The sequence below is a fragment of the Stenella coeruleoalba genome, assembly GCF_951394435.1.
Source record: "Stenella coeruleoalba genome assembly, chromosome: 15".
NCBI lineage: Eukaryota > Metazoa > Chordata > Mammalia > Artiodactyla > Delphinidae > Stenella > Stenella coeruleoalba.
Window position 1 is genome coordinate 4239954 of NC_137161.1, and position 69618 is coordinate 4309571.

Genomic DNA, 69618 nt, shown 5'->3' on the forward strand with positions numbered 1-69618 from the left:
CTGACAGACACTCCAAACCCCTCCTTTCTCTACATGCCCTGCTTCCCGAATGTTCAGGCTCACTGTTCCACCCTCAACCTCGGCAGCTGCCGAGTCCTGCCTTGTACTCCGTTCGCTCTCCGCGGGCTGGTTGCTAATCGCCTCTGCTTGTGTCTTGGGCGTCTCATCTCCTTCGTGGTGTATGAAGTCCTCTTACCATTAAACGGGCCTCCTTTCTGACCTTTGTTGCTTTCTCATGTTTTTTATGAAAACAGATTTTTGGTTCAAAATATTAACACATTTTTACCTTCAAATAAAATATTGATACACTTGTTAAGAAATCCTTCTTCCTCTGATTACTAATTCTGAATGTTTTACTTAGCTTATTGGTGCAGCAAGAACCAAAACATATGTGCAAGAACATTCTGTAGTGGATCCCGTAGAGAAAACAATGGAACTTAAATCTACTAATGTAAGTCTGGACTCCCTTTTGTTTTAATTTTAAACTGTTTGGCTTCGTTTTTTCCTCTCTTTTGTAGTTGGTACACAAATGAATGTATGCTCTTCAGCCTGGCTTAGGAAATCAGTACTGAGATGCTGCATCGTCTCTGCCTGTTTGTGCTTAGCCTCAGCGCTCTAATGAGCCTGCCTGTTATTTCTAGGAGACGGCACTCAGTAAAGTGCACTTGGCATCGTGTGCATGTTATTACTATTATGATGCTTTTGTCAAATTTATTATTTTTTTAATAAAAAGGAAGCAATGAATAGTGAAAACTTCTTTTTACACTAATATCAAAGTGGTTTACTTGCTGCTGTTTTGTATATTTAGCTAGCAAGGTTTTGGTTTGTGAATTAATTTTGGAAATATTTTTGGTTTCCAAGATGATTTGACTTTTTTTTTAATTCTATAGATTTCATTTACAAATATGGTTTCAGTAGATGAGAGACTTATATACAAACCACATCCTCAAGACCCAGAAAAGTAAGTGAAAAATATTTTAACAAACCTATTTTACAGTGTGTTTTAATTTTTTAATCAAATATTTCTTTGAAAAATGACAATTAGGTCATCCTGAAGCTGTGTAAATGTGTTTTGTTCCAGAACTGTTTTGACTCAAGAAGCCATAATTGCCGTGAAAGGGGTCAGTCTCGGCAGTTACCTCGAAGGCCTGATGGCCAGCACGATATCGTCAAATGCCAATAAAGTAAGGAAGGCTGCTCCCCGCTTGCTCTTTGTTTTGTCTTCTGTTTTTTCTTTGGGGGGTGCAGCGCAGGCTTGCAGGATCTCAGTTCCCCACACCCCCTGCGGTGGAAGCGTGGAGTCTTAACCACTGGACCACCAGGGAAGCCCCTCCCTGCTTGCTCTCACTCCTGGGTCTTGTTTCTTGGAAGCGCTGTCCTTGTGAGCTGACTCTGAGCCACTGCAGTGCGAGGTGATGTGGGCAGTTGCTGGCACGGGCTCTGGGGTCCAGCCCACCTGCCTTCACGTGCCAGCTGTAACTCTGACCAGCCTTTCACCTTGGGCAATTAATTAAGTGAACCTCTCTCTGCTTCAGTTTCCTGTCTGCGAAGTGGAGATTACTCACCCACCCTACAGGGTTGGGTGCGAAGAGTGAATGAGATAATATGGGAAGACTGTAGCCCTGGGCCCAGCATGGGGGAAGGGGGGGAGCCATGTAGCAGTGCGTCACTGTTGAAAGCATAGATTCCCAACCTTTTTTTCATTAGCTCCCTTCACGCCCAGGTCCACTGTAGATATTTTTCCCCTAATTACCCCCACCCCATGAAATTGTTTAATACTACAGATTATAGATATAGATAAATGGATATATGTCTGTGCTTTATACGTGAAAAAAGTGAGATTTTTCTCCACTGCCCCCCAACTAATTTTTGCCTGATTAAGAATGATTTAAAATAAAGTAAGTTCAGAGAAAGAGATGCCTAATGTACTGTTTTATAACACATGTTTAATATAATCGTTCAGCAGTCAAAAGATATTCATAGATGCCTTCTCTGTGTCAGGCAGAGTGCTAGGCTAGACTGGGGATACAGCGGGGAGCAAAACAAACGTGGCCCCTGCCCTCGTGGAACTAAGAGGAAGGCGACATTAATCATACAAAACGTCATTAGGAAAGGAAAAGTACAGAAAGGTATGACAGTGTTTAATGAGTGTTCAGTAAGTGATGTTTCTGCTGAGTTCTGAATGAGGGGTGGGTAGGCCGTGAGGGGCCTGCTAGGAAGCATTCCAGGCAGAGGAGCTGCGTGTGCAAAGGAGGCCCTGAGACCGGAAGCAGGAAATGCTCCTGTTCTGTCCCTCAAGGAACTGCATAGGGTCCAAGAGAGTGGTTGAAGTGGAAGTCAGGGACCAGAGCCTTCAGAGCCTCATACAGGATTTTGGTTTAAAATATGGACATAAAAAGAAAAAAAAGGAGTTTGACCTCACCCCGAAAGGGGAACCATTCTAATCATAAATAAGTAAAACACCACTGTCATTTAATTGTAGATTCGAGAACATCTTTTGCAAAAATATAAATTAAAATCAGTATATAGATCAAGCCAGTTTCTCAAGGCATTTGATATTTGGTAAATAACGTTAGAGAGAAAAAAGCAAAGGTAAAAACAACCTGTCCTGGTGAGGTTTAGTTATGCTTGTACCGCTTCTTGTTACTTCCTGATGTGCCGTTTATTTGACAGGTGCCTTTGCTCTCACTTGGTAAGAATAAACATGTTGGATTTTTTTTTAAGGGCCGAGAAGCAATGGAGTGGGTAATACATAAATTAAATGCTGAAATTGAGGAATTGACGGCTTCGGCAAGAGGGAGCATAAGGACACCAATGGCAGCAGCAGCATTTGTGGAGAAATGATAATGAAAGTTGATAACACCCAGTTCCCCAGGTCTCTACGAGCTGGCAGTATATTTATTTGTTATTTAAAAAATACAACTATATTTTCGGTAGAATTGTTTTTTTAATAAGCTGAAGAAGGACTGTGTGACTTGATCAAAACAAAGAGGTGCAGTGTTTCTAAATCAAAGGGATTGGCTGAAATTAGTGTTGTCTGAAATGACTGTCTGATTTTGAGGATTCCAGTATTTATGTAAAAATGTAACAATTTTTGAAAAGTACTTGAAAATTGGTATTGGCTGATCAAACCTCCTTAAGGTAGAGTTTTAAAGCTTTTCATGCATTGGAACTCTACCTGTCTTTGGACCAACCCCAGAACCAAGCAGAGCCACCTCTTACATACCCACCACTGCCCTGCAATAAACTTGGAGAACTTGCATGAGGGAACTCACTTTTAAAGGAGAAACTGTATAGTTTTAAAAAGACATTAATTGTATAAAATAACTTGCTCTGCTATAAACCACCATTAAAAATCACAGTGTTTTAATTTGGTACTCAACATTTTTGGAGTAAAAATTATCATGAAAGTAATAACTGACTCCAACAAAAATATATTTTATTGTGTTAAAGAGTACTGTATTGATTTGCCAAAGTTTTGTAACTTAGTAAATGTATTACCTTCCTTGGATCTGTACTTTATGACTTAGTATGCTGTGTTGTGGGCTGGTTATGTTAACTGAAAAAATAAAGTCATTACCAGAATTTTGCACTACTCTAAACTTAAACAGAAGAACAGCTGTTCACATCTTTTAGCATTTCACATTTGCCTAACTTATCAATTGCCATGTGTCAAAATTGTGGTTCTGTAATTGCTAAAGCATGATATGTCAGGTTATTTGAATATAATTCCTTTTTGAAGTAACTGTGACCACAAAACATCTTCTTTACGTGAAGAGCTGTACATCATTTGAAATTACTCGAATGATGTCTTGATCTGAAGCATAAATCCCAGGGACTTAATGTTTTTAAATAATACTGTGTCACTGCAGGGGATGGGGGCGGTGGAGAAGAAAAAAGAATAATAGCGTGAAAAAAAAGCATTGACCTAAACTAACCAGTATGTGAATTGCTTTGCAGCTTTTATTTATGGGAAATCCTTGCTTTGGATGCCAGTGGGCAGCTGCAATCTGGAAAACAATCCAGTAAATGTTGTGTTGTTTTGTATTTTGTAGCAGGCAAGCAATTATCAACCGTTAAATAAGAATACCTTTGATACTGGGAATTGTTGCATACAGAATATTTTTGTTAAAAGGTGATGAGCTCTTGCCTTTATTTCACAGTACTTAAAGTGATAAACTTCTAGTCAGGTTTCCTATAAAAGAAACCAATTAATATATGTACCTAAACCACAAAAATAGTATACCAGGCTATTTGAAAATTATTGTTTTTCTATTTAAAATATTGTTTAGCTTGCGACTTCTTAGGACATTTGTAAAAGCAAGTTAAAGCCAATAAGGTTTTTGATTATTTTTTGTAACCGGAGATGGTTTTTACAATTAAAATAACATTTCAACTAAACAAACCATTGCTAAATAATGATATTTAATAATAAGTTGCCTTGTATAACTTCTGAAAATTATACTTGTTCTGAAAAGTATAAGAATACCCTAATGATAAAAAGATTTCTAAACAAAATTTTATCCTGTTTTTTTTTTACTCTGATCTAATGACAAAATTCTATAGATTTTCATCTTCCAGTGTAGTTACTTTTCGTTAAGTAGCTCGTAGGTAATGGCTTTTACCTGTTAAAATATAAATAACAGCAGGCATTCGAGAGGACTAAACTGGAGTAGAGTGTTCATGGGTTAGAATTAGACTCTCGGATTATGGAGCATATTATCCTGTTTAATGTTAAAGATGAATCTTATATGAATTAAGAAAAACCTTCCTGTTAATAAAAAGTTCCTTTTAACTATGATGTTTTTCCTGATTATAATTTCTTTTTAGTAACTAAGGAGCAAAAGAAATGCTTTTCCTTGTAAGAATTCACCTAATTGCCGCGCGCTCGAGCCGGCTCTGCGCCGCGAGGTTGAGTCTCTTAAGCTGGACGCGCTGGGCCTCCTCCCCTCCTCCCTCCGATGTCCAGTTCATTCTCCCCGGCCAGGTTCTGGTGCCCCGGGCCGGCCTGAAACCCTAGGGATTGTCGGAGGGCGGCTCGTTTTAACTGTTAACTCGGGGCGGACATGCTTGAGTGTTGTCAACATGAAGGTCTGGACGCGGCCGTCGGGTCCGGGGTCGGGGGGGGGTGCGCCCCGACACCGACCTCTACGCGGCCCCGAGTCTCGCGCTCCCGAAGCTACGCGGCCCCGCGTTCCCTCCAACTCCCCTCTTGCCCCGCCGCCCCGGCCGCCGCCCCCTGAGCCACTACGAAAGCCCGCGGAGCCAATAGGAACGCGCGGCCGACCGGCCCGCCCGCCCGGGGATTGGCACCCGCGGCCCGGGCCGCGCGCCCCCATTGGCTCGCGGAGCCTGGAGGATTCTGCGACGAGACGGCAGAGGCCGTTAGGGAAGGCGGGGCGGGGCAAGGGGCGGTGGGATTGGCAGGCCCGGAGCTCCGCCCCTTCCGCTTCTGAGGCCTGACCTTCCGGCAGCCGGCCTGCACGCTGAGCCGCCCTTGACGGGTCCTCGGGATTCGGCCCGACGCGCCCCCTCTCGCGACATCATGGTGGCGTACTGGCGACAAGCTGGACTCAGGTAGGGCCGGACATCGGGAGGGCCGGACAGCTGGGGCGCGGGGAGGTCCGGGGCGAACCGGGGTCGGAGGTCACGCCGGGCGCGATGGGGGTGGGGGTGGTCCCGGCGAGTGCGGCCCCAAGATGGCGGCCTGCGGGCGGGGAGGCCGGGTTCACGGCCGTGGGATGCGGGCGTGCCGGGGCCGAGCACCTGTCCGCACCTGCCGGGGGCGCCGCCGAGCACCTGTGCGCCGCCTTGAACGCGCTCGACAAGTGCCGGGTCTTCCCGTGGACGGCGCTTCTCACCCGCGGGGCCTTTGTCCTTTAAATTACACTCGGTTGACGTTCTAGAAGTAACAGAGTCACATACAACTTGAGAACTTGAAGGAGAGGAGAGAGGTCTCTGGAGGTAACCACGGTCACCATACCTGGCCGTTCCAGCATTAAGGTGGGGCCTTTTAAAATGGCATATCCATCTTTTATTAAATTAGCTCCTGTTGCTCTCAGGTTTCCTTATTGGTAAAACGGCTGAGCCCTCGGTAAGGTGTACAAAGCTCTGCCACAAGGTGAGTGGTGGCTCTCGGGAAGCCAAACTATGGAACCCACTGGAGGACGTGGCTTCTGGTGAAATGGAGATACCATGGGTCTAGGTGTCACACCTGGTTTCTTTGCCTGTGCACCCAGTTGAGCCGCTCACCTGGCTCAGGTTAACACACCTTGCTGCTTGACTAGATTAAGTAGCACCTCTAGTAGTGACCGTCTGTGGGTATGTGACTGTGGGCAACCCAAGTGTGTCCTGACTTCCAAGGTCAAGCAAAGTTTTGTACAGTTGGAAGGATGATGGCCCCAGTCAGAGGGACCATGTATTAAGCACCTCCTACGAGACAGGTGGGGCAATCCTGCTCTCCACACTTTGTCTTTCCTCCTCCCTGCCACCAGTGAGGCAAATACTGTTATCCTTCTGCTTTGTTCCATTGTTTTTACAGAATAAATTAGCCCAAAAGATGGAACAGCGTAAAATTCACCAGTTAGTAGGAGTGGGAGCAAGAATTGGAACTCCTATCTCTGGCCCAAAAAAACAAACCTGAAACATGAGAGAATAGTCAGCAGCTCCCTCCCCTCTGTCCTTCCTGTTTTCAAACAGTGTAAAAAGTGAGCTGACATCTTTTGGAAAATAAGATGTTGATGGGAGTCCATCTACAAAACAGGAAGCTGGCTGTTAGATATTTTGCTGGAATTGATGATGTTCTCTAAGGACTTCTCCGTTTAATTTAGAAACCTTGCTTGGGAAGTATTTTCAATGGCAGGCCTGACAAGCAGAATCCAATATTCGCAGGAAAACCTTTAAATAATCAGAAGTAGAGCTGTTTTAATTCAAAATAGTTTTTTTTCCTTCTTTTAATTATGTATACTTTACCTTGTAAGAATAATAAAAGAAAAAATTTTAACTAGAGAAATGGAAAAAAACCACTCATACCCTCTGTTAACATTTAGGACTGTTCACTGTGCTGTGGGGTTTTTTTCTCTAATATATGCATCTTTTATTTCAAATTAATATGTATTAAAGAGAAAACACTGCAAAGAAGAAAAACCAAAAATCACCTAACCCCAATTAAGACTTTGATACATTTCTTTCTGCTCTTCTTTTTCTTTGTATAGATTCCTTTTGCATTAGTCATTTTTTTTTAAATTAATTAACTTTTTTTTTTTTTTGGCTATGTTGGGTCTTTGTTTCTGCGCACAGGCTTTTCATTGTGGTGGCTTCTCGTTGTGGGGCACGGGCTCTAGGGCGCACGGGCTCAGTAGTTGTGGCTCGTGGGCTCTAGAGCGCAGGCTCAGTAGTTGGAGCACATGGGCTTAATTGCTCCGCGGCATGTGGGATCTTCCCGGACCAGGGTTCGAACCCAAGTCCCCTGCATTGGCAGGCGGATTCTTAACCACTGCACCACCAGGGAAGCCCCGCATTAGTCATTTTTAAGTTCAGTTCTACAATGATGTACAATCCAACCAAAATGAAAAGTACAGGAAGAAAAACAAAAGCACAGTCACACAGCAAGTCTGGCTGGATCATTGATAATTAGCTTTATATTGTCTCTCGTGTTCCTCCAGCTACATCCGATACTCCCAGATCTGTGCAAAAGCAGTGAGGGATGCACTGAAGACGGAATTCAAAGCAAACACCGAGAAGACTTCTGGCAGCAGCATAAAAATTGTGAAAGTGAAAAAGGAATAATCTGTAAGTTGTTGGTGGATTTAGAGAAAGAGTTGCATCTTAAGTATTTAGAGAGCTTTTAAAAATCAAAATAATTTTAGTTCTGCCTTCTGTCCACGTTTGGTCCATCAGCACATCTAGAAGTAAGTTAGTGGGATGGTAATGTCACGCATACAGGTTGTGGAAGCCCCATGGCATCATCAAAGAATGTCATTTCGAGGCCCTGACAAGCAGAAGTAACCTGCCACGTTGATTTTCAGTTCATTGAGCAATGCTAGGTAGAAAGCCATCTTATTTTAATTAAACCTGTTTCATGTGTCTGCACAAAATCAAATAATTCGGAGGATAAACTCCCCACTTTTATAATTGTTACTGGAGTTATGTAACAGTTCAGGAGCATGAAAAATTACAGTTCTTTGAGTTTTTATTTCCCCCACATCTGCTCATGTTCTCACAAATCACTACTTCCCGAATGTAGGGCTACAGGTACAGGCAAGGGTCCTTCTATTTTATCAAGCAATAAAATCGGCAAGACCCTGCAGTGAATACTGTTTTGCTAAATTTATGTTTTCAGAGTTTGGTTCATTTTACTTCTGATGTTGGCAATGCAAAGTAAGGCAGTTTCGTACAGTTGATAAGTTCAGACTTTTGTGTTCCAAACTATTAAAGTGATTTGATCTCTAAACTGCTTTCTTGACATTATTATTTCGAAGATCAAGCGAGGCAAATTACCGGAAAGCTGTTTTTCAGATTTAATTTTCTTGTTTAGCTTTAAAAAAGCTTCAGACCCGCAGTTGCAGGGAAATGTGATAAATAGTAATCTTCTGGCAGCTTGTGGTTATGAGCGATTGTACTTATTGGAACTGTCTCCCCTAAGCACTTTTCATTTTCATTTTGAATTAGTAAATATTTTATTACAAGTCTGGAGATGCGGTGTTGAGCCCTTTTTCTGGGGCTCTCTGTCTGATCTCATAATTCTGAGGAATGAGACCTGGTTTTAGGTTGGGTTGTTTTGTTTTAACAACGAGCAAACTGAGAAAAATCACCCAGCCTGTGCCTGCAGCATGGCCGAGCCAGACTCCGCATCGAACTCCCTCCACCTTGTAATGTCCTTTGGGCCAGGAAGTAGTAGTGTCCAGCTCCGGTAAGCAGAACAGTGACCATTCTCTATCCATCGTGCTGGGGACGCAGCCCCACCGCCTCAGCATAGGGGATTTAGCGTCTTTTAAAGGCAGAGTGTTTCTTTATTGCAGGGAGAGTGTTTGGTTTTCCTTAGCAGGGAAGTGCCTCTTCGGCTAAGGCAGTGCACATGAGCCTGCGCTTTTTACAGCTGAGAGCCAGGGTTTATCACCAACCGAGTGAAGGAGATCTGCAGTCATATTATACTGCTCATTATAAGGAAGTTACTTTCCCTGTTCGTGTTGGATTTTTAAGAAAACATGAAGGACTGGCAACTTGCTGTTTCTCTTTTCCTCCTAGACCCTGACTACAGCTTGAAATGCTGCATGTTCATGGTGAAGATGTGTGGGCACGTGTTATGGCAGATTGAAAACGATCCCCCTTCGTGGGGGAAAAAAAAAAACCTGTCTTGTTCATAGATTGACAATGCCAATAAATTAAAGTACAGCTCACTCTTGCTGTTGGTTTTTGGTTTCTCTCGGACTTTTTCTGTTTGGGAACTACCACACCACTGCAGGATTATGATCATATGAACCAGGGCTTTTTAAAGGAGAACAGTGAATTCCCTGGTGGTCCAGTGGTTAGGACTCCGAGCTTCCACTGCACGGGGCACGGGTTCAATCCCTGGTCGGCGAACTAAGGTCCTGTAAGACGTACAGCTGAAAAAAAGAAAAAAAAAGTTAAAGGGAGAACAGATATCATATCTAGTGACCAGAGGGATCCAGGAGACATTTTGAAAATGTCTCAAAAGAAAAGGTTCTCTTTTTCGTGACGTAATTGACAGAATTGGGCTCCGTCATTGAGGCTGTCTTGCCCCTTATCTTTGAATTGCAGACGTCATGTCAGAGCAGTGGGTTGGGGTCAGGGGTGGGCCGGGTTGTCTGCTGGCCTCGTCCTTCTGCACCGGCAGCCGTATCCAGGTGGTGCGATTCAGCAGGCTGAGTGCGAATAATTATGGAAAGCGTAGATGAGAAGAAATGCTAAATTGTAGTATTCATTTTCTATCGTGCACTTCAAAGCTATAGAGAAGTACTATTGTCGAAATTCGCTAAGCACGAGATACCTTTCACATTGTCTTATAAGTGAATCTTTATATTCTGGGAGCACTTCTCATAGGAAACGAGGCAAAGCCGCTCAGCAACATGCTTACCGAGCTGATGGCCGAGCTGACGTGAAAATCTAAGCTTCTGGACTGCAGGTCTAGGGCATGGTCATGACAGCAGGTCCATGGTGTTTTCACGGCGATTCGTTTACCTATTAAATATTTAGGGTTGAAGAATTGTTGCCAGCAGGGTGTTTTTCTCTTTCTTTGAAACTTGAAGGCACTCAGCCAAGTAAAACCCCAAAGCTTACAAAGTTGCAAAGTTAACTGCTTGATTTTTACCCACTTCTGGACATGGAGAGAGACACTTGGACAGGAAATGTTGAAACACCGGTTTAGCTTCTGCCCCAGGACAGGTTCTCAGCTTGGTACTTAAGCTAACAATAATTTATCACGGCCACTCCGCCATGCCAAGGATGAGGGCAAGAAAACGCCTTTGCTGTTGGCTTCTGGAGAGGACTTCCTGCCCTGGACACTTGACCTACAGGCTTTATCTCATTCTTGGCATGGGGCACGCGAGGAGCTGCAGGGCTGGACAGAAGCAGCCTACGAGCCCCTTGTGCCCTGTGCCTCAGGCTGTTGTCCTGCTCTTTTGAAGTCAAGGCCCCTCAGTTGTCATGCTTCCGGTCCCCACAGTTAAGGTACCAGGAGGCATCTTTCATTACAGGGACAGGAATAAATGGATCACAAGGCCGTGGGGCCTTCTTGGTACCAGGCAAATAAAAGTAACTGATAGGCAAAGGGCTAAATTCTTCCCAACCAATTCAATTAGAGATAAGTCATTCATTCGGGAGGCAAATGGGATAATTAGAAAAGAGACTTAGGGACAGGGCTTGTGGTATGGAAAGGATTAAAAGTCAACTGAGTAAAGGACAGATTCACTGCTCAGTAAAGATTCTTTGAGGCTCTTTCTCTGTGATTAAAAAATCCTGAACCGATACTGTGATGCCCTGCTGGGAGGTGGCAGGACCACTGTGTCCAGACTACCAGGGGGCCCTGATCAGATCTTGTTGTGGGTATTTCACTAACCACCTGAGTGATTTGTGAGGGATTCAGTCTCTTCACTCACGCAGTGTTCTCGTGTGTGAAGTGAAGGAGTCAGACAAGCTCTGAAATTCTGATTCCACCGTCTTGGTCTCCGAGAGACCAATGTCGCTGTAGCAACCATACAGCTAAAGGAATAGGCTCTTCAAAATCACAGGGGACAGATTTCTTTCGGTTTCTAGTGGGGTTTTTGGTTTTTTTTTTTTTTAATCTATTTCTACCATACGAAAGAGTAGGATGGTGAGATGCATTCTGAAAATATTTTTAACTACTCACATTAATCAGTCTGGACGGTTAGAATTCCAAGAAAAGGAATTTATTTAGTCTGAAATAAAGCAATTTAGCCATTTAAAATTGTATTTCTTTTATTTTAATGATTACTGTTGAGCAAACAAAAATCTTTACAGTAATATAAATCAGCAGGGTTTTTTTAAATTTAGATCTTTATCCTTTCTTGCATCTATTTAATTGCCTTTTCAGGTTTGAGAAAGTGAAAAAAAGTGCTAGAGGAATCATGTGTAAATTCTTATGTAATCGCAGGTTATAAGTCTTTTTAGCATCTAAGGAAGTTATGAACTTCAAACTAGGAGTCGTTTAGGTGCAGTTCCTTAAATCTACTTTTAAATCTACTTTTGTTTTTAGTGCTTTTTGAACCACAAGTAGAAAGTATTTAAATTTTTTTTTTTTTTTTTGTAATTCTGGAAATAGAAGACTTGTCATGATACCAACAGCGAGAGAATTTTCTCTTGGTACATGTTTTAGTTCTTTCCTCATAAGACTACATGAAAAGAGTGAAGTTTCTCAAAATGAGCTGCTGTCACCCATTCACCGGCTACCTCATTACTGCAGATTACAGAGCAAATCCGGTTGCCTGCAAGTAAATATTTCCTCCTGTCGCCAGCTACCCATGGATCAAATAGGACAGCTCCGTGGTAATTCTAGAAGGCCATTAAAACCCTTGCGGCGCTGGAAGGGATGGCAGTGCTGTATGTCAGGAATAGGTAAACTGTAATTAAGAAGTTATGGATGATCTGATTACGCTTTTGTGTATCTGGTCCTGTTGTAATGTGAGCAGATTAAAATCATGTAATGGTTAAAGCTGCATGATCATGCAAACATTATGGCAACTTCTGCAAATTAATTTGAACTGTAAAAGTTCCCTAATGAGACGATGTCCTCCGTAACTGCGAAGGACACTGCAGCCACCGCTGCTCAATTCCTCCGTTTGAATGGTTGCTGAGCGCGCCTGTGCCCTTTTAAAGAACAGAGCGGCTACAGGGAGCTTTCAGGAGGTGATCGCCGCGTGAAAGTGAAAAGGGCATTTCGAGATAGCCTTTACAAGGAAAACCAAAGATGATGATTAATGAATTCTCAGAATCAAACATTAATAAGAAACTTAAAAGTATGTAAATACACCTATGTTAAAAGCTAGCTCTTCAGACATAAAGGTCAGAGGATTGAAGTTCTCGAGTTTTGCTTGTCGTTTTTTGTTTTTTTGTTTTTTATTTTTTTTTGCCCGGCTATTTGTGGGAAGGAATGCCACTCTCCTTTCCTCCCTTTTGCCCTTTGCAGTTGGTACGTTGAAACGTACACACAGTCTCCACAATTTACTAGTGGACGCTGAAGCCCATTTACCTCTGCGAACCTCCTGCACACCAAGCAGTCACCTGGCATTTCTGGAGGACGGCAGGTGTGAACAGGTGGGCTGCGGGCAGCGAGTTAAGAGAGAACCTGCAGGAAGAGCCTTAGCAGCCCGGGATGCCGAGTACAGATTCCGGGACGCTTACCAGCGTAGCTAAAGCATCTACAATTTAACCTCAACTGCCGTGGCTCCCCGCGCGTTCACGTGTGGAGCCCTGATGCCTGGCGCAGTGCTAGGCATACAGCAAATAGCCAATCCAGATCTTTAAACAGAGGGAGCGCTTTACCATAAGTTCACCTGGCTATTAAAAGAAGCGACTAGAGTGGGCAGGGGATATGAAGCTCTTCAAGGCTAGTCGGTGCCAGCAGAAGACCCTACTGCCCATCAGTACTTCCCCACCCGCGCAGTCCTGTGTTGAAGCTAATACTGGGTGGCTGCGTGTGGGTCGCGGTGCTACGGTGCAGAACTGGCCGGGGACGGCCGTGGGGACTCACTCATCCTAGGTGAGAACACTGGACGTGACTCCACGCCGCAGCCAGCCTCGCGCAGCTTCTCTCATGGTTAATGTCCCTTATCTCCTGGTTCCCTTTCTGCCTCGCCCCCGACCTCCTCCTTCTCCTCCGGAACTGCTTCGGCATCTTGAAGCTGTTGGTACTCGGACACCAAATCCTGGATATTACTCTCGGCTTCGGCAAACTCATTGATGTCCATCCCCTCGCCCGTGTACCAGTGCACGAAGGCCTTCCTCTTGAACATGGCCGAGAAGTGCTCAGAAATCCTGCTGAAGAGCTCCTGGATGGCCGTGCTGTTGCCGATGAAGGTGGCCGCCATGCTCAGCCCCCGGGGCGGGATGTCGCACACGGCCACCTTGACGTTGTTGGGGATCCACTCCACGAAGCAGCCGCTGCTCCTGGTCTGCACGGCGAGCAGCTGCGCGTCCACCTCCTTGGTGGACATCCTCCCCCGGAAGATGCAGGCCACGGTCAGGTAGCGGCCGCGGCGGGGGTCGCAGGCGGCCATGGTGTTGCGGGCGTCGAACATCTGCTGGGTGAGCTCGGCCACTGAGAGCGCGCGGTACTGCTGGCTGCCCTGGGCCATGAGCGGCGCGAAGCCGGGCATGAAGAAGTGCAGGCGCGGGAAGGGCACCATGTTCACGGCCAGCTTGCGCAGGTCGGCGTTGAGCTGGCCTGGGAAGCGCAGCGACGTGGTGACGCCGCTCATGGTCAGGGACACCAGGTGGTTGAGGTCGCCGTAGGTGGGCGTGGCCAGCCGGAGGGTGCGGAAGCAGATGTCATAGAGGGCCTCGTTGTCGATGCAGAAGCAGGCGTCCGAGTTCTGCAGGAGCTGGTGCACGGACAGCACGGCGTTGTAGGGCTCCACCACCGTGTCCGACACCTTGGGCGAGGGCATCACGCTGAAGGAGTTGAGGATGCGGTCGGGGTACTCCTCGCGGATCTTGCCCAGGAGCAGTGTGCCCATCCCCGAGCCCGTGCCCCCGCCCAGCGAGTGTACGAGCTGGAAGCCCTGCAGGCAGTCGCAGCCCTCGGCCTCGGCGCGCACCGCGTCCAGCACGCTCTCCACCAGCTCGGCCCCCTCCGTGTAGTGGCCCTTGGCCCAGTTGTTGCCGGCCCCAGAGTTACCTGCGGCACAAGGGACTCGGTTAGCCCGCTGGGGTCGGGGGAAGGGTGTCGGCAGCAACACACCAGGAAGCGCTCCTCTCTTCCCGCTGGAACCTTCCAGGAAAACCTACCGTGGACAAAGCTGTCTGGTTGGAAGAGGGCCCCCAGTCGGCTGGATCGGATGCTGTCCATGGTCCCAGGTTCCAGGTCCACCAGGACTGCTCGGGGCACGTATTTCTTACCTGCGTGGAAAAATAGGAAGAAGTCAGCCAACTGCTGTTTTTCTAAAGGTTAATGTTTCATCAGAGTAGAACCCTGTGACACGGGTCCAGAAGAAAAGAGCCCTCCCTGAAGGTGTCTGTGATAGAAAGACTGGAAATCGTATCTGGGACTGCAGCAGCGATCACACAGATCTGTAGAACGCTGCAGAAATAACTTTCTCCATCGTTGTCCATTTTGTTCGTTGTCTTGCCAGCGACAGGGATTTTGTTCCTATTGGAAATGATTCTACTTTTTATTTAAAATCCAGAAAGGGAGAATTCCCCAGTGATCCAGTGGTTAGGACTGCCGCGCTCCCACTGCCGAGGGCACGCGTTCAGTCCCCGGTTGGGGAACTAAGATCCCACAAGCTGTGCAGCACAGCTGAAATAAAAGTTTTAAAAAATTAAAAAATAAATCAATTCATTAAATAAAATAAAACCCAGAAAGGAAGGTCGGGGCCTAAACTGCTTGTGTTGAGTGTGCCCCCCTCCAGTGACCAGAGACCAGTGACCCTCTAGTGGCCAGTCCTGCCCTCGGTCACTCGGGACATCCCCCATCTGGCGTTCCCGTCTCACGGGACCTCCTCTCTCTGCCGCGTCCCTGGGGCTGGTGACGGGGGCGGACAGCGAGGTCCTACCATGGGCCTCGTTGTAGTACACGCTGACCCTCTCCAGCTGCAGGGCGCTGTCCCCGCGGTAGCTTCCGGCCCAGTCGATCCCATGCTCCTCGCCAATCACCTCCCAGAACTGAAAGCAGAAGGAGGGGAGGTCAGTGTCCAGAGGGACCCCGACAAGCACCAGGTCGGCAACAGCACATTGAGCAGAAAGACAGGAAGTGAGGGCTCCTGGGCCCGCTTCCGTCCCCAGCATGGTCTTGGGGGCCCTTTTCCTAACTGCCCACCCCATGGCGTAACGTACTCTTCACCTCTGCTCACCATGAAGTGAAGGTTTTTTATGTCAGCCTGAACTGCTTCAATAAAATGTCAGCACATAAAATATTAAATTGGATTTTGCTCCTGTTAAATTCAGGCCCTTGTGTACATTAATGCTGTTCTTTTAGAGTTTCTCATCAGAAGTGTATCTCTAGTTTGGCCTTACAGTGCTTCCAGCTAGTAAAGTATAGATCCCATTACGTGAAAATAAACTGAATTCTTATCTGATTTCACAATAATATCCCCTTTCACTTTGCGGATTTATTTTCATGCAGTTTTCCCAAAAGCCCCCCACTAAGACGCCTATGCGCGCTTTTAAACTGTGTGCAGTTGGATGATCAGGTATTCGCTCAATTCAGAATTATGCGTAGCTGTTCTCTTGTAACTACCTGAGACATACTATACTTCCAATCGCATTACAGTATCTATGAATATAGATAGGTGCCAAGCTCTTTATATGGAATGGAAACAGTTACTGAGATAATAACCCCTTTTCGTTACCTGAAGGAGCACATAGTAAAGCGCAATGAAAATACATTCATTTATGTTAAAATCCCCTGGGGTGTTTTCCCAACCACATCTTGTAAATGATGGCTCTGATGTGGCCTTGGTCTTATGAACAAGATTACTTTATAGTAAATTATCAGCACTCTTCAGGGTGTGGGAAAAGAAAGAAATTTAAGTTCTCTCACAGCACAAATTAAATGTATGTCTTAAAGCTCTTATGGCCCCAAATAATAAGTAGTTGCTGGGCCTCTAACCACTAGACAACACAGTTCTGGATTCAGAGCTGAGACCCTGTCTAGACCCTCCTCTCCCTCCTGGGGTCCTTTCTCCATCCTGTCTTCCAACTTCAGCGCAGTTGGGGCCCATGCCTCCCACATCTCTGTGTGTTTCAGTTTTGAACGTCTTATCACTCGGCAAGGAAGGGTGACACCTCCTTTGCAAGCGGTCCTTTTCTTTGCCCCGGGTTTTAAACACCTGTATTAAAAGACTTTCATTTTTTCATAGCTGCACTAGTTCCAATAGCCAAAAGTTGGAAACAATCCAAGTGTCCATTGACAGATGACTGGATAAACAGAATGCAGTCTCTCTATAGGATGGACTATTATTCAGCCTTAAAAAGGAAGGAAATTCTGACACAGGCTACAACAGGGATAGACACTGAGGACACTATGCTGAGTGAAATAAGCCACTCACAAAAGGACGAATACTGTTAATATGAGACACCAAGAGCTGTCAAATTCATAGAGACAGAAAGGCGAATAGCGGTTGCCAGGGGCAGGGGGAGGGGAAATGGGGAGCTAGTGTTTCATGGTACCGAGTTTCAGTTTTGCAAGAAGAAAAGCATTTAGGAGATTGGAGGCACGACAGTGTGAATATACTTAACATTACTGAGCTGTACACTTAAACATGGTTACGATGGTACATTTTATACCATTTTATCACATTTAAACTTTTTAAAGTTTTAATGCAATTAAATTTTTAATGCAATTCGTACTAGTAAAAGTAATTTCGAAATAGCAAAGAGACAGTTGTTATATAGTAGAACTGATCATCTTAAAATTAGGGTTGGAGACCTTGGGCTGTGGCATCTGTTTTTTAGCATTGGCCAACAGTACCAGGTATTTTTTAGAAAAATTTAAGGGGGAAGGAGAAAAACTTCTATATTCCAGAGGATATATTTTAATTATTTCTGCTGCTGGACCCAAAAAACTTTTAGGTTTACCGCTTTCATTTTCTGTTGCATTTGAAATAAAATAGTAGTTGATCTTTTTTAACTTTATAACATAAACATGGGAGGGAGGGAAAGATATCTTAGTAATACGGTGTAAAAATTTTCCCAAGAAACTTTGGAAAACTGTTTTGAGACAAATTCCTGGTTTTAGATATGAAAAGTTCATTGCTAAAGTGATCAGAGTAAAAATGGTTGACAGGTATATTATACACATGTAACTGTCAACAGAATTAACATGAATTAAATTAACCCTTTAAGCCTTTACTATTTCCTGGGTCTCCTGAGCTACAGGTGTCGTTTAATAAGTCAGATACCCACCAAGCGTCTCCATCTGCTGGGCTCCCCGTCCGTCCTGCTAACTTAGGGGATCTTCTGAGTTGGCTGCACTGTGGACCATGGAAAGGCCAGCACTAGTCATCGAACTTTCCTTACCTTGGCTCCGATCTGGTTGCCACACTGGCCGATCTGAATGTGTACGATCTCACGCATCCTTGCTTTGTGCCCAAGGGCAAGATCTTCACAGGGTCCCCAGTCTCTGGGAGAGCCGCCCGTCACCGCTGTGAGCCCCACACAGCTCTGGTCATCGCAGCGATGGGACCAGCTGACCAGGCTACCTCCCAGGGTGACCCGAGGGTGTGTCCAGCCCAGAGGCCCAGCCCCAGCCCTCCCCCTATCATCCTTGTGGAGGGGGAGTTTTTTCCTCTCCCAACACGGAATATTGCCTGGTCATTTCCTAGAGTTCAAGACCAAAGGCTGCCATCGTTCAAGGTGCGTGGAAGTCTGGCACCAGGCCTAGGCCTTCCATGGTGGACTCTGGGCACCAGCGCTGGCTCCGGGCCCCAAGTTGGTGAGACTCCTAGCTCACTGGGGTGACCAGGACCACCTCCAGAGAACTTTCCCATCCAAGCCAGTTGTATTATTAGAAATCCTGTTGTCTAAACACATCGCTTGACAGATGAGGCCACGAATCCCAGAGCATGAAGTGGCTTCACCACAGTCATACATACGACCACTAAGACGTCTCCCCACCCTCCCTCAAGAACCTGCCATGACTCCCTCGCCTGCAGCCGTGCTTCGTCTGAAAGCCACTGGTGGCGCTGAGGTGACCGTCAGGGGAACACGGGTGGACAGTTTTTATGTTGTATACTTGGATGTTAGTAGAAAAAAATAACTAGTATGTGTAGTGGTAAAATGATAATAAGAGAAAGTTTGCTTTTTGAACTTGGCCAAATTTGTCTGGGTGACATGGGATTCTTGGGAGTTTGGGAAACCACAGTCAAGACGTAGAATCTGAACTCCCTGGCTTGGGACTTCCCTGGCGGCCCGGTGGTTAAGACTCCACGCTTCCAATGCAGGGGATGTGGGTCTGATCACTGGTGGGGGAACCAAGATCCCACATGCCGCGAGGTGTGGCCATAAAAGTAAAAAAAAAAAAAAAAAAAATTAAAACTTAAAAAGATACTTCTAAAAAATAAGTAAAGAAAATATACTCCCCTGCTTGCCATCAAAGCCTTTGCTAACCTGGCCCCAAGCTTCCTTCCCAGCACCGCCTCCAAACTCTGGTCCTGAGAAAGCCTGTATGGTGAGGACTCTGGAAGCCAGCTCCCTCGACGCTGGGCCCTCAGGTTCTCAGCCCACGACTGCTCTCGCCCAGCCCAGTGTTCACACTGGTGTTCACTAGCCCCTCCCTGACATGCCAAGGCCACTCTTCATGCAGAGGCTGCAGCTGCTCTGTCGGGCCTTCTGCCCAGACCAGGGCCTGGCTGCCCCCTCGACCCCCAGCTCTGTGCTTTATTGCCCCTTCGCTCTTGTCACGGGGGGCTCACTGTTTGCTGTTGGGTCCTTTACCAGACGATGAAGTCCCGTAGACCCAAACGGACTCCCAGCCACATCTCCCTGATGCCCAGCAAGGGCCAGCCACACAGGAGGTGCTCAGCCCAGCGTTCCCAGCAAACCACGCCCACCAGCAACCCCCGGCCCATCACCTCTCACCCTGCACGCCCCAGCCTGACTGTCAACTCCTAAACCCCGTGCCTTTCTAGAGGCCTCTGGGGGCCCATGACATGAGGTCAGTGACATGGGCAGGGAAGTTACTGCCAAAGGACTTTCTGGGGAAGATAGCCTCTAGTACTCCCAGGAGTTCAACCACAGAGCAAAGACCTGAGCTGAACACTGGGAAGGAAACCCACAGGTGGGGAAGAAGGACTTTGTCCCGCGGAGTCAGCAGCAGGACCTCTCCTGTCCGTTGTCTGGTGACCTCACCGGCCATGTGCTGACTAAGAGCCCCGTGTGACTCTGGGTCAGGTCCTGGACCAGAGGAGGAGTTGCTGTAAGGGACACAACTGGGACAATTATGGACATTTGAATACAGACTGTGTAGATTGGATAATAACAGTGTAGCCATGTTATAATCTCTGAACTCCATCTTAGCCCAGGGGCTATGCAAATGCAAATCCTTGTTTTCAGGAGATATTGCCAGGTATTCAGGGTCACCATGCAACTTTCTCCGAAACAGCCGGGCAACAATAACAACGTGATACGTGGAGAGAGGTTAAGCAAACGCGGGGAGATGTTAACAACGGGTGAACCTTTCCAAGCTTAGAACAAGGTGAGGACTCTGGCAACATTTCTTAGTTCAGAAATTTCTTCCTACTCAAAGCTGAATGACCACATGACCCACACCTGCTTCTGGTCCAAACTTGGCCTCTCCCCAAGGTAAAGAGACGAGGAGACTGTGTACATCCAAGAGGAAGAAATCTGCATGTGCTTAGCAGTATTTTTCACAAATTAAAAAATATGCAGAGGGGAGGGATAAATTCGGAGGTTAGGGTTAACAGATACACACTACTATATATAAAATAGACAACCAACAAGGACCTCCTGTAGAGCACAGGGAACCATACTCAATATTTCGTAATAACCTATGAGGGAAAAGAGTCTGAAAAAGAAAAGTATATATATATATAGTATATAGATCTAGTGCTGTACACCTGAAACTAACACAATATTGTAAATCAACTATACTTTAATTAAAGCAAATACATACATACACAGAATGAACCTTTCGGTTTCCAAGGAAGTCACCCCACTCTCCCTACCCCAGTGCCTTCGCCCCTTCCTCTTCCCTCTGTGTCCCCACCTGCCCAGCCCGCCCTCCCCTGCCCAGCAGACTCCGAGGCTGGAGCACGAGATCAGACCCCGGGGGGTCAGGGACACCCCCCCCTTTTGGTGGCCCCAGAGCTTTAGTGGCAGTTTCCACATACGGTTGTGTTTGCTCATTCCTTCTACTCCTGCCTTATCTCCTCACCAGCATGGGAGCTGCTGTGTCGTTTCACCTTTTGAGTCCCCAAAGTGCCTGATACATAACAGGGCCTCAGCCAATGTTTGTTGAGGGCAGACCAACAGCTGGGCGAGCTTGAGCAGCCCTGCTCAGAAGGGCGTTTTCTTAGAGCCGAGAACGTATTTATCCTCGAGTGTGCCCTCATGGGTGGGGCTCGGTGCCGAGGGCGCTTTCCTCCGTCCCCTAAGAGGTGGTCCAGGCTGAAAGCGTAAACTGTTCCAAAGAACAAGGATGTCAGGATCGAACGTGGAGTCAGCACACGAGCTATTTTGGGACGCTGCAGGACACGGTGGGGGGCAGAGCTGCTGGGAGGGCCCAGGGGCTGGCCTGAGGGACACCCTTGATCTCCATGTGTTCACTGCAGGCCAGAGGAGCAGGGCGCAGCGGGCTGGGCACGCCAGCCTCCACCCTGGAGCACGCCTCTCTTGGTCACCTCAGTTTGCCAGGTTTCCAGATGAGCGCTTAAAAGGTTTTTCTGTTAATGGGGCAGCTGGCAAAACGGCGGAAGAAGAGGAACCCTGTTTGCTTTGATTCCAGCGCGGCCAGCAGTGTTTACTCAGCCTGGGCGGCATGTGCTGAGCTTGGGGTGCTGCCAGGGGCGGGGGTTGGGGGCAGGGGGCGGATGCCAGGCAGAGAGGCTGCGGCTCAGCAGGGCCCACCTCTCCCCAGACCTGAGCCGTCTCAGCTGGAAAGCGGGATGACGGTCCCGAGGCCCAGGTCTGCGCTGAGGACTGAGCAGCCCTCAACACCCCTGGGCAGGCAGTGTTTTCCAAGGCAGCTTCGCAGGATGGAAGGCGGCGATGCAGCTGACTGCGTAGACGCAGCAGCACCCTGGGTCCTGAGCACCTACCGTGTATCTGGCCTAAGCTAGCTGTGGCACGCAGAGCCCTCCATCTGGACTTGACACGTCCGGGTAGCACAGGGTGGCTGGACACGCAGCAGGTCTGACGCCAGCCTGTCTCTGCTCCCCTGTCCTTATTCATGAAAGGACCTGCCCCCTGGGGAACGTGCGCCCCTCTGGCTGCCAGGTTAGCGAGAGCCAGTGAGGAGCTGAAGACACAGTGCCTTTTTCAGTCCCCGAGAAGTGGCCCCTTCCCACCACACAGGTGAGTGTGTGACAGTTCACGCGGGGGGAGACCCAAGGTCTGCTCTCCTGTCAGGCTGAAGGTGACCCCTTGCCCTGAAGCACAGCAAGTGATTAAAAGCGGCCATGTGTGATGAATGACAAAATCATCTGGATCTCCCCTGAGAAGGGCTGTGACAAAGGCAGGTGATGGTGACGGACCCTGAGCGGAGCTTCAGCGGGGCAGAGGGCAGGAGCGAAACTGCCCTGTGCACCAGGGGTGACCCCGCTCGCCCAAGGACACTGAAATCATTAAGTACCAGTGGCCAGCCCTTCGTCGCGAGGAGCCGTCCTCAAGAAGATGGGGTGACAGCAAGCCCCTTCCTGGATGACACTCGGGTCTATTATGGGAACAGGACCAAGACGATAAGGAAAACCAAGCGTCATCCAGAAACGCCACATCGGCTGCTGCCACACTTCCCCTGGAGATGACCCCAGTGGCCGGGTGGGGCTCCCCCAGCCCTGCATTTGGCAAATGAATGATTAGGAGAAAAACAAAGTTCTCAGAGAATTCATTGATTTCATCCGCCCCTGATCTTCCACTTCCTAGGGCATCATACTTCCTTGCATAACTTAGAGAAGATGGGTGAATTATAGTGTTTGCTTGTGATTCAGAGGTAGAAATTTTTCCAAATGTCTTAGCGAGAAAATGACATCTGAGGAGCCATTAGGAGTGACTCAGCCGGGTGTGGGCAGATCATCAGATGAACTGAGTTCCACTTGCCTGTACTCTGCTTCGTCGTGCGTTCTCTTACTGTAAAAGAAAGTTCGGGGAGGATGAATAAGTAACTGCAAGAAGAAAGGGACTAACTAAAAAACTAGTCACTGTTTTTCACTAAGCCAGGCTGCCCAGGTCCACGGAGGAGTTTGAGACCTTCTGCCCATCAGGTGGTCCACTGGACCCGAGATGGTCCAGTGCCGTCTCTCTGGGTCCATTGAGAATCAGCGTCCTGGGCTGTGGCATCTCTGACTTGCAGGAGGAAACACACACACACAAACACATACACACACACACACACACACACACACATACACACACACACACACACACTCACTTCCCGTGAGTTGACGTGATTCTGAGGGTGTATGGAGACGTTAACCTTCTCGGTTGTATCTCTCCCGTCTCCCAAGGTGTGCAGCTCCCGATTCATAATGTTCAGTGGCAGAAAGAGAGATAAACATAACATGTGAAATCAAGCACAAATATATACTTCTTCCAGCTCCGTGTTTGTCCAAGAAATCTCCATTTTGTCTGTCTCAGAAATCCACTCGTTTATCCAACAAATATTGGCTGATTACTATTTGGGGGGCTCGAGGGACCTCGGCGAAGTAGGAAATCCCCTCCAGGAATGAGAGACACACCTGCCGAGTTCCCTCTCTCTGGCCGTTACCAAGTTCTCTGCCACCCATCTCTCTTGATACCTCTTTTAGCCCACCTCTGGGCAAGGGGATGGTTCCTCTCCATCTGGTAGAAGAGACTAAGGCTTGGAGACGGACCCGACAGCTCAAGTCCCAGGATGATGCGGCAGAACCAGAGGTGGGTCGCAGGTCTGCGGACCTCTACATCTAGGGATGACTCCAGGTGTCAAGAGGCGGACCGGCCAGACAGCCTCCAGCTGGGCCTTTCTCCTCACCTCTGGTCCATAACTGGGTCCTGTCAGCCCTGCCACCCAGACAGACGTGCCCATGCTCACGATCTCTCAGCAGGATCCCTCACCTATCACCACCAGCTCACCTGTCCACGACCACAATGGCCTCTACCTGACCTTCCATCCATCCTCCCAGAGCGAGCTCATAGAACACAAAAGGTCGCGCCCACTGCTCTCCAGGGAAACGAGCGGCCACCAGGGTAAAACCGTTGCTCTTACCGCAGCTGATATGTTGTTCAGATTGATGGGAAAAGCCCACGGTCGGAAGCAGGGAGGGAGCCGAAGGAGGCCGAGCGGGAGGGAGGGACGGGGAGGGCTGGGTGGGAACCGGTGCATGACGAGGAGCCCTGCACCTCGAGGGCAGCGGCCTTCGGGCAGCGGGCAGCATGGTCTTAGATCCCAGAGCGCCAGCAGCTGAGAGGCGCGTTTACAGCCCCGGGACCTCGCCCTGCCGCCTTCTTCTCCAACCACCTCTGCTGCCACTTGGTCGCCCCTACCACGGGTGCTGGCCTTCCAAGGCCTTTGCACACACTCTCCCTTCTGCTTGAAAGGTCCAGCACTTTCCATGGCTACGTCCTCATCAGTCAATCCCAACTCACTGGATGGCTAAGAGAACGTCCCAGAGCAGATACGCGAGGCCCTGTCTCTACCAGGCCCCATTTGCTCTGTAGCCAGCACATTCTTCATCGAGCCTCTGTTTCCACGTGGCCCCTTGCTAGAATATTCGCCCTGGGCAGGCGGGGACTGACACTCCTGTGCCCCCAGGGCTGGGTCAGTGGCGTGGCGCATCCTAGGTGGTCAGCAATGTTTGCCGACTGTCCTTTAGAGCGCCAGCAGACTGGACCAGGTGAAAGGCCCGGGCCGCTCTGCAAGGGCTCCTGGGCCAGCACCTGGGTGGGCTGGACGTGACCTGGCCGGTGGGCGGTGGCCAGCGTGTTCTGAGGTGTTACTGACAGGTGTGACATACTCAGGAATGGGACCCCCAGGAGCCGAGCTCCCCCCCAAGTGAGGCTGTGCGGCCAGCAGAGGGTGTGGTGGCGATGGCATTTGGGGACCACGAACTTGACCCACATTCGCTGCAGAGGGTCAGCGTGAGCATCTGACCCAGTGGCCACGTGGATGGAGGCGAGCCTGCAGCTGGCGAGGGGACCACGGTGCCCTGCGAGCCAGACTTGCCTTCTGTCACCGCCAGCATCTTTAATGACAGATGCGGTATCCAGGATGTGGCTCAGCTCAGGAATGTGGAGCCATAGGAAATGTCTGCAGCCTACCGGGTGCGGGCAAGCAACATGGCACGAAGGAAGGAGAGGAGAGGACTTCGAGGCGATTCCACGGTAAACAAAAACTCACCTTTGTTCTTCTGCTGCCCGATGGGAGACTGGGCCGGCCCTGGCCTACCTGTAAAGCGTGTGATTTCTTTACTGGGACGAGGGGACAAGTCAACCTTATTTTTAGAAGCAAATAGGCTTTTGCGTCGTGGCCTTGGATCACATGTTCGCCAGGAGACTTTACGGGGCATTAAAAAAGAAAAAAGGGACTAGACTCAAACCCGCCACCCGTGAGCCTTGGGCAGAGTACCGGTCTCTCAACCTCTCTGGAGCCTCAGTCTTCCCACCTATAAAATAGGTGACAGCATCGGATTCCCACCTCACAGCGTTGTGCGGAGGATCAAATGAGAAAAGAGTTTCCCAGACGGGAGAGCCTTCTAGACTGTCATTTGTATCTGCCTGTGGACACAGCCCAGGGGGCGGGAGTGCAGGGGTGCCGGCGGGTTCCCAGGGAGAGGCCTTTGTCCTGGTTTCAGGGAAGGGTCTGAGTCCCAAGTATGCGTTAGCTGTGCTCTGCTCGGGGACACACAGGTGATGATGGCCTGAGGGCAGCCGACCTTGGGGCCCTGCCGAGTCTCCTCTGTTCCAGGCGGATGAGACAGTCATGATCTGCACATTGCCCTCACAGGCATGCAGAGCGGTGCCAGGAAGGGACCGCACAACCTGCCGCTCAGGTGCACCTGCTTCGGGGAGAGCTGGGCGGCCAGTCCAGCAGGTACTCCTCTCCCTCCGTTCCCGCGGCCTTTGAATTTCACCTGTGCGCCTTCAGAGACCTCCTAGGGCCAAATGCCTTCGGCTAACAGAGGCGGTCAGGGCTGTGGCCCCCTCCCTCAACAGAACACAGCTCTAAGGGACCCAGTGCGGTTTCAGTGACCCCTAAAGTGACGCGGCTAGCTCACCCCTCAGAGCCGTGGGCCAGGTGGACGTGCATCGGCGGACCACAGCCAGGTTCAGAGGGGAAGAAAGGGTCCAGGGGCTTGGCTCCGCGTTGGACCCGTCACAGGTTCTGAAGAAGCAGAGTGGGTCACAGGAGAACTCATTTACTTCTTCTTGCCTTGAAAGTTGTGGTTTCAAATGTCTGGCCTCCCTCCCCCTCCTCCTGCCCGATTTTCCTGTCACTCTCTGAGTTTGAGCTGCTTCTAGGGCAGGAAAACCCTGCTGTATCACCACCTGTCAGCGCTGGATGTCCTATTCGTTTCCAGCCTGAAAATGTCACCGTCCCTCCCTTTAACCTGCATTCTCCAGGGCTGAATGCTCCCTGACCCTCAAGCCCCGCTCTGACCCTTGCTGCAGGCCCTGGCCTACGGAGGCTGAGTCATCTGGCAGGCCCAGCTCTGCAACCTAAGGCTCAAAACGAAAACAGGGCACCTTGGGCAACCCGGCATCACACCAAGTGCTCTGGGCCCTGTTGACGGCAGAGGTCACAAGCCCATGACGCCGGCCCTGCCTGTCATAACACTGACGCACGTGGACCTCCTTGGAGAATCCCAGGGCGCCTTCAGAACATCCAGGTCTCCCAACACGGCAGGTACCGAAGAGCTTGTAACCCGGCACATGATTTTCACCCAACGTTAGGGATGCAGCCCCAGACCTCACAGCAGTCATCAGAGGCTGGGCCTAGGGACCGTCTGTGTCCCATGTTATAAAACTTGTGGTTGGACTTTGCACCTCTTGGGCCCTGACCGCTTATGGGGACTTGGGGGTCCCCAAAATATTTGTCACCCTGCAATATTGGGACCATTCTGATCGTTCTTCAGCAACTAGGAGGTTTTAGCTTGTTCTTTGGAGGAGACCAAACACCCACCTCTTAGGAAGACCCCACCTGGATGACAGATGTCACGGGGGTCACGGGGACAACCATGCCGGCTTGTTTCCTCACGTGGATGGAGGACAGATTGGCTGACTCACCTTGGCCGTGGAGGAAAGAGGGGTAGGAAGGGGAAGTCCTGGCTGGCAACTCCCTTCCCACACCTGCTACACCCGAGGGAAGGGAAAGGCTTTGGCGCCAGGGCCAGGACACCTGTTCGGGCAAATCAGCCTCTGCAGACGTGGTTTCTGTGCCCCCATCCCCACTGCTCAAACCTGGACGTTTTCTCACGGGATCGGGGTGGAGGGTGGGCAGCTCCATCCCACCTCCTAACCAGGAACTGACTCACAGTAAGGGTTCGGAGGAGCCCACTTTCCAGGAAGATAAAAGACACCTCGGGCTTCCCTGGTGGCGCAGTGGTTGAGAGTCCGCCTGCCGATGCGGGGGGCGCGGGTTCGTGCCCCGGTCCGGGAGGATCCCACGTGACGCGGAGCGGCTGGGCCCATGAGCCGTGGCCGCTGGGCCTGCGCGTCCGGAGCCTGTGCTCCGCAGCGGGAGGGGCCGCAGCGGTGAGGGGCCCGCGTACCGCAAAAAAAAAAAAAAAGAGAGAGACCTCAACACATAGACCTCAATAGGTAGAGGCCGTGTCTATACATTGCCTCAGCAATAGCGTGTCAGGAGCAGGGACTAAGCCCTGCTGGGATTCCGTGGGTGCCCCAGGGCTTCCAAGGGTCGTCACAGAAATGGCTGGAAGTCCACGGGGCAGCCACCGTGGTTTCTGATTGCAGGTTTGGTGTCGGCAGAGGGAAAGAGGGGGTGGGTGTGTGGGGATGCCCATGTCGTCCAGGGAAGAGCAGGGTCCCTGCATCTGAGGACCCTATAGCCAAGGCTGTGGGCCCTAAAGCAAAAAGCCTGGACCCTCTTCTCCCAGGACCAGGGAGGCCATTCTGTGCTCAGCTCAGGTGACCGCCACTCAGGAGGAGTGGGGGGGAGGGGAAATTCTTGAGTTACGAAACCAAGGCCCCCAGGGTCCCACTTCTGCTTTTGTTTCTCTGTTTGAAGATGAAGCACTTTGTCAGCAGAAACCTCACCCAGCAGCTTTGGAAGTTGGAAAGTAGAATTAATGATTCAGGCCCACATGAAACTCTCCTCGAGGGGCAGTTTCTGGAAGGATCCTGTCTTTCTTCACTATGTAGGGAAAGTGTCTCTCCAGAAAGGGCCTGGGCCTTCGGGAAGTGGCCTTCAGAAAGCGAGACCAGGGCACAGTCCTGCGGGGAGACCCCCTGCCCATCCCCGGAGGCCTGGGCCCACGTGGGATGCGGGGAGAGGGGCACCTCTCCAGGGCCAAGGGTCCCAAGAATCCAAGGTGGGGATGCCCGAGAGTGAATGAGGTCTGACGGATGGGAGGCTCGTGGCTGGTGGCCGGGTCGGGTCTGGGGTCAGCCGAGGCCTGGCGCGTGACCCGAGTCCGGGCGGCGGGCCGGGCGGCCGGGCGGGGCGGGGCCGGGTCACCGGGGGCAGCCGCGCGCCCCGCCCCGGGGGAGTGTCCCGCCCGCGCGCAGCCACCTTAAGGGCCGGGCGGGGCGGCCGGGGCGAAGGCTGGCGGAGGAGCTACCGGCGCGGGATCCGAGTTAGGATCCGAGTTGGGATTCGAGTCGGGGTCAGATCGCGCCGGCGAGGGAGCCATGGCGTCGTCCGGGCCGGCGCAGCTGGTGCTACTGCTGCTCGTGCTGCCGGCGGGCGCGGCGCGGGCCGGCCTCCACTTCCGCCCGGGCCGCGGCTGCTACCGGCCCCTGCGGGGGGACCAGCTCACCCAGCTGGGGCGCAGGTCGGGGCGGCTGGGGGGTGGTCAGGGGCTGCCCATCTCCCGGGGCTTCGCGCCCTCTCCCGCCTGGGGGACCCTGCCGCCTCCTTGGGGTGCCAGGAACCAGGATGCCCAGCCTCCCTTGACCTCTGAGGGTCAAGGCCAGCCCCGTTGCTTTGGGGGCGCGCCCTTTCACATTTGCGGGGTTGGACGAGGCGCACCGGTGCAGGAGGCAGGCTAGCCTCGCCGCCCTGGCATTTGGAGCCTCGCTGGCGGAGCGGTCTGGTTCCTGCACTGCGGGGGCGCGTGTGTGCCCTGCCCACTTGAGATTCCGAGCGGGCAGGGGCGTCTCCTGGCTGAGATGGCCCTCTCCCGCTCGCTCTCAGTTTGGGGAAGGGAGAGGGCGCTGGGGAAGGTGCCTGCGCGCCCGACCCCCAGGGGCCCCAGTGCTGATTCCGGTGGTGGTGGTCTGTTCCCAGGACATATCCCCGGCCTCACGAGTACCTGTCCCTATCGGATCTGCCCAAGAGCTGGGACTGGCGCAACGTGAATGGGGTCAACTACGCCAGTGTCACCAGGAACCAGCACATCCCCCAGTACTGTGGCTCCTGCTGGGCCCACGGCAGCACCAGTGCCATGGCGGGTAGGTCGGGGACTTCGGCCCCTCTTGACTGTGGGCCAGGAGGGCCCGTCCAGCTGCCTTCTTTGTCAGTACCGGCAGCTGCAGCCCAGGGTCCTGGGGGCCTGCAGTTCTGTGCCAGGACTCAGCCTGGCATGGGGCGGTGTCTGCGTCAGGCCTAAGGGAGCGGATGCCCGGCAGTCACAGGACTGAAGACCTGTGACAAACGGCTCCCAGGAGGCTTATCTGTCCCGAAGCTTGTGAGCTAGGCTCTTGGGGCTCAAACCACAAACTCACCGAACACCCTGCTGGTGTTTGGGTATGCGGAAGAGAAGCTGCTTTTCAGCGTAGTTAATATTTGAAATGAATGCCAACCCTGGGCTTGGAACATTGAGCAAGGCTGGCTGTTTCCTCATCTGGGCCTTATCCGCCTGGCTGCAGCGAGGGCGGGAAACCTCGAGGCCGGGAAACCTCGAGGCCGGGATTGGGGGGCGGGGAGGGATCCGAAATCGGCGCCGCTCCAGAAGGCTGCTGGGCCTGCCTTGGTAGGGGAGGGAGGGGGACTTCACACCAGCCTGGGCCTTCATTCAGCTCGGGGTTCCGGGAGCCTGCAGTCACGCCGGAATCTTTCGAACTCCTGCCCTGTGGCACTGTGTTAAGCCAGTGTGTGGCTACCGCCCCTGGCCTATGCTGGACGGCTCATCCCATGTAAGCCTCCTGGCTGCCCTGTGATTGCTCCCACTTTGCAGATGAGGAAACTGAGGCTCCGGCAGGGAGGTCAGGAGACTAGGCCTTTATGGGAGTGACAGCTGGGAGCAGGGCACGGAAGCTGGGCTGTCTGTAGGATGAGGGGTGGGGCTGGCGTCTGGACCCCAGGGCCAGCCAGCTGCACTGGGGGCATCAGGCAGGGCCTCGTGGGGGCCCCGCCCCATCTCTCCTGGGGGCTGGGTTGCACTTCTGGCCCTTCAGGGAGGAGGAGGGTGGGGGCGGCTAGGCTGAGCCCCATTTTATTTTATTTTATTTTAAAAAGTGTGTTTTGGCTGCACCGCGCGGCTTGCAGGGTCTTAGTTCCCCAACCAGGGGTTGAACCCCGGCCCACAGCAGTGAACACGCTGAGTCCTAACCACGGGGCCACCAGGGAACCCCCTGAGCCCCATTTTAAGCTGTAGGAGCTCTTCTGGGCAGCTGGGGAGGTCCCTGACCGGGATGGAGAGGGACAGGGCCCCTGGAGAATGTGGAGCAGAGGCTTAACCCCTGGAGCCGCTGGGAGACTTCAGGGGCCCAAGGCGGGCAGGCAGGCAGGGTGTAGGCGGGCCTCGAGCCAGAGGCTCAGGGCGAAGGCCTGGCAGGAATGGCGCACTCCCTGGCCTGGAGGAATTGAGAGGGCCTTTGTGGCAGGGGCCTAAGGGTGGGTGGGGGAAGCTGAGAAGGTCACCAGGGGCCCTACCCGCAGGGGAGGGGCCCGGCAGAAGCCTGAGGGATCTTAGGGAGGGAATCACATGCCAAGATTTGCGTCTGTAGAGGAGGGCGGGGCCTGGAGGCGACGGCGTGTCCCTGCTCAGAGGTCCGCCCTCCACCTGCTGGAGTGGAGTCTCCTGGGCAGATGACTGCTTCTCCCCTCTTGCTCTCCAGCCCCTAACGGCCTCCCTAGCAGCAGGCGTCCTCTTCCTCTTTCACTGAGAAAACAGAAGCCCCCAGAAGGGGACTTCCACGGTGCCCGGCCCAGCTGCCACCTTCCCTCCTGTCCCCGGCCGTCCAGCGTCTGAGCCCCTGGACAAGGCCATCCCTGCCGATGCTCAGACCTGGCCAGCGCTGAACCCCACCCCGTCTCCAGCCGCCACCCCACTTCTGGGCTCCTGGAGGGGCCTGCAGTCCCCACCTTCTCCCTGCTAACCCGACCCCCTCCAGTCGCCTGCCAGCTCCTCGCCAAGGTCACCGGCTCGGGGCCGTCAGGGGCAGGTCTGGTGGTTGCCCCTGGGCCTCGCCCCGCCCTGTTGTGCTCGATCAGCCCCTCCCCGAAATGCTTTCCTCGCCTTTAGCCACAGGCCCCCAGTCTCTGTCTCACCGGCCCCAACTTCATCCCCCACCCCCACCCCGCTTAACTTCTGGACATTGGACTCCCTGGGACCCTGCACCTGGACTCGGCCTTCACGCCCCCCCGCGGGACACCTCAAACCTCACGTGCTCCTCCTTTCTGCCACCACCCTCACCCCCAAACCGGTTCTTCCCCGGCCTCCCTGATCACTCCAGGAGAATGCTATCCCTCCCTCGCCCAGGCCCAGGCCCAGAGGCAGCCGGCCTCCTGCTTTCCACCCTCAGAACATCGGGCCGCAGGGCTGCGCTCTCCGTTCCAAGCACCGCTGCGGAGCTGCCGCCTGGTCCGCCTGCTGCTCTCCTGGTGGAGCAGCTCAGACCCAGGCCGGGTCCCTTTTCTGTTCCGCTTGAAGCCCTGCGAGGTTTCAGGCAGATAGAACAAAACCCTGACCTGCCCGCAGAGCCTGTGTCAGCTGGCTCCCTGTTCCGTGTTGGGACCCAGTTTGGACACCAAGAGCTGAAGAACGGGCCGGTACCCTCAGGCGGGAGGGGTTATTGGGTGAAGCAGTGTCAGCTGCAGGGTCAGCGAGGCCGGGGAGGAGGCTCGAGCGCCCAGGGCGGGCACGGCGGGAGGCTGCTGAGGAGCTTGGGGAGACCTGCGGGGGCTGGAGGGCGGTGCTCACCCGCACAAGGGGGTCCGCGGAGGAGCACTGGGCGGTGTGTCCAGGGGCGCTGGGGGAAGGGCTGGGGCACGTGCTGGTGACCGGCCGTGGGTTCCACAAGCCCTGTGGGGCCGCATGTAGAGCCCTGGGGGCCCAAGGGCCTAGGAGGTGACCCCAGGGGTGTAGGGGGCCTGGGGCTGCAGGAGGGAAGGATGGAAGGGGGCGCCTGGAGGGGGCTGCTGGTGGGTGGAGGGCCTGGCCGCTTGCTCGCCGTCATCAGGGAAGGAACAGGAGCAGCTGTGGTGAGTTCTGACCTGGAGGTGGGAACTCGGGATGCGGCCACGAGGTGGGCGGCTGCGGAATCTTCGCTCCAGGAGGGCGGAAAGCAAGGTGGCGGGCCCGTGGTATGGTTGGCTGCAGGGCCCCACAGGATGCTGTCTGTACAGGGAAAGGGGGGCAAGGAGCGGGGGGCCGTGGCTGCCCTCAGCCGTCCCCAGCTGCCCCGTGGGGTGTGTGGGCCCAGGCGCGTGGGGAGTGAGAGTGGGATCGCCGACTGGCCCCCTAGTCTGGCTCCCCGGTGCCCTCGGGGATCTACCAGCCTTCAGGCAGGACATGCCCGGCCCTGCCCAGATGACATTCGTAGTGGGGGGAGGGTGGGCATCGGTACCAGGAAGGGCCCGGGAGGCCTCTCTGGAGAGCAGGGACCCCAGGGAGCAGGGGAGGGCCCTCCAGAGAGGGATGCGTGGCCCCCGGGGCGGCAGGCAGTGGGGTGGGTGCTGACCAGCATGGGTGCTGCCCCCGCAGACCGGATCAACATCAAGAGGAAGGGAGCGTGGCCCTCCATACTGCTGTCCGTGCAGCACGTGATCGACTGCGGCAATGCTGGCTCGTGCGAGGGGGGCAATGACCTGCCGGTGTGGGAGTACGCCCACCGGCACGGCATCCCCGATGAGACCTGTAACAACTACCAGGCCAAGGACCAAGGTAGGGCCTGCTCATCTCTCTCTCTCTCTCTCTCTCTCTCTCTCTCTCTCTCTCTCTCTCTCTCTCTCCCTCCCCCTGCCGCTGTGTGTCTAGTGGGACGGGAAAGGTGGGGCCTGGCATCCTTTGTGGGAAGACCAACAAAAAAACGACTTGGGATCTCCAGCCTGCGTGCCCGGCAGCCAGGCCGGGCCCTGGTGTTTGGGTTTTGACGTGTTGGCATTTTGGTGGTTTCATGGCCCTTTGTAAGGGGATCGCTCATCAAGGGAAGAGTGTTTTCCAGGAGCTGGGAGTGGCGAGCAGGCAGGGAGCAGGCGGGCCTGGCCTGCTTCGAGACCCTGGTCCCGGCCGCCTGCGTCTGGGTGGATTTGGAGCCGAGGGTGCTGCACGGACCAGCGGATGCAAGCTGGCCTGGGGCCCTGGAGTCGGCACGGTCCTTTCAGGGTGCTCCCCTTGGACACCCAAGGAAAGAAAAAGCCCAAACCCTAACCCCACAGTGGGTAGTTTTAAGTCACCTGTCTGAGCTCCCTCGTAACCAGAGCAGAGAGCTGAGACCAACTCAAAAGGCCTTTTGAGACAGGAGTGGGGAGGACGGGGGTGTGTGTGGGGAGACCGGGGGGCTTTTCTGCCCCCCCTTCCATCTGTAAAAGGTGTGCTCAGGCCCCTGTACCTTCTGAAGGCGCCATCCCACGCCCACAGGCTGCCCCCGCCTTGCCTCCCAGGCCGTATTGCCCGGCCAGCAAGCATCTCCCCAAACTGGTCCAGTGAGTTGTTGAAGTGATAGATGCAGCAGGCGTCAGAGAACCAAGAAGAAGAGTCCAGGATGAAGGGGAGCAGGGAGGGCCCCCGTGGTCCTCGGAGCCCTGATCCACCCAGAGCTGGTCTTGTCTGTCCTCGGCCAGGCCCCTCCAGCCCACCTGGGACAACAGGGCCAGATGGAACTCATCGGCACCTGATTGTTTGCAATAAGTAGTCCTGTCTTTTTTTTTTTTTTCTTGGCTGTGTTGGGTCTTCGTTGCTGCACGCGGACTTTCTCTAGTTGCAGCGAGCGGGGGCTACTTTTTGTTGCGGTGTGCGGGCTTCTCATCGCGGTGGCTTCTCTTGCTGCAGAGCACAGGCTGTAGGCGCGTGGGCTTCAGTAGTTGTGGCTCGTGGGCTCAGTAGTTGTGGCTCGTGGGCTCTAGACTGCAGGCTCTGTAGTTGTGGTGCACGGGCTTAGTTGCTCCGTGGCATGCAGGATCTTCCCCGACCAGGGACCGAACCCATGTCCCCTGCACTGACAGGCGGATTCTTAACCATTGCGCCACCAGGCAAGTTCCAGTAGTCCTGTCTTTGTATTAGCAAATGTGGCCACAGATCCACCTTTTTTCAGGTTGTCCTGGGCATTTGGTGTCCAAGGGACAAATTAAACCAACAGTTTAATCCTCAAGGAGTTTAATGTCTTGGGGAAGGAGTCTGGATAGATACAAAACTATAACAGAAATAGGTAATGTGAAAGCAGTAGAAAGTGGTGCTGTGGGCCAAGGCAGGATGGACAAGGTGAGAAGTAATACTGTCTAGGGCCCAGGAAGGATGCAGGAGATGGTGTGGAGTCTTCCAGATCTAATAGCTGCACTGTTTTTTGAGGCCTAATTATTATACCTTCTCAGACCGAAAGAATAAGAAAATGCTTATTTTTTCCCCAAACGTGGGGAAACAATACAATCTTATTAAAAGTGAATAATTTAATTACACTCTATTCTCAGCTGTAGAGTATTGTGCAAAGGCCTTTGTCCCGGCTTTAAAGGAAAAGTGGAGCTTTTGAGCACCTACTGTGTGCTAATTAACATTTCTTTCCACTGAGGCCCGGGGAAAGGCTTTTTGTAACTCCTGCAGCTGAAAGCAGAGGGTAATTAAACACCCGAGGGCAAGAAGATTTCCATTATTAGCTGATGGATGGAGCCTTCAGTTAGAAAAGTGGAGTTTGGGTCTGGGCGTGCTACTTTGTTCAGGGATTAACGGGGAAATGGCCTCACGCTGACTTTCCGTGCTGTCCCCAGAGTGTGACAAGTTTAACCAGTGTGGAACATGCACTGAATTCGGAGAGTGCCACGTCATCAAGAACTACACCCTCTGGAAAGTTGGCGACTACGGCTCCGTCTCCGGGAGGGAAAAGATGATGGCAGAAATCTATGCGAAGGGGCCCATCAGGTGAGCTTTGAGACCCCTGCCCGCAGAGGGCGTGTACGCTTCTAGTAAACGGGACCCAGGTGATTTTCACCCCTTTCCTTCTGGCCAACTTTACCCACAGGGCTGGAGACAGCTGCCACGTGAGTTTTCTCAAAAGTAAAGCTCAGTAGCCCATGTGCCCCTCGTAGGATTATTGTGAGGGAAGGACACATCCATGGACAGCTCCCAGAGTGTAGCCAGTGCTCTGGGGCGGCTGGTACAGCTTTGGTAGGGAGGATGCCAGGTGAGTAACTACAGAAGTTTGGGCAGAATCATCAGGTGCGTGTTATTTAAGTTGGATCCACACGGCTCTTCCTAACAATGGTCAACGATGGCTATTGAAAGCGCTCATTCTCTCCCTGCTTGCTCTCAGCTGCGGTATAATGGCAACAGAGAAGATGTCTAACTACACCGGCGGCATCTATGCTGAATACCGCAACAGGGCCTACATAAACCACATAGTCTCCGTGGCCGGCTGGGGTGTCAGCCATGGGACGGAGTACTGGATCGTCCGGAATTCGTGGGGCGAACCATGGGTAAGACATTTCCACTGCGACTCCTCTCACTTGGATGGTTCTGGGGGTTTCGTAGCTGAGAACCGTGGCCCTGAGCAGAGGGGCTCCAGGCTGCAGACACGTGGGGTGAGGTCCTCCTGCGCTGCACGGGGGCTGTCCCCGTCCTGTGCCTCGTAGCGCGTTTGCAGCTTCCCCGGCCCCTACCCGGTAGACGCCAGATGCTCCTCCCCGCTCCCCAGCTGTGACATCCAGAAAACAGCTGCAGACATTGACAGATGTCTCCCGAGGGGGATGGGGGCTGAGAAGTGCTGCTTTAGAAGTTTCCATTTAGCTAGCTTTTATGCCTTTACAACCATCTCATTCTTTTTCTTGCCATACTTTCGGCTCTCCTAAGTAATACCGTGGAGTTTCTTCAAAAATACTTTTTGAGTTGAGTCAAAAACCCAGGGGAATTAAATTAACTGGCAGAATTTTCGTTTCTAAGACCTAGTATTAACCATTAACAGCTGAAGACACAAATTCATTGTTATGAAATCAGGGATGGTGATTTTTTTTTTTTTTTTTTTTTGCGGTACGCGGGCCTCTCACTGTTGTGGCCTCTCCCGTTGCGGAGCACAGGCTCCGGACGCGCAGGCTCAGCGGCCATGGCTCACGGGCCCAGCTGCTCCGCAGCATGTGGGATCCTCCCGGACCGGGGCACGAACCCGTGTCCCCTGCATTGGCAGGCGGACTCTCAACCACTGCGCCACCAGGGAAGCCCAGGGATGGTGATTTATGTCGAAGTGATGAAATGTCAATATTTTTTATTAAACGACTATCAATGGGGATATTAATAGGTAGTCGAGTCATCTGGTCTAAAGAGTCGATCAACATTTTAGTTAATTAGCTCTCGGCATAACAGGGCCACGCACCCCTCGTGTTGAATATTAACCAAGTTGAATATTTCACAAAAGCTATTTCCGAACAGGGGTCCCAGAAAAGGGAAGGGTCAGCCGAGCGGGTGGCTGGGACGCTGCAGACCCCCGAGCCTGAGGCTGAGTGAGGAGGGGAGGGGGTCCGTCTACTCGGAGCGCAGACGGGAGCTGAGCTGATGCGTGGTCCCACTCCTCACAGGGTGAGCGGGGCTGGATGCGCATAGTGACCAGCGCCTACAGAGGTGGCAAGGGTGCCGACTACAACCTCGCCATCGAGGAGAGCTGCACATTCGGGGACCCCATCGTTTAAGGCAGACGTCTCCAGAGGAGCGGCTCTTAAAAGAGATGATCGCATGAGCCGTAACCAGAGGGGATCCCACCTTCACGGGCACTGGGGTGGTACTGCCGTGGTTTGAAGGAACTGGGGGTTGGCGGTCACATACGTGATGGCCGGTGATGGCCCTGGGCGCCCAGGAGGGACGGCCGCCGCGATGCCGCACGGGCTGAATGCGTTCTGGGGTGGGGCGGGGAGTCGCGGCGGGGGGACGACCCAGCACCTGCACAGGACGGCTTCCTGCCGGGAGGACGGCAGCGCACCATCTACCTGAAGAAGCGTGAGCCACCAGGCAGCGAATGATGTGATCTCCGTTTTCTTCAATAAATGATCTGGCGACTGTGGTCTGTGATGTATTTAAGAGGTGGAACATTTCAGACTTGTCATCACCAGTTCCTCTGTCACCCTGCAGTCAATGGTGGGGCCGAGGGGGGATGGCGATCTCAAGTTGCCCAAGGGATGAATAAAATGCACACTTCACAGCAGAACTGAATCTGAGTGTTTTATTTACACACGAAAGCAACATTAACACCGGGACCTACACCTTCCAACCGCAGAAGGGCTTTTTATTTGTTCTCGGAAAATGAAAGCAATTGCAATGATATGAACTAACCAATGGAGCCTTGTGAGAAAACTTAAATCAATCAACTCTGAAAATAGTTCATCTAAGTGTCTCAGTTTCTGAATTTCCACCCCCCGCCCCGGGGCTGACAGTTGGCTACATCCCAAGAGGTGACGGGAACCTAGTTCCGCTACTGGGGAAATACTGTAAACAGGACTTGGGGGCAGCCCTGGACTCACGAGGAGACGGGACTGTTCCTAGTAGCCGTTACACTGCTGACATCTTCCTTTTTAAAAAAGTTAGTTATCCACCTCCTCCCACCACAGCCCACTTCCAAGACGCTGACTGGGCCTCCTCAACAATAGCTTCTGGAAAGGGTTTTTCCACAGCGGGTCTCCTGGAATGTTCTGCTCCAGCTCTGGAGGATGCGCTGAATCAGTTCACCAAGATGAAGTTAGACTTGCAGTGAGCTTTAGCAAACGGAAGGAAAACAGGCACTGGGTTAGAAGCAGGAGGGAAACAATGACATCGAAAACTGCAGCCAAGAGACGCTCACGCCAACCCTACCTATAAACTCTGTCACAGGGTCGTGTTCACCTTCTGTTTTAATGGTGCCGGCGATGCTGTCGTTCTCCAGGATAGGAAGGAAAAGCTGCACGAAGTCAGAGGTGTAGGGGGGCGCGATGACGTCGAGCACCTACGGGGAGCACAGCCTGTGAGCGGCTCCGACTACCAGTCAGACGGCAACAGTGCGGCGAGACCCCTCCCCCAACCCCCGCCATTCTGCTTCCTGCCGACAATCTCCGACATTAAGACGCCCAGGGGCCAGGCAGGTAAAACACTGTTCCTGCAGGTAGGAGGTGCCTGGTAGACTGGCATCCGTGTCACTGTCATCACCGTGACTCTCCGACGGCACGGCTCCGGAGTGCGGTACCAGATGACTACATCAAGCCAAGAAGGGCGCTGCCGGGGGAAGCGGTAACCGGCGCGCGCTGACCTCAGTCACAAAGTGGCGAATGAGGGAGATGTCGGTGTCCAGCTTCTCCAGACACTTGCGGATGTAACTGACCACGGGGAGCACGTAGCCCCGGCTCAGCAGGTGCACCATCCTGTCCAGGAGGGTCTTCTTCAACTCGAGCTGCACGGGTGGGGCGACAAGGCTGAGAAAGGGGCCGCCTTCCCGCTGTGCAGCCCAGCCCTCGGGCTGCCCGCTCACCTGCTCCATCACGTCCAGCTGGGAATGCTCTGTCTCGAAGAGCTTCACCAGCAGCTGCAGGACCTGCGGGTGGAGGAGCTGGTGGCAGGTGCTGATCTACAAAGAGGCCAAAGGGAGCCACCCTGAGCGCTATGGCCAGGCCTCTGGGCTCCCTGCCGGCCCCAGAGAACCGTCACCAAAGACAGCTCGCGGCTGAGGACGGCGGGCCCAGCACTCGGCCCAGGGCCGGCCAGCCTCTGACCCATTCCTCATCCTTTCAGGGACACTTGATAAAAACGGAGAGATCTGTGGAGTCAACGAAACTAGCTCCTTAAAAGGAAACTCCTCATTTAGAACAGAAATAACCAGCTCCGGAAGGACTGCCTTCTGAAGGCGGGGAACAGACGTGCGAGAGCCTCGGACCGGAGCTGGGAGGTCCGCAGCCCCTACCTCGTCCAGCAGTGCCAGGTGCACCGGGGTGTGGTCCGTCTGCAGCTGGAAGTACCTCGGCTCTGACACAGTCCAGTCCACCCACTTCAGCACACCCATGGCCACCACTGGAAACCTACAGGTAAACAAAGCAGAACGCTTCCTTTACACAAAGTTTTCTAAAGGGCAAACCCCAGAACAACACCAACGCAAGCCAGCCCATCACGTCACTCTACGACGTGCTCTGCCAGGGAGACACGATGAGCTAAGAACAGGCTGACGAGACCAGCGTCCTCTCAAACGCGCAGCTCGAGAACCCGAATCCCACGCTCAGCTGACTTTGGACCAACTTTGCTGGTTTGAAAGGAAAAGACCATTCACGCAACACTCCACGAGCCTGGTGGGCTGGGCTGAAGCTTACTTTTATTTAGCAAAGCCTCTCTTTGTCACTAGGACAAATTAACGGAGGAAGATTCAAATGCCTAAGAGGCCACCCTGTGTGTCAGCTTTTCTAGTGAATGCTTATTTAAATAATTGGCATGACACCCACCATTTCTGTCTAGGTGATACTTTGTTGGTCTAACTTTTACTGTAAATAGAGCCTCTTCTTCAAGTCAATTGTTGTAATTCTGGTTGGTCTTCCTTTTTCTGAGTCTAATTTGCAAACAGACTTCTGGCAAGTAAACACCTGAAAATTACTCATGCTGCTAGAACAGTTGAAAGTGCTCTCCCTCTATTTACGAAAGAGAAAATAAATACGATGAATAAGTATCTCTGAATCTGTTTTATTTTTTGAGCTTTTAATATGAAAGCTCAAACCCGTCCTCCCCGGAGAGTCAGGGTTAGAAGCTCCACGTGCTCACCTGATACACTGGTAGAGGGTGCTCAGCTCGGCCACAAGCTCAGACGCCCCTTTGTTCTCATTGCAACACAAGTTGTGAACAGTCTCAACAGCTTTCGATGTTGACTTCAGCTCGTCTTTATTGATGCTGACTCGCTTGTTCTGAAAACACATGAAGGCGGTGAATCCCGACGGTGCCCGCGTCCTTGCAGTTGGGGTAACCTGGCCTCAGCCCTTCTCTCTGCAAACCCCCGTCCCTGTCTCTGAAGTGTCCCCGTCACACAGCGAGACCGTCCGCCAGGGAGACCGGCATCCGTCAGTGGCTTAGGGAATCGGTTTCGTATCTTTAGCCACACTTCAAATTACAGTTTAAATTAGTATCGTAGATGCTGTGCACCTTTCCTTGAGACATTTAGCACTTTGACTTATTTTATGCAGAAACACTAGAAAAGACATTTCTGACACTAGTTGGGCCCGTGATTCCCTGCAGCCAAAATTCCCAAATTACACCACAGAGAGGAGGTTTCTGGCTCCGTAAAAAAGTCCATGAGTTCTCAGAACTGACAGTACCTTCTTCCAGGTCTCCACCACGCTCGCTGCATATGCTAAGATGTGGATGTACTTATGCTTGTGGTCCTGGTTGATCCTGGCCCCTGGTTTAAAGAGTGACTGCATGAACAGGTCCAGGAAGGCTGGCACCCGGATCTGAAGAGAAACACACAAACACACTGAAAAGGAACACAGAAGTGAGATGGCAGGTAAGTCCACACGCACCCATGGCAGGAGGGCCCACTCACGTCCACCACTGCATGTACTTCAGGGTGTGTGAGGGCCGAGGATGTGATGAGGAAGGACCAGGGAGAGGACAGAAACATTTCAATAGGAATGTGCACTCGCTGACTTCAGAGAATTAAAAGGAACAACTTTCCAAAGGAATATACTTCCGATAGGCACTGAGGGTGTCCCATCTTAAGGTTAAAATGAAAAGCAACTCACGAGTTCAACAGGAGGCGGGTCCATGCTTGTAAACATCTTGAACAGGACTGTGATGTCGGCCGGATTCAGGGCTCCCTTGGACAACATAGCCCCAAGGGCCTGACACGCCCGGGGGTAGGAGGCAGCTGTGCCCAGTGCGAGCGTGATCTGACTGGCGTCATGGCCTCTTGATGAAAAAAAATCGTACATCCCATCATTGATGAGGTGGCGCCCTGTCCTGCCCTCTCCTTCCTTCTCTCTCCTTTTCCTTCCTTCCTTCTTTCAGATTTATGCTTTGAACTGTTGAGGTCCCTTTGTTTTTTCGTATTTCTCTCATCCACTGGTACGTTTACTAACTGACCCATGAAAGCAACATTTAGAGCTAACTGGGGAAGAATGGTTCAGTACAGCTCAGAGGCTTCCTAAAAGGAACCACGCACTTCTTAAGTATCTTAGGCCTCCATTAGTAGACAATGACGCTAATAGGGGCTAGTTTTGTTCTGTAAGATATGGACCACGATCTAACCATCAGACTACTAAAGAGCTATTTCAGGACTGCTGCCATGTGCCACTGATGAATCCCAATATATTGGGAATTTAGGTTCATAAGTACACTTAGGTTCATAAGTACAGTGAATTCAACGATAAGCAAATCGTTTACCAAATATTCATCGAAGCAAAACTTTACAAAGCAAGCTCTCTTCACGTATTTAATATTAGCCCGACTTTTTCAGCTCTACTGCATAAAAGCAAGTTTACCTATCTGTCAAAAACAGGAGGACCTAGAGTCTTCGGTTGTGGACACAGGGCAATGTGGTAGGGGCGAGAGCGAGCTGACAGGCAGCCTCTCACCTCTCCTGGGCGAAGCGCTGGACCTCCTGTGCGGCCCTGCGCACGGCCGAGCCCCCCTGCTCCTCCTGGGCCAGCACGGACATCAGGGCCTGGGCGAACAGATACGTGTGCTCCCCGTGACACACCATCTTCTGGAAGACGGCAGGGAGACAGTGTGTGGGGTTTCAGGACCACAGCAATGACAAAGGCAGACAGAAGAGTCGGACTCCGACAGTTCTGCACGCAAGTCCCCACCTGGGAAGGTGCCCTGCGCCCCACACACTCTCCACAGTAAAGAGCATTTCCCGTTAGAAGATGCATGGCCCCATGCGAACGGCCTCCTCCTGATCTGAGCCACGTCAAGTAAAGCGCTTACAGCAAACTCGGGGAGATTTTTTTCGAGGTTTTCTTCGCCTCCGTCCAAAATCGTAGCTAGAGAGGTACGAAGCACTCTAGAAAACACCTCCAGCTGCTGGCAGGCCGTGGACACGCTGGTGATCTCCCCTTGGTACCCTGCGTCGGAGATAAGCTGCAACACGGAAGTAAGCGCACACGGTGCTGGCGAGCCGTGCCCGGCGCCCACAGGAAGGCGGCCGCTGGCCGAGCCCGGGGTGAGGAGGGACGGGCGCTGGGCGCGGGTCTCAAACTTCTGCTCGGGTCCCCGCTTCACCACTAACTAGGTTGGTGGTCCCAGTCAAGCCCCCCACCCTTGAGTCTTCGTGTGTGAGACGGAGGAGATGGACCAGGCGCTGTTAGAGGCTCCTCTCCGAACGCAAGGCTCTGTCCCCTGTTCCTGCCCAATCCTAAAACACAGTCCACTCGATCCCCAAACATACAAAGTCTATGCTTCTCTTTCTCGATGTTTATGACTTACTAAAGTGAAATGACGAAAACCTTTACAAATAAAGCACGTGGGATCTTTCAAAGGACACAGACCAACAACCAACCAGGTCAGAATCACCCTCATTCATAAATACTTTCATCTTTTCTCAGACTCTAGGACTCTTCCTACCTTAACAGTGAAGTTGAGCATCAAGCAGTCTGGGTGGGCTTCAGCCAGTTTGTAGAAAAGGTCTCTCCACGTGGTGTGTGCGATCATTTGTTCAAGCCAAGCGGGGGTCTGACAACAAGCAAACAAACAAAAAGCAAGGTAAGAGGCCTAGCTTTCGCCTAATGAAGGTGACGTCGTGGCAGCAGACACAGCAAGAGCCCCTGGGCGCCTGGCTCTGCCGCGGTCCCCGACACAGGAAGCAGCAGGCCGCGGGCTGCTGAGGCTGCTTGGTGGCCGGGCGGCCGAGCCCAAGCCCCGAACACCCCCGCGGCGTGTGGAAGCTCCAGCCCTGACTGACACAACGCGCCACACTCCACCGTGAGGTGGAATCAGCAGAGGACTCTAGGAGCTGGAATTAAAAAAGGGAAAAAGGTTCCTCACCTCTCCTTCTTCAGTAAAGATAGAATCTGCTTTGCGGGGGTCGAAATGTTTGATCAGTAAACTCTTCAGATGATTTTCCACAGTTTCCTGAACCTGCACTGGTTCAACACCTGAAAGAAAATGCAAGCCACGAGATGGAAAATGGCAATCTCTCAATTCACTGTGTTATTTTAGAAAAAGTCGACAGATCAAAAGTTTACGTGCAAATCAGATATCACAGAACTGCTTCTGACCACTTAGGATCTGGGGCCTCTTATAAAAATTAATATTACTCATATTCGATGGTAAGACCCAAAAAAGAGTCCAGGGCGAAACACACAAGGATGCTTGTTTACGTGGAAAGGACAGTGACATCTTCGAAGCCTCGCTAGGAACAAGGACAAATTGCCAAAATGGAAAAACACCCCCCTCCCCCATGGTAGAACAGAGCAGATGCCAGCCAGGGGGCACACTCGTGTGTGATGACTGTGACAGCAGGGAGTCAACTCGTTTACGGGCAGCACCCACCCCACGATGCCATCTGTACTCAGCACAGAGGATTTACAGTGAGGCGCTACTTGGATCATAGTAGCTAAAAGCCATAATCATGCCCAGTCCTAAATTAGCCATGATTTCTGCTTGCTATAATAGACCTCTTAAGGATGACACACTGAACATACGCCATATAATCCTCTACTTCTACAACACGGCAGGGAAAACAGCTCAATGAGAATCACATTTGCGGGTTATCTGTGAACCTCAATTGTTAAGTCAAAGATAAAAACCAAGCCGATGAAAATGGGTAAGAAGTTCACTTCTTACTGACAGAGGTGTTAAAAACCAGGAAAACCAACAAACAGAAAGAACCAGGAAGACAAAGAAGGCCTTTCCAGTGTATCAGCATGATGATGACCCAGCAGCTCTGTACTGTGTTGGGGGAAGGGCCAGGACCCCACCCCCACACGGCACCTGTCTGAATGAGCCACTCGGCCAGCAGGTTGACGGTCTGGGCCACAGCAGTGTAGTTCTCTGACAAGAGCTGGATAACGTTCTCTGGAGACCCTCCCGCCTGAAAATACCTAGAAAAGAGGAACAAACAAGCTGTGACACTCAAATGGACGCAGATGGGCATGGGGATGGACAGCCGTGGCAGGGTGAGGGGGAAGACAGGTTATTCAGGCTTCTAAAGTGGGGGGACCCCTAGAGGCCTTCCATTCCCGTACCGCATTCTTCTGAATTTCACGTATCAGCTTTTGGGTCTATTACACAACTTTCTCCTCCCAGAGCAAACAACTTTTCTCACATACCTCTTTAGAGTGTTAAAGATGGAGGGTTCCATTATATAATCCCGGGTAGAAAATTTATGTAGGCATTCTTGCTGGACCTCGGCATCATCTTCTCCCTCTCCATAATCATCCTCCTGCTGTTGGCAAAAAGAGCCAGGCTGTTCTTCATTACTACAAATATCCTGCTATCTCACCTTAAACCCGTATAACGCTGTCCATGTCAAAAGTGTTCCACGGACTTCCCTGGTGGCGCAGTGGTTAAGAATCCGCCTGCCAATGCAGGGGACACGGGTTCGTGCCCCGGTCCGGGAAGATCCCACATGCCGCGGAGCAACTGAGCCCGTGCGCCACAACTACTGAGCCTGCGCTCTAGAGCCCGCAGGCCACAACTACTGAAGCCCATGCTCCACAACAAGAGAAGCCACCACAATGAGAAACCCGCGCACCACAACGAAGAGTAGCCCCCACTCGCCGCAACTAGAGAAAGCCCACACACAGCAACAAAGACCCAATGCAGCCAAAAATTAATTAATTTTTTAAAAAAGTTTAACGTATGTCATTTCATTTGACTTTCATGACAATCTCATGAAGTACGCTGGACAAGTAACGAGTGGCTAAGAAAACGGAATCCAGAATCATACCAAGTGAGATTGTATGGCGACTCCACGCTGGCAAACTTGTGTATGCGGTCATACAAGTTACCGCATCTCATGCAAGACACCTCACCTGGGCATCCATTTCTGTTCTACTGAACAAGGACAACAATGGGACCTACTCCCATTTGGCTGCTGTGAGGATTCCAGGAGCTAATTTTCAGAAGAGCCAAGCACAGCACCTGACATTTGGTATGAGTTCAGTAGGTGTTAGCTACTGTCTTCACTATTACTATTTCATATGTGCCACGCATGGAAGGCTTTCCAACAAAGACTGAGGAAGTGATTCTCGAAGGCCATTTGCTGTCCATTTGCTGTCAGAAAGTGAAGCTCACTGGCTCGCCTCCAATCAGCAGGCCTGCCTGGATACTAGTCCCTGTCCTACACGGCAGCGACCTCAGGCAAGTCGCTGAATCTAAGGGCACAACAGGATGATGATGTGATGACAGAGGACTGAATGACCCCAGGGTCTGTCCAGCTTTAACGCTGTTACCAACAAGCAGATGCTCTTTGAACACTCACTATACTGAGCACTGTACAGGAAACCCAAGAAACTGTAAGACAAGAGATGGCTTTTTCTGCTGAAGGAGTTTACAAACCAGTAACTGCCCCTAACATAATGGGGTAAGAGCTAGGCCAGACATCAGCAAACTACGCCCAGGGCCAAATCCATCCTCCTTTTGTCTTTGTAAATAAAGCTTTATTGGAACACAGCCACACAGCCCCCTTTTTAAAAACATATTGTCTATGCCTGCTTCTCCCCTATAAAATGGGCAGAGTGGAGCTGTGACAGAGACCTGCAGAGCCAACAATATTTACTGTCTGGCCCTTTCCAGAAAAGCTTGCCCACCCCTGATGCAGACTTACATCCTGAAAGCAGTGCTCTGGGAGAAGGAACACGATTCCTTCACTATGGAGACCGGGGAGTCTTCTCTTGGACCTTATTTGAGTGGGAGCCTCGAGCAAGGCTTCTGAAGGAAGGCCGGCCTTTGCCCCAAGAGGCATCCTTGGGTGTCTGGATTCTCGGGCTTCTGCCCTGGGCACTCATCTTCTCCACTACATCTTCTCCTGGGTCGTGCCACTTCCCTGCTCATGAATCTAGAATCTAGCCTAGATCTCTCTCTCTCTCAAGCTCTAGACTCAAGCATTCAACTGTCTATTCTCACTTCCATTCACATGTCCCACTAGTACGGCAAACTCATGAGATTCCAAACTGACCTCCTCTTTTCCCTCTAAACATATCTGCTTCCCACAACCCATGTTTTTGTAAAGGACTCCATCATCTCTACCTGTTACCTTAAACTCACAAACCTAGAAGAGGTCTTCAATTTCTGCTCCCACATCCTGCCCAAAGACCCATCAATTCTCCCTCCCACATGTCTAACCAGCTTGGCCCTTCCTTCCCTCTTTCCCTCTGCCCTTCCTTATTTGGGGCACGCTCGCAGTTGCAATGGTCCCCCAGTGGCGTGGTCTCATTCCTTCCTTTCAGTCACCTTTCACACTGATGCCACCATGACCTTAATAAGCCACAAATCTGATGTCTCTTTCTTGCTTAAAGTTTCCTATCTCCCTCAGAAAAGACAGCAGGACTTCACCCTCCCACTCGCTTGCCTCCGCAGTGTCGTCCCTCGGCACTCCCCACTGGCAAGCCGCAGCCGGAGTAAGCTCTCTGCACTTCAGTACCCTTAGCTTCTGTCGTCTGGACTGAATGTCACAGCAGCCTCCTTACACATCTTCCGGCCTCCCCCAGATCCACCCACCATGGGGTTAAGTGAACAGAATTTGGGTCACAGAAATTGATCTTCCACTGTCTCAAAATCCAGCTCATGCCACCCTTCCTGTTACCTTTCTTGACTTTCTTTCCTCCATGAAGTCAGAGTTAGAATGAACGTGAAATGAACATCTAGTCCACCCCTCTCATCAGGGAGAGCCTATCAGAGTCAGTGGGCCAAATCGGGATCATGCTTAAAGTTCCGCAAACCTGAGACTCCCCAGCCTCCTGTCTGTGGGCGTCTAGGCCTGGCTCTGCCACCCCTAACTGCTTAAGCAAAGGCCAACAACTGGAGTGCTCAGTTTATAAAATGCGAATGTAGCCTAGATCTCTCTGCACTTCAGTACCCCTTAGCTTCTGTCGTCTGGACTGAATGTCACAGCAGCCTCCTTACACATCTTCCGGCCTCCCCGAGATCCACCCACCATGGGGTTAAGTGACTAGACGGCCCTTAGATATGCCCTAGTTGTAGCGCGCTGTGACCGGAAGGCTTCGGTGGTCCGGCTGTTTGCTCGAGTGGAGATGGAGACAAGACCTAAGTGGGATCCCCATTCCTTCATGTATGAGTTTCATGACCTTGGGCAGGTCACTCGGTCCTCCCGTCCCACTTTCTTCATTTCAACATGAGCAGAGTTAACACCCAACTCAGTATCTTGAGTGTGGAATGAGATGATGCATGAAAGCACCTAGTCGGCACAGATTTTCAATTAGCTACATCTGACTCTATCTCTCCACTCTAAGCCTCCAACACCCTGGAATGATCCAACACGTGAAGCTTAGAGTGTCACTCCCTGCCCCCAACTCTTGAACAAGTCATGCTTTTCAGCAGCTCTCAAAGGCCCTTCAGAACCCACTGCTTCCACCAGGCAACTAACCACACAGGCCTCCTTTCAGCTCCTGGAACACAGCGCCCACCTTTGCATCCCTGTACCCCGGCTTCAATGCCCTCAGTGCCCCGCCAGCCCCTTTCAACGGGGCACGCCCCACTCCAGGCTTTCTTCCTTCAAAATATCACTTCAGTATGTTCCCAAAACACCTAACCTTGACTCTTGTTAAAAGGCAGGTTCCTAGGCTCCGCTCCAGACCAACTCCTCCCAGGCCCCAGGGGAGGAGCCCGGGAAGCTGGGTTTCAAACATCACTGCGGGTGGGTCTTCAGATGAGAATCAGGTTGGGGTCCCCTGGCCGAGCGACTGCGCCCAGTTCCTACTGTGCAACCCCTGGCTTCTGGGGAGAAGGTTCTGAGCCTCCCTCAGCTTCCACAGCAAACCCTTGAAGGTCAAGGATGGACGATCCTTTCCTCCTCACTCAGGCCAAGGACTGATTACATCAGCCAGAGCGCCCAAGAGTATGGTTTACAAACAGTAAAGCACATGTGCGGAAGTCCAAGTTCCACTTTTCCGCCCTCATGATGCTGAGTTGGATTGTTTTAAAGATTATGGCTACTTTTCGCAGTGTGTGTCTGGGCCCAATCCTCCACCTTCGAGGTGCTGTCTGACCCTCCCGGCGGGGCTAGGAAGTCCCAGGACCAGGCCCCGAGGCCGCCCCAGGGTGATCGGAAGGTCAGATCGGGTCACGACTGGGGGGCGGTGCCCCTGCGGCCGGAGACCGTCACTGGGGGGGACCGGGTCCTCGCCACGCATCACCGTCCAGTGCCCCCCGAGAGGCCGCGCGCCCGGGGGGGGGTGGTCGAGCGGCGGGAGGGGGCGGGGCGAGCTGTGCTTGGACCACGCGGCGGGGGCGGGGCCGGCCCGCCGGCGACGGAGACCAGCAGTCCTCGTCGGGGGCGCCCGGTGCCCCCCTCACCTGGCCGCCGTCCGCCTCGTCGCCCCACTCGGCCGCGCTCCCGAAGTAGTCCTCGTCCATGATGGCGCCCGGCGCGGCCCCAGCCATCCTCTCCCGCGAGCGCGCGCGCGAGCACGGCGCATGCGCACGGCGGACGGGCGAGCGCGCGCGCGGCCCCGCGGCCCCGCCCCCTGCGGACGCGCGCCTCATCCCAGGCGGGAAGAGCAGGGCCGGGGCGGAGGGGCGGGGCCGGCGCGGAGGGGTGGGGCGCAGAGGGCAGCCTGCACGCGGCAGAGGGAACCATCCGTACTGATCCAGAAGCGCAACCTGTTTGGGCCCCAGGGATATTGGATCGGGATAGAAGTTTGGAACTAGACTCACACGTGGCCTGGTTTCCGGTGCCAGCTCTGGGTCTTTTTCACTGGGAATTTTGGTCCTCTGAGCATCAGTTTCCTCATCTGACACCTGGGCACAAGGGCAGGGCCAACTTATTGGGCACGGGGTTTATGATATCACTTATATGTGGAATCTAAAATAATAATACAAATGAACTTATTTACAAAAAAAAAAAAATAGACTCACAGACATGGAAAACAAACTTATGGTTACCAAAAGGGAAGGGGGAGGAATAAATTAGGAGTTGGGATTAACAGATACACACCACTGTATATAAAATAGATAACCAACAAGGACCTACTACTGTACAGCACAGGGAACTATATTCAATATCTTGTAATAACCTATAATGGAAAAGAATCTGAAAAAGTATATATATATTCTGGATCTGAAAAAGAATATATATGTATATACAGGTATAGATATATAGATCGCAGCCACCACTTACAGAGGGCTCATCAGCACTGTGCTTTCATGCATCCCTTCTTTCCTCATCTGACTACTGCTTATTGTGTGTCCCTAAGTGCCTGGCACTATGCTACTCCTGGAGCTCATTGGTGAACAAATCGAACATCACCCTCGCCCTGGGGGAGCCTGTATTCACTTGAGGGAACAAACAAATGAGACAATAACAGAGCGTGACAAGTGCCGGTTGGTATTCTGTGATAATAGGAGAGCCCAACTTTGACAGTCTCTAAGAAACTTATATTTGAGCTGAGAGCCATATGGCAAAAGGAGCAAAGCAAGCCGGACCAAGGAGAGAACACCAGGAGAACAGAGCTGCTGGACAGAGGCTGGGCGTGTGTCCTTGGAACCCAAAGGCCACTGAGACTGGCACCTGGCAGGCCAGCGAGAATCCTGGATGAAGTGGGAGAGGTAGGCTTGGGGAGGTGGTGGTGGGGAGTTGGGTTTTTCACTGAGGACTCTTCGGAAAGATGTAATGCATTAACATAGGTAGAGCACCAAGCGTGCAGCTTGCACACAGTAGGTGCTCAGCAAGTATTAGTCATTATGATAAGGATGAGGGAACTTGGAGTTGGGAATGCAAGTGAAGAGGCCTCAGTGAGAGTTAACGGGGGCTAAGAAGGGGCCGGGGCGGCTGCTGCGAGATTGAGGTTAAGTCCCGAGGATGCAGCAGACTTGGGGACGGCTAGGGAGACAGCCCGGGAAGATGTTCCTGAGACTTGCAGCCTGTGTGCCAGGGGTGGAGCACCACGGAGACGGAGAGCCCAGGGGCCGGGCTGGTTTCTGCACGGGACCCTAATGAGTTCGATAATGAGTTCAGATTGGGTCGTGCTGATTGGAGGTGCCATGGGAACACCCATGCCTGGATGTCTTGCAGGTGTCCAGAGGTGGGAGTCCGCGGCTCTGGATTAAGTGACTCGGCTCCAGCTTCTGTTCACGAGATTAAAGTGTATTAAGTTAATGAGTGTCCCTGCTGTTGGCTTGTTTCAGGGTTCATTTTCATTTGCTTTCTGAAAATGTTGCAAAGAATGGATGGCTGTTAAACTCCCACTACTTTTCCTCTTGGAATTTTTTTTTAACAGTACCTGAATTGAAAGCAGGCAAATTAATGTATGTATAACTAATTGCTTCTATGGAATCAGGGATTATTTAACTCACCTCTCTCTCAACCAAAAAGTTACTTATTATTAAATGGATTAACAAACAATCCCTAGTGAAAGCATTACATTCCGTCTGTAAGTAGCAATGATTGAGAATAATTGAATCTATAGGTCTTGCCTCCTGAGATATCATTGACCTGTTGTTTTTGAAAAGCCTCATCTAAAATGTCCACATTAGCTTGCATTACTGAAAACAAGGACTCTAAAGTCTTTTAAGATATTTTCCTATTTCAGAAAAATTCTGGTGGAGAATTTCCTTGGAAATGAGAAGTTGGTTTCACTTAATCCGTTCAAGAAATACTTACTGGGTGCCTACTCGGGGTTATGGGCTGTAAACCATAGACGCTGTTTATCTAGTGCTGATGGCAGAAAAGAGAAAAGAAATGTCTCTGATGATAGGGAAAGTGCGGAGAGGAGAGGGCTTGACCTCAGAGAGAGAGGTCAAGGGAAGCCTTTCTAGGGAAATGATGTTTAATCTGAGACTTCAGACTTGAACCTGGAGGACAACAATACAAAGAGGGCACAGTAGAGAAAATCCAAGATGACAGTGAAAGAAAATGACTGGAGAGCAAAGATGAAATGGGGAGGGAGAGACAGAGAGACAGAGATCCAAGCAGGAACCCTATGCCCTAGAAACTTACAAGTGGTTTGGACTTTATCCCTGGGGTAATGGGTAGCGTTGAAAGCTTCTAAACACAAGAGTGACATGTCAGATGTAGGGTCTTCGGAAGGTCATTCTGGCCGCCATAGAGAAAGGGTTTGAAGGGTGCAAAGTGGAGGTTGGGAGACCAGTTAGGATGCTGTGGATGAGACATCCAGGTGAGACTTGATGGTAACTGAGACTGAGGCAGGTGTGGGGATGAAGTGAGTACATTTGGGAGAGGCTTAGGAGGCTGGACAGATAGAGTCTGAAGGGTCTTATCCGGTGAGTGTATAATAAACACACCAATATTTAAATTCCTCATCATATAGTTAGTTTCTAGTCGTGCTTCAGCCCACTCCTCTCTGTCTTCCGTCTCCTTCATGCCACTGAACTACACTTGCCAATGTCAACCTTTCTTTTGTACCCAAAGAACACCGCTGGGTCTTCAGTCTGTTTGATCTGTCGAGAGTAAATGCACAGGCAGCTCTGGCCTTCTTTTTTTTTTTTTTTTTTTTGCGGTACGCGGGCCTCTCACTGTTGTGGCCTCTCCCATTGCGGAGCACAGGCTCCGGACGCACAGGCTCAGCGGCCATGGCTCACGGGCCCAGCCGCTTCGCGGCATGTGGGATCTTCCCGGACCGGGGCATGAACCTGTGTCCCCTGCATCGGCAGGCGGACTCTCAACCACTGTGCCACCAGGGAGGCCCAGCTCTGGGCTTCTTGAAACACTGTCCTTCCTCGGCATCGGCAGCCCCACGCTTTCCTGGTTTTCCTCCTCCTTGCTCAGCTGTTCTGTCTCAGACTCCTTCCCCTCTTGTCCCTCTACTTGTTCTCTAGACACTGCAGAGCCTCGGGACTCAGGCCTGGACTCTTCCCTTCCCCACTCTCTCCCTAGGGGATCTCATTCACCCCCATCTTTAAAGCCATCTCTATGCTGAGAACTCAAATTTGTACCTGCAGCCCTCGTGTCTGCTCTCATCTCCGGACTCGTGTATCTACCGACCCAACTGCCCCTTGACCTCACCCTTAGGCTTCTCCATGGGCATCCCAACATCTCCATCAGCACCCCAAACGTGGTGCTTCTGCCTTCTTCCCCTCTCAGGAAATGGGGCCACCAGCTCCAGGTACCAATACCAAACACCTGCAAGTCATCCTTAACTTCTTTCCCCTCCCCCATCCAATCCAAAGGCAAATCCTGTATCAGTCCCACTTTAAAAACACACCTCACGTCTCTCCACTTCTCCCCATCTCCATTGCCACCGTCTTGGTCCAGGTTTCCACTAATTCTCACCTAGACACTGCAGGAGCCTTTCTCAGTCTTTTCTCCAAACATCCACAGAGTTTTTTCTTTTTTAATTTTGCTGAATCACTTTATCATAAAGGAAAAAAATCCAAAGATTGCAAAACTGCCCTATTTTTTGGCTATAATTTGTATCCTTATGATGCAAGTAAAATGAACAAATACTTACTGAACTTCTAGATGCAAGGTTACATACCACAGAGGGAGCAAGGTGACCAAGGTGACTATGACCCATGCCATCAAGAAGCTGAAAATTCACTAAGGAGAGAGATCTTTTAAATATGAAGGTGAAAATGACATTTGCTGTGACAGAAGTGCTGATAAAGTTTTCCTGAAATTCAGAAAAGGAAGATTTTATTTCTTTTTTTATGTTCATATTTCTTTTACTTTATAATTTAAAAAATTTTTTTATTTTATATTGGAGTATAGTTGATTTACAATATTGTGTTAGTTTCAGGTGTACAGCAAAGTGATTCAGTTATACATATACATACATCTATTCTTTTTCAGATTCTCTTCCCATGTAGGTTATTACAGAATATTGAGTAGGGTTCCCTGTGCTCTACAGTAGGTGCTTGTTGACTATCTATTTTACGTATAGTAGTGTGTATATGTTAATCCCAAACTCCTAATTTATCCCTCCCCCCCTTCCCCTCTAGTAACCATAAGTTTATTTTCTATGTCTGTGAGTCTGTTTCTGTTTTGTGAATAAGTTCATTTGTATCATTTTTTTAGATTCCACATATAAGTGAGATCATAACGACATTTTATTTTATTTCTTTTTCCCTCCTGCCCATTTTATTTCACTTCTGACTGAGATGGTTAGGCACTGTTTCTTGGGAGAAATGCTTTTGAGCAGATACGAAAGGGGTAGGCAGAATTTGAGCACGTTGAGATTAGAGGGAAGGGCATTTGAAGGGGAAGGACCAGGAGGGAAGGTGTGAGAAGTAAGGAATGGCTCCGTTTGGTTGATCATAGGAAAGAGAAAAGGGCCGTGGGAGAGAAGGATGGGAAATAGGGTGAGATCGTGGAATGCCTTGAATTACATGCTGAAGAGTTTAACCTTCCTCCTGTGGGATATAGGCAATGGAAAACTATGATAGTTTTTGACCAAGAGTATCCCATGAACAAACTTTAATCTGATGAGAATGATCTAGCAATGGTGTGTACGATTTAGACGGTATACAGTTTTCATCCCTTAACTTCCTTTCTGCTTCTCCAAAGTGACTCACCGGCCACCACAAAGTGTTTGAACACTCCTGTCTTCAAGAGGTGGGGCTTAGTTTTCCGTCTTCTTGAGTGTGGGCTGAACGTAGCTATTTCATTCTAATGAATGGAAGAAAGCAGGGACAGGGTGAGATTCACAGAGTAGGTCATAAAAGGACACTGTGACTTCCATCTTGGTCACACTGTCCCTTGGGTCACTTGCTTTGGAGGAAGATCGACACCAAGGTGTGGGCAGACCTATGGAGAGAACCACGTGGTGAAGAACTAAGGCATCCTACACCAGCCAAGAAAGTGAACTTGGAAGTGTGTCTCCCCCTCCCATTCAAACCCCAGCTGACATCTTGACTGCAGCCTTGCGAGAGACCTCGAATCAGAAACACCAAGCTATGCTGCTTCCCAGTTTCTGACCTATAGAAACAATGAGATAATAAATGAGTGTCGCTTTAAGCCAATACATTTGGGGTAATTTCTTATGAAGCAAAAATTAATGAATGCAAGTACCCAGAGCGATCTTTTAAAATCAGGTTATGTCCCTCCTCTGTTTGATACCCCTCAGCGGCTTCCATTTCACCTGAAAGAAAGACAAACCATTTTCCCACATCTGGCATGACGACAAAGTGGGATCAACAAATCCTGTCCCCCAAAGCTGGACAACACTGTCAAAAATAGTCACTGCAGCCTCGTGCAAACGGACCGAAGGCATTCAACAACCTGAGAAGCGTTTCTTAATGAACATGACCGAGCTTCAGGCAAGAACACCGTGAATCTCTGACATTTTTGCCCATGTATGCTCCTACGCTTGAAAGCAACAAGGGGAATACGATTCACGACTGACTTCTCTTTAGAAATAATGGAGACCAAAGGCAGCAGAATGACATACTTGAAATGCTGACATAAGACACACTGTCAAGCAAGAATTCTCAGTCTAGCAAATATAAAAAATGAAGGTGAAATATATGCATTTTCAGATAAACAAAGACTGAAGAATTTGTTGCTAGCAGACCTGCCTTACGAGAAATACTAAAGGAAGTTTTTCGAGCTGAAATCGATGCTAGGCAGTGATTTGAATTCACAAGAAGAGATGAAGAATACCAGAAATGGTAAATATAAAAGATTCTGTAAGTAGATTCCATTTCTTCTCTTGCCTTTTTTTTTTTGGCTGCATTGGGTCTTCGTTGCTGCGCACGGGCTTTCTCTAGTTGCGGCGAGCGGGGGCTACTCTTTGTTGCGGTATGCAGGCTTCTCATTGTGGTGGCTTCTCTTTGTTGCGGAGCACGGGCTCTAAGCGCGCGGGCTTCAGTAGTTGTGGCATGCAGGCTCAGTACTTGTGGCACACGGACTTAGTTGCTCCGCGGCATATGGGATCTTCCCAGACCAGGGATCAAACCCGTGTCCCCTGCATTGGAAGGTGGATTCTTAACCACTGCACCACCAGGGAAGTCCCGTTTCTTCTCTTGCCTTTTAAAAAATATATAAGATTGGACAAAGTGGTAATTGTAACACTGTATGGTTGGGTTTGCAATAGCACAAAGGATTGGTGGGGGGGGATGAGACCATAATGGAGCAAAGTTTCCAGATTTTACTGAAATTAAGTTGATATTATTTTGAAGCAGATGGTGCTAAATTAAGATGCATATTGTAATCCCTCATAGCAATCACTAATAAAATAACTTTTAAAACGTAGAGAAAATCAACAGATAAATTAAAGTGGTTTATGAAAACATATTTAATGTCAAATACCCAGGAAAGGAGAACAAAAGAGACATAAGACAAACAGAAAACAAATAGCAAAATTATAGGCATAAATCCAGTCATATCAGGAATGTCATTAAATGTGCAAAGACTAAAAACTTCAAAAGACAGGGACTGTCAGACCGGATCAAAACGTCAGACCCAGCTGTGTGCTGTCTTTAACAGAAACACCCTAGATTCGAAGACGCAAATAGGTTGAAAGCAAAAGGATAGAAAAAAAATACACCATGCAAACAGCAACCATAAGAGAGCTAGGGTTTCTTTATCAATGTCAGACAAAGAGACTTTAAGACTTAAAGGTAAATCATAATGATAAATGGGTCAAAAGATAAATCGTAATGATAAATGGGTCAATAGAAAAGTTAGATATAACAATTATAAATGTATATATGTACGTGTCAACCTCTGTTGGTTAACCCAAAGTGAGTGAAGGAAAGATCGACTGAATTGAAAGGAAAAATAGACAATTTGACAACAATTGTTGGAAAATTCAGTACCTCACTCTTGACAATTGATGGACTACTGGACAGAAAAAGTCAGCAAAAGTAGGATTGTCAAATGGAGCACAGTATGGAAAACAGTATGGCAGTTCCTCAAAAAATTAAAAATAGAATTACCATATGATTCAGCAGTTCCACTTCTGAGTATATATCTGAAAGAATTGAAAACAGGGTCTCAAAGAGATATTTGTACACTCATGTTCATAGCAGCGTTATTCACAATAGTAAAGAATAGAAGAGCACGCAGCCCAAGTGTCCACTGATGGATGGCTGGATAAACAGAATGTGGTGTACACTACAGTGGGTCCTTATGGAAGATTTTTCAAGCTCAAATTGGAGAAAGGCTGCTATTTCGTAGTTGTGGGGCTGGTGGAACCGGCTACCATGCTCCCTGTGTGAACACAGATGACGTCTGCCGTAGGTAAGAATGAAAACACCCCATAGGAAGAAGCAAAAGGGACACGTGGAGAGACAGAGGTCCAGACAGAGTACCCCGAGTCCCTGGGTCCACTTGTCCTCAAGGCCACCATGACTTCGGTCCTTCCTCATTGAGTGAGCTTGTTAATTTCCTCCCAGTCGCCCTTTGTCTCTTTTGCTTCGGGTCGTTTGAATTTCTTACCACTGTCCTGACCATCACAGGGACCACCTTTTGCTCCAATCAGGTGTGGTTTGGGAGCGAGGGTCACACAACAGAAAGTAAGGCAGCTTCTCTGGACAAAAGCACCCCGAGAAGTGTCGCTCTGAAGGGAGACTTGGGCACGGCAGCCCTTAGAGTTTCTGCACGTGGGTGCAGGGGGTCCCTCTTGGGGGAACGGCCCAGCTCATGCCCTCGCTGAGAACTGCTCATCCCCCTAGCCCTTTCTGAAGGGACAGTGGCAGCTTCTGTGTTAGCCCCAATTTCACCTGTCCACGGTAGATTGGAGTGGAGTAGACACGCGCCAAGATGGGGCCATTAATTCTGTTTTCCAGGTGTTGGAACTAGGACCAGAGACACTAGTTCAAGGGTGTTGGTTGCTGCAGGCAAGAGGTGGTGTAGGGCTAGAGCTGGGGAATCAGATACAGGGGAACAGCAGAGGTGAGGGATCCAGCTAGTGGCTTCGGCTCCTGAGAGACAGTACGCTCTACTTCTGATGGACCAGCCCCGATTCTTCACAAGTACCAGCGGTACTTGCAACCATTGCTGCTATGAGGTCCCCATCTCTGTGTCCTTCCAATGAATTCCTCTTTTTGCTTGACTTAGCTTGAACGAGTGCCTCCTTATGATCAAATGTACCCTAAGAGCCTAAGAAACTTTTAGAAAAAGCCCAGTTATTTTATTCTTAATATTATCATGTCAAGGTATATTACCCTTACATTCAGCTTTGTTGGCAGAAATGAATTATTCATAATTTCACGCTATTTGAGTTTTCCCTAATCTCATGGATACACATGACTAAATGACTCAGGGACTCCTTCAAATAAAATTTTCAACTTGTTACTCCCCTGCTGAATTGGTAAGGACACTTGGATGCAAGAACTAGAAGGTAGCTTAAGAAAGAGAGGGAATTTATCATAAGGCTATGAGAAGTCTTGTGGAAGCAAGAACATATAGGCAGGGAAAGACTGGAACTAGGGTCTGGAGAGCTCTCAGGACCCTCCTTCTCATAAATGCTTCTCCTCTGCCTCTGCTTCGATCTCCCTCTCAACAAAATAATGCCGTATGCATTTCCATGCCCTGTGCATTACATATGAGAAACTGCAACCATCAAAATCTCCTAAATTTCCATCCCCACTATGCAAAAATTTGTCCGGGATAAGACTGAATATCCTAGCTTCACGTCCAATTTCATGGACTGGATGAGGTGTCTATCCGTGAATCAAGAAAATTATTTTGCCTGGGCCAAGAGATGGCTATGGTATGATGCAAACTGGCTGCCAGGGTCCCACCATGTTTACAGGGATTCTAATTGACCCAGTTTGCATGCCGTGTCTATTCCTGGACTAATCAAAAGTGGCCAGGGGACAGTATTGTGTTGGACAAAGTGGCATTCAGCTTTCCGCCATTTTTGTTTCCCATGTAGACCTGAAGAAGGGGCAATTTCCAGAGGGGAAAAAAAGAGACTGAGTAGCCATTCCCCAAAATGGGTCCACTGTATTCCACCCCTGTCTACCCATCCTTTTCTTCTCATTAACTTCCTGCCAACCAGGCCAGCCTCACTATTGTTCTCTCCTCTCACCCGTTATCCAAGAGGGAGCTCCCCTGTCTCACGAGAATTCCTCCAGCAGAACTTTGGGTTCCATGGCCTCCTTCCTTCTCAGAGGTCTCACACCATCCACCGTACCCCTCCCTTCTTCATGATCATTTTCTGCCTCTCAGCTGGATCCTTCCCACTGACATTTCTAAATGCCCCAATACCCACGACTTGAACTCCCCAACCCTCCCCAGCCTCACCCAACTTCAGCACTTAACTTTATTTATATACAATTTTTTAAAGTTATACTCCATTTATAGTTGTTATTGAATATTGGCTGTATTCCCTGTGTTGTACAATACATCCTTGTAGCTTATTTTATACATGATAGTTTGTATGACTTAAATCTCTACCTCTATATTGCCCTTCCCCACTTCCCTCTCCCCACAGGGAACCACTAGTTTGTCCTCTGTGTCTGTGAGTCTGCTTCTTTTTTGTTATATTCGAAAGTTTGTTGTATTTTTCAGATTCACCGTATAAGTGATATACAGTATTTGTCTTTTCTCTGTGTGACTTATTTCACTTAGCATAACACCCTCCAAATCCAACCATGTTGCTGCAAATGGCAAAATTCTGTCCTTTTTCAAAAAATAGTTTTAAATTGAAGTATAGTTAATTTACAGTGTTGTGTTAGTTTCAAGCATACAGCAACGGGATGTATATATTTATACATATATATGTATAAAGAATATACATATCTAGATAGATAGATCTATGTTCATTTTCAGGTTCTTTTCCATTATAGGTTATTACAAGATATTGAATGTAGTTCCCCGTGCAAACTGTAGGTCCTTGTTGTATATCTATTTTATATATAGTAGTGTGTATCTGCTAATCCCAAACTCCTAATTTATCTCCCCCACCAGAATTTTTGTTCTTTTTTATGGCTGAGTAGTATTCCATTACACACACACACACACACACACACACACACACACACACACATACATATATATATATATACCATGTCATCTTTATCCATTCATCTGTTGATGGACACTTAGGTTGCTTCCATATCTTGGCTATTGTAAATAATGCTGCTGTGAACACTGAGGTGCATGTATTAATATCTTTCTGAATTAGTGTTTTTGGGTTTTTTTGGATCTCTACCCAGGAGTGGAATTGCTGGGTCACATGGCAGTTCAATTTCTAGTTTTCTGAGGAACCTCCATACTGTTCTCCACAGAGGCTGCCCCAGTTTACATTCCCACCAGCAGCCCCAGCACTAATCTCTCTCTCCACCTCTCTTTCCTCCCCAGCGAAGTCTACACTGGCTCACCTCCCCTTCATTCCTCAGTCACCTCCAGTCTGGCTTTTACTCTCATCACTCACGGAAAAGCTCTTGCTGAGGTCACCCAGGCCTCCAAGGTCACTGACCAGGGGTCCATTCTCAGTCTTTTGCCTCTTCTCTGACATCAGCAGCCTTTGATATTGTTGACCATGCCTTCCTTCATAGGACACATGCTTCCCCACGCTCCGCTGGCTGCCCTTCTGTCTCACTCCTTGGTCTCTGGTCTCTCTCGCCAGTGCTGTCTCCTCCTCTTGGCCATTAAATGTTGGAGATCTTAGGGCTTGGTTCTAGACCTTCTCTCTCACTCTATATTTGCACCCACAGATTTAGTGATCATTTTGTCCTGAGGACTCCCAAGTATATCTCCCCCAGCCGTGATTTCTCCTCTGGGCTCAAGGTCTTTATAGCCACCTCCCAATCGACAATTCCCCTTGTCTGTCTTGAAGGCATTTCAGACACAACCTGTGCAAGGTTGATATCATTGGCTCCCTCACCCATCCTTACCCATCCCTGGTCCTTTTTCTATGCTCTTGACCTTGGTGGATGGTACCACCAGTTCTGCCCAAGTCAGAAACCTGAAAGTCACATCTGAAACTTGTCCCCTTTAGCTCATTTCCAATCCATCACCTAATGCCTCTAATATTGAATCTTTTTACTTTTCTCTGTCTTCACCTCTCACCAAGTTTGTAGCTATAGCCTCCCAAATATCTTCTCTTGTTCTCTTTGGTTCCACTGCCACAAGTGTTTTGTTTTTTTGTTGCTTTCAGCTCTCTCGTTTTGTTTGTTTTAGCTATGTTACTGTCACTGCTCTGCTAAAACCTCTCAGTGGCTTCACAAAACTCCAAACTACACATGCTCGGGTCCGCTCTTGTAACCCTTCTTTGAATTCCTCAGCACGCCATATGCTCTCTCCAGCCACAGACACCTTTGCACTTGCTGTTGTCTCATCTGGTTTGTGATTGTCTCCTCTCCTTTGTTTAGGTGACCTTTATTCACATTTCAGACCTCAACTCATACATCATTCCCCTGGAGTAGCCCTCCTGATTCGCCAGAAGAAGGTAGGTTGCCCTACCGCATTTCCTTGTAGACCAGTGGTTCTCTACCAGGAGCAATTATGCCCTTCTGAGGGGACTGAGGGGACATTTGGTAGTGTCTTGAGATATTTTTAGTTGTCACAACTGAAAGGTAGGGTGGGGCTTGATCCTGGCATCTAGTGGATATAGTCCAAGGCGCTACTTGACATCCTACAAGGCACAGGACAGCCCCCAAAACAAAGAATTATCCAGTCCCAAATGTCAATAGCGCTGAGGTTGAGAAACCCTAATGTCAACCTATGTTCTCTCCTTTGGAGTGTGTGTCTCAGTTATTACTGTACACTCACGGTATATACATCTTTGATTGGTGTACATCTCAGTTTGACTGTGAGCCTCATGAGAGCTGCAACTATGGTGGTTCTCACTCTTATGGGGTCCTCCATGCCTGGCACATCCCTACACTCATTTGCTGATCCAGATACAAGGATACAGGGAAGTATCTTCCCCTTTCTTTTTGGTAGGGGCATCTTGATTTTCCTGTGGGCAACAACTGCATTTCATCTGGTCTTGGTGGGTGCCTCTATCGCAGTACTGTGGGCATATGGCTTGCAGTAGACTAATCAGACCGTTTCCTGTTTTTAAAAATCAAGTTGGAAAATTTTGTTAATGAACATGGAATAAATATTGGAAAACAGCCATCCTCGTTCACCTACATCTTCTCTATGGCTGCTTTCACAAACAACAGCAGAGTTGAGGAATTGCAACAGAGACTGTATAGCCTGCAAAGCCGAAAATATTAACATAGACCATGGTCATTCATAGAAAATAATGCTTGCCAATGCCTGATCTAAAGCATAATTCATGAATTCTCACTGATGAGATCCTTGGCGCTGCCCTGGGCCTCTCTAAGGCCAGCTTGTTCACTTTTCTTCAATTTTGTGACCTTCCCAGTAATATTCCAGTAACCCTCTTTCCCCTACCCCCTTTCTTTGCTTGGTTTAGCCAGAGGAGGTTTCAAACATCACTTAAAGAGTCTTAACTAACTCAGCAACCCTACAGATGTGTGTAATGTAGTTTAATATCGCAGTAGGTTGAATGGTGGTCCCCAAAAAGCTATGTCTATGTTCTAATCCCTGGAATCTGTGAATGTGACCCTATTTGCAAAAGAGGTCTTTGCAGAGATAACTAAGTTAAGGATCTTAACTTAATCCAGGAGATCATCCTGGATTAGCTGGGTGGGCCCTAAATCCAATGACCAGTCTCCTTATACACAGAGAAGAAGGCCCTGTGAAGATAGAAGCAGAGAATGGAGGGATTCCTTGGCAGACACAGCCAAGGACCATTAGAGCCAGGTGAAGACAGAAGAGGAAAAAAAAAAAATCCCCTAGAGCTTTCAAAGGAAGCAGGGGACTGCTGACACCTAGATTTTGGACTTTTATTTTTTTAAATTAATTAATTTATTTATTTTGGCTGCCCCGTGTCTTAGTTGCTGCACTCGGGAAATTCGTTGCGGCATGCGGGATCTTTAGTTGCGGCATGCATGCGGGATCTAGTTCCCCAACCGGGGATCAAACCTGGGCCCCCTGCATTGGGAGCGCGGAGTCTTACCCACTGGACCACCAGGGAAGTCCCGATTTTGGACTTTTAGCCTCTAGAACTATGAGAGGATAAATTCCTCTTGTTTTAAGTCCCCAGTTTGTGATAATTCGTTACAGAAGTTATAGGAAACTAATACAACATTCACCAGCCATTTCCTAATGCTGTTAGGATAAGATCCAGTCTCCTTAAAGGTTTATAAGGCTTTTCGTGGTCTGGTCACTGACAACATTTTCTTTTTTTTTAAAAGTACTACCTTTTCTTTTCCCAGAATTTTTTTAAAAATTAATTAATTTATTTATTTGGCTACACCAGGTCTTAGTTGCAGCACACAGGATATTTTTAGTTGCAGCACACGGGATCTTTAGTTGCAACATGCAAACTCTTAGTTGCAGCATGTGAGATCTAGTTCCCTGACCAGGGATCAAACCCAGGCCCCTTCCACTGGGAGCACAGAGTCTTAGCCACTGAACCATCAGGAAAGTCCCTAAAATTACTACCTTTTGTAGACTCCCCCAATATCAACATTCCCCATTAAAGTGGTACTTTGTTAAAACTAATGATCCTACATAGACACATCATTATCATCCAAAGTCCATAATTTACCTTAGGTTGACTTGTACTGTTGTATACTCTATAGGACAAATTGGACAAATTATAATTACATATCCACCTTTTCAGTATCATACACAGTAGTTTCACTGCCCTAAGAGTCATCCGTACGTCACTTATTCATCTCTCCATCTTCCCTAACCCCTGATAGTACTGATCTTTTTACTGTATCCATAGTTTTATCCTTTCAAGAATGTCATATATTTGGAATCATACAATATGTAGCCTTTTCAGACTGGCTTCTTATACTTAGTAATACACACTTAAGTCTCCTCCATGTTTTTTCATGGCTAGATAGTTCATTTCTTTTTTTTTTTTTTTCTTTTTTCTTTTTTTTTTTTGCGATACGCGGGCCTCTCACTCTTGTGGCCTCTCCCTTTGTGGAGCACAGGCTCCGGACGCGCAGGCTCAGCGGCCGTGGCTCACGGGCCCAGCCGCTCCACGGTATGTGGGATCTTCCCGGACAGGGGCACGAACCCGTGTCCCCTGCATCGGCAGGCAGACTCTCAACCACTGTGCCACCAGGGAAGCCCTGTGGCATGTCTTTTTATTCTCATGACATTGTCTATTGCAGAGCAGAAAATTTTAATTTTAATGAAGTCCAGCTTATCAGTGATTTCTTTCATGAATTGTGCCTTTGGTATTGTATCTGAAAAGTCTTCCCCAAACTCAAGGTCATTTGGACTTTCTCTTATGTTATCTTCTAGGAGTTTTATAATTTTGTGTTTTACATTGAGGTCTATGATCCATTTTGAGTTAATTTTTGTGAAGGGTGTAAGGTCTGTGTCTAGATTAATTTTTTTTCTGCATGTGGATGTCCAGTTGTTAAAAACACTGTCTTTTTTCCATTATATTGCCTTTGATCCTTTGTCAAAAATCAGGTGATGTATGTATGTGAGTCTATTTCTGGGTTGTCTGTTCTTTTCCATCACCCTATTTGTCTGTTCTTTTGCCAATACCACACTGTCATGATTAGTGTAGCCTTATACTAAGTCTTGAAGTCAGGTAATGTTAGTCTTCTGACTTATTTATCTCCTTCAATATTGAATTGGCTATACTGGGTCTTTTCTCTCTTCTCATGAAGTTTGGAGTCAGTTTGAAAATATCCACGAAGTAAATTGCTGGGATTTTGATTGGGATTGCAATGAATCTTTCAGTCAAGTTGGAAAGAATTGATAATTTGACCAGATTCCGTAATCCAATCCGTAAAAACGGAATAGCTCTCCCTATAGAGTTCTTTGATTTTTTTTTTTTTTTTTGCTATGCCAGGCAGCTTGCGGGGTCTCAGTTCCCCAACCAGGGATTGAACCTGGGCCAGTGACAGTGGAAGAACTCCCTGTTCTTAGATTTTTGTTCCTCAGAGTTTTTAGTTTTCCTCATATAGCTCTTGTACATATTTTGTTAGTTTTATACCGAAGCACTTCTTTTTATTTTTTTGGTGCTAATGCAAATGGTATTTTGTTTTTAATTTCAAAACCCGCTTGTTCATGGCTGGTATATAGGAAGGCAATTGACTTTTGTACATTAACCTTGTATTCTGCAATCTTGCTCTAATCACTTTTTAGTTCCAGGAGTTTTTTGTTGATTCCTTCTACGAAGACAATTATGTCATCTGCAAACAATGACAGTTTTATGTTTTCCTTCACAATCCGTATACCTTTTTATTTTATATTCTTGTGCTCTTACATTAGCTAGGACTTGCGTACAATGCTGAAAAGCAGTGGTGAGAGGGGTTGTCTTTGGTTAGAATCTGATCTTAGTGAGAAAGCCAAGTCTGATCACCATGAAGTATGATGTTAGCTGTAGGGTTTTTTAAAAAAATTTTTTTGGAATATAGTTGATTTACAATGTTGTGTTAATTTCAGGTGTACAGCAAAGTGAATCAGTTATACATATATATACTCTTTTTAAGATTCTTTTCCCATGTAGGCCATTCCAGAGTATTGAGTAGATTTCCCTGTGCTATACAATAGGTCCTTGTTAGTTTCTATTTTATATATAGTAGAGTGTATATGTCAATCCCAATCTTCCAATTTATCCCTCTCCCCCTTACCCCTTGGTAACCGTAAGTTTATTTTCTACATCTGTGACTCTATTTCTGTTGTGTAGATAAGTACATTTGTAGGCTTTTTTTAGATTCCACATGTAAGTGATATCATAGGATATTTGTCTTTGACTTCACAGCTGTAGGGTTTTTTTGTAGATATTCTCTGTCAAACTGAGGAAGTTCCCTCTATTCCTAATTTACTGGAAGTTTTTATCATGAATGGGTATTGGATTTTGTCAGACGCTTGTTCTGCATCTGTTGATATGATCGTGTGCTTTTTCTTTTTTAGCTTGTTGATATGATGGATTTCATTAATGTTTGAATGTTGAACCTCCTTGTATACCTGGGATAATCTCACTTGGTCAAGATTTATAATTCTTTTTATACATTGTTAAGTTTGAGGTACTGATGTTTTGTCGGTGCTTTTTGCATTTATGTTCATGAACGATATGGGTCTGTAGTTTTCTTTTTATTTTTTTTGGCAATACCACGTGGCATGCGGGATCTTAGTTCTCTGACCAGGGATCGAATCCACGCCCCCTGCACTGGAAGTGTGGAGTCTTAGCCACTGGACCACCAGGGAACTCCCTACTTTCTGGGTTTTTTGTTTGTTTGTTTGTTTTGTTTTTTGGCCACGCCACGTGGCTTGTGGGATCTCAGTTCCCTGACCAGGGATTGAACCTAGGCCACGGCAGTGAAAGCCCAGAATCCTAACTACTAGGCCACCAGGAAACTCCCCCAGTTTGGGAAGGGTATTGATTGTTGACTCAATTTCTTTAATAGATAAAGGTCCATTCAGATTGTCTATTTCTCCTTGTGTGAGTTCTGGCAAATTGTATCTTTCAGGGAATTTGTCCATTTCATCTAGGTTATCAAATTTGTGAGGATAGGGCGCTTCCCTCGTGGTGTAGTGGTTAGGAATCTGCTACCAGTGCAGGGAACATGGGTTCAAGCCCTGGTCCCGGAAGATCCCACATGCCACAGAGCAACTAAGCCCGTGCGCCACAACTACTGAGCCCATGTGCCACAACTACTGAAGCCTGTGTGCCTAGAGCCTGTGCTCCGCAACAAGAGAAGCCACCGCAATGAGAAGCCCATGCACCACAACGAAGGGTAGCCCCTGCTCGCCACAACTAGAGATAGCCCACGCACAGCAACAAAGACCCAACACAGTCAAAAATAAATAAATAAAATAAATAAATCAAAAAAAGTTTTGTGAGCATAGAGTTGTTCATAATATTCCTTTATTATACTTTTAATATCTTTGGTAGCTATAGTGATGTCCTCGCTTTCTTTTCTGATATTAGTCATTTGTATCTTCTCCTTTTTTTCTTAGTTAGCCTGGATAGAGATTTATCAATTTTATTGATCTCTTCAAAGAATCCGCTTTTGGTTTTGTCGATTTTCTCTGTTGACTTACTGTTTTCAAATTCATTGATTTCTACAGTAATTTTTTATTATTTTTCTTCTTCTTACTTTGGATTTTCTCTTCTTTTTCTGGTTCCTAAAGTGGATGCTTAGATGATTGATTTTAGGTCTTTCTTCTCTTCAAATATATCTGGTTGATGCTATAAATTTTCCTCTAAGCTCTGCTTTCACTTCATCCCACAAATTTTGAAAAGTTGTATTTTCATTTAGGTCAAATTTAAAATTTTTTCTCGAGATTTTTTTCTTAGACCCATGTGTTATTTAGAACTGTGTTGTTTACTCTCCACATATTTTGGGATTTTCCAGTTATATTTCTGTTAATGATTTCCACTTTAATTCAGTTGGGGTCTAAAAGAAGACATTGTATGATTTTTACTATTTTTAAAAAAATAAATTTATTTATTTAATTTATTTATTTTTGGCTGTGTTGGGTCTTCATTGCTGCACACGGGCTTTCTCTAGTTGTGGCGAGCGGGGGCTACTCTTCGTTGCAGTGCATGGGCTTCTGATTGTGGTGGCTTCTCTTGTTGCAGAGCATGGGCTCTAGGCACGTGGGCTTCAGTAGTTGTGACTCACGGGCTCTAGTGCGCAGGCTCAGTAGTTGTGGTGCACGGGCTTAGCTGCTCCGCGGCATGTGGGATCTTCCCGGACCAGGGCTTGAACCCATGTCCCCTGCACTGGCAGGCGGATTCTTAACCACTGCACCACCAGGACGTCCGATTTTTACTTTTTAAGGTCTGTTTTACAGCCCAGAATGTGGTCTATTTTGGTGAATGTTCCATGTGAGCTTGAGAAGAATCTGTAATCTGCTCTTGTTGGATGAAGTAGTCTACAGATGTCATTTATATCCAGTTGATTGACGGTGCTGTTAAGTTCAGCTCCGTCCTCACTGACTTTCTGCCTAGTGAATGTAACCATTTGTGACATAGGCATGCTGAAGTCTCCAACTCTAACAGTGTTCGCCTATTTCTCCTTGCTGTTCTAATAGTGTTTGCCTCAAGTATTTGGATTCTCTGTTGTTAGGTGAATACGCATTAAGGATTGTTATGTCTTCTTGCAGATTTAACCCCTTTGTCATTATGTAATGCCCCTCTTTATCCCTGATAATCTTCCTTGCTCCGAAGTCTGGCCCATATGAAATTAATAGAGCTACTCCCACTTCTAAAATTAGTGTTAGCAGGCTCTAGCTTTCTCCATCCATTTACTTTTATTTTAATTTAAAAAAAAATTATTTATTTATTTGGCTGCACCAGGTCTTAGTTGTGGCATGCGGGATCTTCACTGCCGCATGTGTGATCTTTTAGTTGTGGCATGCAGGCTCTTAGTTGCGGCACACAGGATCTAGTTTCCTGACCAGGGATGGAACCTGGGCCCCCTGCATTGGGTGCGAGGAGTCTTAACCACCAGGGAACTCCCTATCCATTTACTTTTTTTTTTTTTTTTGCAGCGCGTGGGCTTTCTCTAGTTGCAGAGAGCAGGGGCTACTCTTTCTGGGGATGCAGGGGCTTCTCATCCTGGGGATACAGGGGCCTTCTCATGGCGGGTGGCTTGTTGTGGAGCACGGGCTTTAGGCACACGGGCTTCAGTAGCTGTGGTTCACGGGCTCTAGAGCACAGACTCAGTAGTTGTGGCGCACGGGCTTAGTTGCTCCGCGGCATGTGGGATCTCCCCGGACCAGGGCTCGACCCGTGTCCCCTGCGTTGGCAGGCAGACTCTTAACCACTGTGCCACCAGGGAAGCCCCTATCCATTTACTTTTAATCTATATGTGTCTTTATGTTTAAAATAGGTTTCTTGCAGACAACATATAAGTAGGTAATGTTTTTTAATCCACTGTGACAAATTTCTATCTCTCAATTGGCAGATTTAGACAATTGCTATTTAACGTGATTATTGATATTGTTGGATTAATTAAGATCAATTGGATTAATCATTTGGATTCATTAGATCAATAAAAATAAGAAAAATAAAAGTTTGGATTTTACCTTCACTTATTTATCCTCCAGTGCTTTTCCTTTCTGTATGTATGCCCAAGTTTCTGACCTATATTATTCTCTTTCTCTCTAAGGAACTTTTAACATTTCTTGCACGTCTACTGGCAACAAATACTCTCAATTTTTGTTTTTCTGAGAAAGTCTTCATTTTTCCTTCACTTTTTTTTTTTTTTTTTTGCGGTACGCAGGCCTCTCACCGTTGTGGCCTCTCCCGTCGCGGAGCACAGGCTCCAGACGCGCAGGCCCAGCAGCCATGGCTCACGGGCCCAGCCGCTCCAAGGCATGTGGGATCCTCCCGGACCGGGGCATGAACCCGCGTCCCCTGCATCGGCAGGCGGACTCTCAACCACTGTGCCACCACGGAAGCCCCTTAGCATATTTTTTTAAATTTTAATTTATTTATTGAAGTATAGTTAATTTACAATGTGGTGTTGTAAATCAGCTACACAGCAAAGTGATTCAGTTATATCTACATTCTTTTTTTAATATTCTTTTTCATCGTGGTTTATCATAGGGTATTGAATATTTTCCCCTGTGCTATAGAGCAGGACCTTGCTGTTTACCCATCCTGCTTGTAATAGTTTGCATCTGCTAATCCCAACCTCCCAATCCATGCTTCCCCCACCCTCCTCCCCCTTAGCAATGACAGGTCTGCTCTCTATGTCCGTGAGTCTGTGTCGTATGTAGGTAGGCTCATTTCTGTCATATTTTAGATTCCACATATAAGTGATATCACATGGTATTTGTCTTCTCTTTCTAACTTAGTATGATAATCTCTAGGCGCATCCACGTTGCTGCAAATGGCATTATTTCATTCTTTTTTATGAAAGCCCCTAGCATATTAATCAGATTAAAAAACAACAACAACAAAAACTCCTGGTCTGATCATTCCAACCTCCCTGCCATCTCTAACTCTGGTTCTGATGTCTGCTCTGTCTCCTTAAATTGTATATTTTGCCTTTTAGTATGTCTTTTCATGTTTTGTTGAAAGCCACCTTTCAACGTGCTGTCCTGGGAACTGCAGTTCCTTCAGTAAGGCCGAGGTAAGATGTGGGCGTAAAGGAAGGGTTCTCGGGCCCTAGACCTGGTGTTAGTCTTTTGGTGAGCCAGTGCCCGGTGGACTGTGAAAGTTACCATTGCCTCTGGCTTTTTCTTCCCCCTCTTAGGTGGGCTGGGTTGGCTGGAGGGGCTGGAGTTGTGTATTTCCCTTCCCCCAGGTAGGTTATGCCTGATGGAAACCTAGTAGGCTGGGCTCTGCTAAAGTGGTTTCTCCTGCGGGCACGCCTTGTTAAGAACGGAATGCTCTGGGGTATTTAAACGTGACTCCTTGCCTCTCCCCCTGCTTGGAAGGAGGAAGAAACTTTTCTCTGATGGTCGGTCGCTGTGAGGACCCAGTAAAGCCCCCGGAGGCAAAACCGCAAAAGCTTGGGGTTCTCCTACCACTGGTCCCCCTAAGTTTTTAACTCTCAGAATTGTCTACACCGAGCCTCCAGCAATTCGTCAAGTAAAGTTCAGTTTTTCCGACCTCGACCTTACCTACCCCAGTGCCGGTTCCCACGGAGGGTTCTGCTCCAGTAAGTTGTGATTCTATCAGCCTGTGTGTCT

The 69618-nt window shown here is 49.4% G+C and overlaps 5 protein-coding genes across 11 annotated transcripts in view; 3 read left to right on the forward strand and 2 right to left on the reverse strand.

The window, feature by feature from the left end:
- PRELID3B (PRELI domain containing 3B) overlaps positions 1-4801 on the forward strand; it is a 10009-nt gene extending 5208 nt beyond the window's left edge. Inside the window, exons 3-6 of the mRNA XM_079945378.1 lie at positions 362-451; positions 891-961; positions 1082-1184; positions 2725-4801. Of these exons, the coding sequence (XP_079801504.1) occupies positions 362-451; positions 891-961; positions 1082-1184; positions 2725-2844 (384 nt within the window). The 3' untranslated portion in view covers positions 2845-4801. The remainder of the gene's footprint in view (positions 1-361; positions 452-890; positions 962-1081; positions 1185-2724) is intronic.
- A 628-nt stretch (positions 4802-5429) lies between these two features.
- Positions 5430-9398, forward strand: ATP5F1E (ATP synthase F1 subunit epsilon). Its single transcript, XM_079945735.1, has 3 exons — positions 5430-5577; positions 7665-7791; positions 9247-9398. Exons 1-2 carry the CDS (start codon positions 5546-5548, stop codon positions 7786-7788), a joined length of 156 nt encoding a protein of 51 aa, XP_079801861.1. The 5' UTR covers positions 5430-5545; the 3' UTR covers positions 7789-7791; positions 9247-9398.
- A 3897-nt stretch (positions 9399-13295) lies between these two features.
- On the reverse strand, positions 13296-15522 carry TUBB1 (tubulin beta 1 class VI; the record flags this gene model as incomplete). The annotated part of the gene is made up of 3 exons (XM_079943721.1): positions 15252-15522; positions 14485-14595; positions 13296-14374 (listed from the first exon to the last, which is right to left on the reverse strand). The coding sequence occupies exons 1-3, from the start codon at positions 15517-15519 to the stop codon at positions 13296-13298; spliced, it is 1458 nt and encodes a 485-aa protein (XP_079799847.1). The 5' UTR covers positions 15520-15522.
- A 12565-nt stretch (positions 15523-28087) lies between these two features.
- On the forward strand, positions 28088-36604 carry CTSZ (cathepsin Z). The gene is made up of 6 exons (XM_079945625.1): positions 28088-28358; positions 28814-28977; positions 32454-32633; positions 34670-34820; positions 35212-35374; positions 36467-36604. Exons 1-6 carry the CDS (start codon positions 28216-28218, stop codon positions 36575-36577), a joined length of 912 nt encoding a protein of 303 aa, XP_079801751.1. The 5' UTR covers positions 28088-28215; the 3' UTR covers positions 36578-36604.
- Positions 36605-37495: 891 nt separating this feature from the next.
- On the reverse strand, positions 37496-48461 carry NELFCD (negative elongation factor complex member C/D; the record flags this gene model as incomplete). Of its 7 annotated transcripts, none has more annotated exons than XM_079945624.1 (15): positions 37496-37633; positions 37731-37860; positions 38161-38301; positions 38380-38475; positions 38809-38923; positions 39651-39790; positions 40199-40333; positions 40625-40790; positions 41456-41586; positions 41811-41963; positions 42447-42554; positions 42867-42976; positions 43815-43924; positions 44153-44268; positions 48360-48461. In XM_079945624.1, the coding sequence occupies 15 exons, from the start codon at positions 48444-48446 to the stop codon at positions 37599-37601; spliced, it is 1773 nt and encodes a 590-aa protein (XP_079801750.1). In that variant the 3' UTR covers positions 37496-37598. The 7 variants fall into 7 exon arrangements, with proteins under 7 accessions (XP_079801750.1, XP_079801749.1, XP_079801748.1 ...); XM_079945623.1 differs by having other exon boundaries at positions 38380-38442; positions 48360-48449; XM_079945622.1 differs by having other exon boundaries at positions 44153-44265; positions 48360-48446.
- Between the last annotated feature and the right edge of the window lie 21157 nt (positions 48462-69618).

What these genes read in the sequence shown, in the direction of transcription:
- ATP5F1E (XM_079945735.1), top strand. Translation starts at nt 5,546, where the DNA reads ATGGTGGCGTACTGGCGACAAGCTGGACTCAG. An exon ending in TGGCGACAAGCTGGACTCAG is followed by an intron (nt 5,578 to 7,664) that starts GTAGGGCCGGAC and finishes GTGTTCCTCCAG; the next exon opens with CTACATCCGATACTCCCAGA.
- CTSZ (XM_079945625.1), top strand. Translation starts at nt 28,216, where the DNA reads ATGGCGTCGTCCGGGCCGGCGCAGCTGGTGCTACTGCTGCTCGTGCTG. An exon ending in CTACCAGGCCAAGGACCAAG is followed by an intron (nt 32,634 to 34,669) that starts GTAGGGCCTGCT and finishes TGCTGTCCCCAG; the next exon opens with AGTGTGACAAGTTTAACCAG. An exon ending in TATGCGAAGGGGCCCATCAG is followed by an intron (nt 34,821 to 35,211) that starts GTGAGCTTTGAG and finishes GCTTGCTCTCAG; the next exon opens with CTGCGGTATAATGGCAACAG.